Genomic DNA, 72,089 nt, shown 5'->3' with positions numbered 1-72,089 from the left:
TAAGTGTACGCTTGGTGTAATGTTGAATTGTGCAGTGTGGACTTGTACTATGTGCTTCAAGGGTGAGTATGCGGGGTGTACCATTTTGGGACGCGGGGCATACTCCCCAGTATGTCATTTTGGGATTTTTGAGGTTTGGCCCTTGTTGGGCCATGGTTAGACTGTGGGCTTTCTTGGTATTGGTTTCATGATAGTTTTAGGCTCAATTAGGAAGTTGGACTATATTGGGCTTTGGGTTTCCATTTTGGGTTTTTTATGCAATTAGGATAGGCCTTGGTTTTGGCTCAAGTAAGTAAAGGGTAAAATGGTATTTTACCATTTAGGATGTTGGTTTATGGAGTGGGCCTCAAATTTTGGGTTATCGAAATAATTATTGATTAAGATTGTATGTTGTTAGTTGGCGTGAGGTTATTTGATTCAGTGACATGAGCATTCATTTGATTATCAACGGATTGAGGTGAGTCTTCTCACTATATCCATGGGTCGAAGGCACCAATGCCGACCCATTACTTGTTATGTGGAATGCTAGTTGTCCTTGTCATACTTGCATGGTAGACCCCAGGGGTAGCCCGTGCCATTTATATGAAAGACCATGGGGGTTAACCCATGGTACTTGGATGTCAGACCATGGGGGTAGCCCATGGTATTTCAAGGAAAGACCATGGGGGTAGCCCATGGCATTTCAAGGAAAAGACCACAATTGTATCCCATAGCAAATGTATATATGGTATGTGGTATTTTGTGGACTCACTAAGCTTTGTGCTTATAGTTTTATGCTTATGTTTTGAGGTACTTCTAGTTCGAAAAGGAAGGGCTCGGCTTGATCACAGCGCATCCACTCATGTTTCCGCCTTATGAAGATTTTGGGACTGTACTCTGATAATTTTTTTTCTTATGAAATACTTTTGAATATTTAGAAAAAGGATAATGGATGTTTAGCTAAAAGATAACTAGTGTTTTGATTGAATTAAAAATGAAATTTTTACCTCGTAATTTTTGGGATGCTACAATGTTGTTGAATGTTCACCACTATCCATATCAATCTAATATGATTCTTGCGTAAGTGGGAGATTGAAAGATCTTGTACGCTCAATATTCATATTAAAATGATATTGGCACTTACCATATGATCGTAAGGGTCACACTAACAACAACTTGACATAATTGATTATTTATTAGAAATTGATTTTAATAAATATTCATAAACTCTTAGAATAAATTGGCAATAATATTTTTTCATGGAAATAATTATTTTACAATTACAATGTAACATTATATTTCATATGATATGAATTAATAAGTCGTGTACAATATTTTAGACTATAAATGTTTTTTTGTCTTTTACCTAAATGTTAATGTTCATATTTTACGAACTTAAGTTTTATAAAATATAAAAAGTACTTTTTCTTTTTTATGGCAAAAGCCATGGACATGCATGGTGATTAGACAAATGGTCTTTTCGTTTGTTTAATCTAAAGTAATGAGAAGCATGGGGATAATCTAGCTAGTAGATGCATGAGGCTTAATGGTTAAGGACTTATAAATAATGTTGTGCTTTAAAGGATGAAAGAAAGGCTTTCATTACTCTCATTCTTACTTGCAAAAATTGTGAGTTCCATCTCTCTTTCTCTCTCTCACACACACACACACACACGCTCACTGACTCTTCTCTTGCAAAGGTGTTAGAATGTTCTAGTTGCTTGTTTTTCACTCTCTTGGATTTAGTACTTCCATATTTGCTTCCAAGCTTAAGAGCACGTCAAAAGGAATAGCATCCTACATCAAGTTGGTGCATTATTGGTGTCTCAAAAGTTCCACATTCTTCATCAAATACTCAAGCTTCCCAAGAAGACCAAAGAACAACAAATGTTATTTCTTCATCTCTTCTATATTTGTGTTTTATCTTTCCATTTTTTGCAAGATGATCCTTGGTGGGTTATAACTTGTTTATATTTGCTCAATAATTCAAGTCTTCCATTGCTAAAATATCATCTTTTTGAAATTATTTTTGAACTAAAACACAACAGGATGAACATATGGAAGATAGAAGGTGGTGACAAACACGTCGCATCTATCGTCTAAGCCAATGAACTATAATTGTATGTGTAATAATATATATAAATAGACATCGACTAAAGTTGCCAACCCCTCAAAATAATATGGTCAAATTTAGAATGATTAGAAGTTTACTATTTATAATATCATTCACTTTTAACAATTATATATAATAAATCCTACTGAAAATAACCCTCTTTGACAATAAATAAATAAATAAATACAATAAAATAATATATATATATATATATATATATATATATATATATATATATATATATATATATATATATATATATATATATATATATATATATATATATATATATATATAGGGGATAGCTCAAATGAGAACACTAAATAATGTGAAAACGTGAGAACAATTCTTAGCCAATCATTTTATTTAATATATATTTATCAATTAATATTTTAAATATTATTAGAATATACAATTAATTGTGTAAGGATAAAACTACAAAAATAAAATGAGATTAACAAGGAAAGTGGTGGTTACGAGGACTTTTAGGGATAATAGTTAATTTATTAATTTCGTATATTTTTCCTATTTTAAGTGATTTTTAATGTACACTTAATTGTTTTATTCTAAAAAGTAAAAATATAGCAAGATTTCAAAATGTATTAAGAGTGCAAATTCATATGCTTAATTGAGATTCTTAAGTATGTTTTACTTATTCTATAAGGGATATATTTTATGTAAAAAAAAGCTATGAACACTACATGTTCATCTTAGAATATCAAAAATATTATATTATTTGCAACGTCATTAAAAAAATCCAATATCAATAAACAAACAAACAAAGTTCAATGAAATTTCTATTAGTAATACAACTTTATTAATACAATCTGAACTAAAAATTCAAAGTTTTCTTGAATCATGTTTGCAAATTTGACATAATTCATATTAGAATGTCATTTAATTTTTTGGTTCGACGGTCAAGTAGTTATTCATCATGGAATATTCAATATAAGAGTTATTCAGATAAAAATATAAGCATATATCAATATGAATGATATCATCTTCCATTTAGATTATATAGAAAATAGGCACAAACAATATTAAGGATGGAATATTAAAAATATCATAAAAAAAACAAATTAAAATGCACTTAAGAATATATTTTCTTTCATGATAACTAATATCCATAAAAGAATTATATATAATTTTTAATATATGGCTACTAATAAACTAATATTACATAAGAATTTGAAAGAAAAGTTTGTAGATTTACACATGTGTTAAAACTTTTAAAATCAATATTTAACATTCAAACACAATATCTTAATGATAATACATGCCAAAAATAAATGTAAAAAATATGTCGTCTCTTTTATTTTATTTTAACGAAATAAAGAAATGAGACTCCAAAAGGCATGATATCCTTTCTTAAATTTGGGCTAAGAGCATGGATAAATTTATTTTATTTTGATGGAAATAGAGAACATCAATTTGATGATAGACTTTCCTTCCATAAAAATAAGGCTTGAATTTAAATCGGTTATTAATGTTCGTAGCAAATACCTAAAATACTTTTATTTAAATATATTTTTTTAAAAGATTAATTTAATAAAATGATTGGCTGAGAAGTGTTCTCACGTTTTCACTTTATTTGATGTTTTTATTTAAACCTATATATATATATATATATATATATATATATATATATATATATATATATATATATATATATATATATATATATATATATATATATAGAGAGAGAGAGAGAGAGAGAGAGAGAGAGGTGGGTTCAATTGAGAAAATAAAAAAGGTTGAGAATGGGGGAATCATTCTCAGCCACTCATTTAATCTAAGCATAAAAAGACACGGTGGCAAACTTGTAAATATGTTAATAACCTTCAATCTCAAATACGTAACTATAGAGAATTCGATAACAGTTCGTTCATCATCAAAATTTCTCCTCCAACCTTCAACAATCATCTAGATTTCTTCAACTAAACCATCATCAATGTCATCCAGTGTTAATCAATCATCGATATTCGTGGCTGGGAGGTTCGTCGTTCAAGACAGATTCGCAACCAAAATTCATCAATTTTATCGATTTCTTTGTTGAATACTCCGAATGTTCGTAGCTTGCAAGCATTTGTTAAAGTTCATAATGGATTTGGAACTGGAATTTCCGAGATTCGCAAACGAAATCAGTTGGAATCGGAATTTCTTCGCTATTCATGAAATTGGAATCGAAGTTTTGGACTCGCAGTCACAGTCGACATTGAAGGACTCAGAATCGGTACTCACAGGTTCCAATCGGATTTTCGGAAATCAAAATGAAAATGAGAAATCGATCAGACATAGGATGTCGCATCTGAAGTCGAAATCGGAAGTATATGATGATTTGGAATTGATAACTTGATGTTTTTAACATTTTTAAAATAGTTAACTTGTATGCACTCCAACTGTTTGATGAAATGCATAAACTAAATTACCACGTTATATTCACATATGAATATGTTTCTCACCTGAATCCGTATATGATTCTTAAAGACACAAAACAAATATGCAAGTCTGTATGTTATTCATATGTGAATAACATATAAAATATATATATATATATATATATATATATATATATATATATATATATATATATTTGTCAAAATAACTTCTAATATTCATAAGTGAATATATTCACAAGTGAATATACCTTGTAATATTCATATGTGAATATACTGTGTAATATTCATAAGTGAATATATCATCTAATATTCACAAGTGAATATACTATGTAATATTCACATGTGATATACCATGTAATACTATGTAATATTCACATATGAAATATCATTTAATATTCATAAGTGAATATACCATATAATATTCACAAGTAAATATACTATGTTAATATTCACAAGTAAATACATCGTCCAATATTTAAATATGAATATACTATGTTTATTATATGCTATATTCATATATGAATGATACTTAAATTGTAAAAAAAATCATACTTTTTATTCATAAGTGAATAACGAATGTACTGTAATAAAACCTGATGTATTTTTATTCACTTATGAATAACGATAGCTGAAAATATAAAAATAAATAAATTTTTTATTTTATCTTAAAACTATATCAATATGAATGTTTATTTGTAGAGAAAAAAAATCATGAATTTTGATATATTTAAAATCATTTTTTGATAAAAATAGATTTTAAAAATAAGAAAAAAGCGAAAAAAACTATGTTTTTGTATATATTAAGGTAATGATTAGCATAGTTTAAAGAAATATGTTTTTTTGGGAAACACATGTCTATTAATTTCCCATTTCCGCTGGTACGACGGAGGCTTTTGCGACAAAAATAAATGAGTGACTGAGAATGATTCTCCCATTCTCAACTTTTTTTTTTTCTCAATTGAACCCTCCCCTATATATATATATATATATATATATATATATATATATATATATATATATATATATATATATATATATATATATATATATATATATATATATATATATATATATATATATATATCAAAAAACAAAAAAAAAAAGAAGACAAAAACAATAAACAAAAAAAAAAAAAAAAAAAAAAAAGTCAACAATCAAACACACCAACTAATTAACTAATCTTGCCATATACAGGAATTTCCAAGAAACAACGTCATTTATCTTATGGTTCATTACGTAGATATGTATGTATTCGTCCTATAAATAGACCACCTAGAAGCCCTCCTCCTGAGAGTCAAAGGGAGATCTTTTATGCCTCTCTCCAAGTGACGATTCTGTATCTGAATCGGTTAGAGTTCCAAGTTGCCAGTAGATAATAACAATCAACATCTCTTCCTCCAATGTCGCCACCAAACACCTACCAATGGTTGAAGGGGCTTTTGAATGGTGATCCTCCTACGATTAGCAGTGTGAATCCTCCCCCAAAAACTACATTCACAAAATGGGCATTTCAATCTATATCCAATGCTATGCCACCAACAATTTCTAGTTGGAATAAACACCAAAACACTACTTCAGGTGATACAGATTCAATATATCAAACTAAAACCGGGTCGAACCCACCGCCAACAGTTTCTCAGTTTAATCCCCACTATACTTCAGGTAATCCGTATACCAAAATTCTGACGGAAACCACTGCCAAACCACCGTCGATGACATCTTGGAATGCAAGAGAACGCACTTCAGGTACTTGAAATTTGATAGGTCAAGCTGGAAAACGATCACAGCGTTGACTCGTGGTGGAAATAAACAACTGTTACTTTTTCTATTGTTCTTTCTTTGTCATCTTGATTGAAGTTGTTGGCTTCTAATTTATGTTTCTTGGATGTTATATGTCGTGGTTTTATGAAGTTCATTGTTCTAATTTCTAAATATCATTTCCCTTTCTTCTAATACCCTGAACCAGATACCGAGTAGTTGCGACTCCTATATCACAAACGCAACCAATGTATCGTTTTTAGATAGGATGTGAAGGGATTACAAGCTGTTAGTTATCTAAAAAAGTTGTTAAGAAATAATGCAGGTTTTGGCAATTTTGACTTTTGAATTTCAAAACAATTGTTCAATTATTGGTTGTTCTTTATTTTTATTATTATTATTATTATTATTATTATTATTATTATTATATTTTTGTGTTGTGAAAACAGAAAAAAAGGGAGACTACAAAAAACAAAGTCATCGGCCATATTTACCAAAACATTGTAATCACAAAAAATATTTACCCATATATAATAGTTTAGAAAATATGGTAAAAGTTCAACAAAAATTATTTCGAACCATGGAATGAAGTAACCAATTTTTACAGTTATAAAAAATGATACAAGGGCCAAAAAAAAAAGCGATGCACATTAAAAAGTTAAAACCACATCCACTAGATTATAACAAAAAAATCACTCCTATTCTTTGGTTTTTATTTTTATTATTATTACTAATTTTTTATTGAAAAAATAAATAAATATACTGTTGTTTATAATTTTTCGCTCTTTTTCATTAGAGGTACATATTAATATAAACAAAAAATGAATTTTTTTTATAAAAACCCAATTCATTTTGTTAGTTTTTTTTTAATATTTATATTTATTTTTAATCAAAAAAATAAAATAAATAGATCAAAATTCATAATTTTTAATACTCTTTAAATAGTCATTTATATGATTGTAAAAAACAATGAAACAGTAGAATGATTCGCACTGTGAATCTGATCACACTGTGAACTAGATTCAAACTGTGAACATATTGACAACCATATAATTTTGTTTTTACTACTCACAATGTGAATAAATTCACTTGTGAATTTTACAAAACGTATTTATGATTAATTAACACGTTAAAATATTATAAACTACAAGGAAATATACTTCGTTCATATATAATTTCACTAAATAAATTTTTGAATGATCAAAAGTGTTGTAATACTAAGTCAAATTCATATTGTGAAAAACAAAAGTAAAATTACGTGCATATTATATTCACATGAATCTGTTCACAGTTTGAATCTGATTTATAGTGTGAATCTTTTCACAACAGTGTGAATCTGACCTACAATGTGAAAAAAAAATTAGTCTTTTACATCAATATGAATGTTTATTTAAGGAGTACAAAAAATTATGATTTTTGATATATTTATTTTATTATATTTTCGATAAAAAAAATAGGTGTAAATATTAAAAAATAATAATAATAACAAAATGAAATGAATTTTTTTTTTGAATTTTTTTGCTCGTTTTTCATATATAAATATGGATCTCTAATGAAAGAGGGAGAAAATTTATGAACAAAGTTATATTTGATTTGTTTTCTATAAAAAAAATTAGCCTTTTTTTCTTAAAAAAACAAAAGTGGTGGATTTTTTTTAGCATCTGATGCGTGTATGTGTACGTCTAACTTTAAATGTACAACCATTTTTCAGGCTTTTGATCAATTGTTCTTTAATGGCCATGATTAGTTCTTTGATACCATAGTTTTCAAATGGTTCCTTATTGAACGTAACCCTCAAAATATTTACCGGTAAAACAATTAAGGACCCATACTTTTATTATTTCTAATCGAAATGTTGAGTAGAAAAATAAAAGTTGGACAGTTTCTCCTTCCAGTGCCCTCCTTGTCTTCTACTTTTTCTTGTTGTCGAAGCTTTCATCATTTTTCTGTTCAAGCGGAAGATGCACACCAATATTTAATGCAAAGTCCACAATAAAGCACCACTACACGCAATGCTCGAAAAGTATGTATACACACCGATGATGAACCTTGGAGATCACCCACCCACACCACGTATGAACATTCATAGCTATCCCTTTGTGCAAAACAACCATCGTCCATCTACCCACACACACACGACAATAAGAATGCCTTCGAAGATTATGTTTTTGGGGATCGGGCATGATTCAATAATGAGCGCTTTACTTTCCCCACATCATCTTTCACCCCATTACTCACCTTCAGGCTTATAGCGAGGGATTTACGACAGATCAACAATGTTTTACATACTTACTTTATTTATTCAACATATTTCATAGTAGCGATGATTTAACAAGGGATCAACTATGAATATTGCAAGTGTTTATCGATGTTATATTACATTAGGGTTTAATTTCCCCCTTTTTTATTTTTCAATCATCATCCCTCATATATCTCAGCATTACATGCAGGAATCACCTTGAATTGATTGTATCATGTAATTATAACCTATATTTGTGATTCGTGAATCTCATCTTCTACCATTAAATGTTCATTCATCTCTTTAAAGTTTGTCTCCAATTTAACATGTTCTACAACTTAGTCTTGACAGGTGTTTCTAAGCTTTCCTCCACTTGTTTCACAAGTGTCACTACTACATAATCACAAATGGATTACGGCATATATAATATGGGTTACACAGAGTAATTCGTGTTATATAATATTAAGTACGGTTTTATTAAAAACCAATTGTACTCTATTTGGTGTAGTCTAGGAAAAAGGGAATAAAATACGCTGGAATACGCTTATCCTTTTACAGCCGTATTTTATACATGATTTAAACCATAATACCTAAAAAATAGGCACCGTTATAGTAGGTCCATAACCTTATTCTATACGGATTCTTGTATATAAATACGTATCCACCTCAATGCCAATCTATCTTTCATTAAAAAAAAAAGAAAAAAAACTTAAGAAACTATACTCATTGTCTGGGTTTTTCATATCTCTGCGTTGAGGTGTTCTGGGGACGGTGGTATTCATTCTGATTCCAAACCATACATGGTGATGATCTGCATCTGAAGACACGTTGTCTGGGTTTCTTCCAAGGTATGTTTTAACTTTTAAGCAACTATACTCTGTTTCTGCATCTTGCTTTCTTCCATCCGTAAAATCAATTTCCAAGCATATGATTTTGTCATTTATGCATTAAATTGTTTTATTGATTGTATTAGATCAAAACAGATTAATTACTTTTTCTTGAACGGCTTTAATATTGAAAAAAAAAAAAAACAAACAAACAAAACAAACCCCCAAATCATAATTCCATCAACTCTGTTTTCTTTCAGCTTCCTTGTTCTTTCATTCAGGTACCCAACGATCAACCGTTATTTTTAATCCCCTTGTTAGTGTTACAGATATATCAGCTTTGACTGATTCACGTTTCATTACTAGTTATTGAATAAATCTTCTGGAAAGGGAGGAGTAGGATTAGCTTTTACTGGTTCGTGATTTTTAGCTTTTGTTCAGCTCAATGCATATAGCAACTAGCTGTGAATAAAGTATCAAAGACTATTTTTTTTTATCAGTAAATTAGGGTACCTGTTTGTCTAGTAGTACCAATTTCAACAGTAACATCCTCCACCTTCAATCTAAAAGAGAAACACCAGTGGCTGAACTTTTTTAGGGGCATGCCATTCTTAGCAAAATTGAAACCGAAAAAAACAATTGACATAGCACCTGCCGCCTTCGCTTATTGCAATACAAATAAAACCAACCCCAATCGCTCTCGTCCCCATCCATTCCCAGCATCGCCAATTCCTAAGCTTCATCTGCGATTTCAATTTCCCCTCAATTTGGATTCAACATTTTCCACTGTCAATCATGGACGCTGAATCCAGGCTGTTGTCTATCTTCTACATCCAAGCGTTACCAATTTCTTGATAAAAGATCACAACGCGAAATCTCACAGGATGTAAGCTTTGACGCTGCGTTCCGGATATTCGCTGCTTGAGCGACGTTTTAATTACTAAGGCACAAAAGAAAAGTAAATATTGGACCATTATCAGTTGTTTCTTATATTTAATGTTTGTTTTCTCTAATAAAACTCATTTACTTGTTTTAATATTCTCCCAATAACACTTGATAATTAATTAATACTTTAAAAACTTATTTGGTGATTAGATAGCGTATTAAGCATTCCTGAGAATAGGTTTTATATGTAAAATCATTATTTATTTAATTTGTTAAAATTGCAAATTTAATTATATAAATAATAACATGTTAATATAATCTAAAAAACTGGATGATATAATTTATGTTAAAAATCCTACAAAATATGTCTAATATCGTGTCAGTTATTATTATTATTATTATTATTATTATTATTATTATTATTATTATAGATCAAAATTGCATATTCATTCTTACTTTTTGTTATTTGAATTTGGTTATAATTATTTTTGATTTTGTTTTTATCTTGCAGGGTAGTTAGCTGTCAACAAACTTTACAGCGATCTTCTTCAAGTTCTTATCACTAGCTACAGAGTATAGTTACTTCCCCATAGTTAAAAAAAAATATTGTTGGTTTAACTTAAATACTTAATTTGTTAATAAATATTCAAATATGAGACAAGTTATTTAAAAAGTGATTAGGGATGACTTACAACCACAAGTGTTGTATATTTATTGTGCATGTATCTTGATAATAACTAAATTTTTTGAATTATAGATTGGATCGTGATACTTGGATGTATGGATTACAACGTCATGAAAAAGAATACCTAATTAGGTTGAAAGATTTCCTTAAAGCTGTCGAGGATCATCGAGTAAAAAAAGGAGAAAGTCAAATTTGGTGTCCTTGTAAAAAGTGTCAAAATTGTAAAATGTTTACAGATTCAAAGTTAATTGAAGAACACATTATATGTCATGGGTTTATGAATGGGTATACTTGTTGCTCACGACATGGTGAGCTATTAATTAATCGTAATATGATTGATACCGAAACTAACGACGACGAGACTGACGATTATGACAATGAAAATTATGATCAAATATACGACGTGTTACATGATATTCAAGATGACATTCCTGATAAAGATTTTGAAAAATTTCAACAACTGTTTGTCGATGCAGAAAAACCGTTATATGTTGGGCGAATTTACCAAACTTTCTGTTGTACTAAAATTATTTAACTTAAAAAGGAATAATGGTTGGAGTGATAAAAGTTTTATAAACTTGCTATAGATTTTGCATGAAATGATTCCTGAGAATAACGAGCTACCTGTTTCCTTATATCAAGCAAAAAAAATTGATGTATACAATAGGTTTGGAAATTGAGAGGATCCATGCATGTCCAAATGATTGCATGATTTATAGAGATCAATATGTCGATCAAGATAAACGTATTACATGTGGTAAATCGCGGTATAAATAGAAGAATCATACAGAAGAAGACGACAATGTGAAAATGAATGCACCCCCTGCTAAGGTATTGTGGTATTTTTCCCATCATACCAAGACTAAGGGGTGTTTGGCAAAGCTTATTTAAAAAGACTTATGACTTTTTGACTTATAACTTATTTGCTAAAATAAGGAGTTTTTAATAAGTAAGGGGTAGGTTACTTATCACTTTTTGACTTATTAGAGGTTACCAACAGCTATAAGTTGTTTTTTTACCCAAACACTTTTTTTGGCTTATAGCGGTATCAAACCGGTAATAAGTCAAAAAATTCATTTTTTAAGCTTTGCCAAACACCCTTTAAAACGATTATTTGCAAACGCCAAAGATGCAATGTAACGCCCCGTTCCTGGTATGTATTTTTAAATCAAATTTGTTCACTTTTGTATAGAAACTCGACGAGTTGGAGGCCCCAAACTCGTCGAGTAGGAACGGATTTGGACGCGGATTGTAAGGTGTACTCGACGAGTTAAGAGCCTCAACTCGACGAGTAGGACGTGCAGAATGAAACCCTAATTTTCAGGGTTTTGCACCCTATTTAAAAGCCTTAATGCTTCATTGTGGCCTCCCTCATCGCCCCATCAGTCCAGTAAAACCCTAATTCGTGATTTAGACCCATTTGGAGTGTGTGAAAGTAAGAGAATGTTTCTTTGGAGTTTTCTTGAAGGAGTTGAAGTTAAAGGTGCTTGGTTCAAGGGAGAGGCTTTGGATCCAAGTATTTCTCTATTGAGGCTGCCAGATTAAGGTATAAAGTCGATACCTTGGCTATTTATTTGATATATCTCTTCTTTGAGAAGTTTAGGGTCTTTAGTATCTTATTTTGGGGTCCATTCTTGGATGTGGGCATGTCTTAAAGTTATGACTCCATATCTAGACGTCCATGGCCTCAAGAGACTTAAAGTTGCCAGCTTTATCAAGTATTGGCCCTTCTCCATGCCATAGACCCCTTGTAAAGCTTAGATTTGGTGTTTTTAGCTTCATGACACCATGCATGGACGTAAAGTTACCCAGATATGTCTGGCAATATATGATTATGTGGTATGATAGGGGAACTCACTAAGCTTCGTGCTTACAGTGTCAGTTTTGGTTTCAGGTACTTCTTCTTCGAGAGGAAAGGACCGACATGATTGCAGTGTATCACACCAGGATTTCCGCATATGAGATCTTTGAGATTTACACTCTGATGTTGTTTTATCATGACATGTTTTGACTATTGATACTTTGATTTTGTGTTATGGTTGTTTTCAGACAAATGGTTTTATAATTAGTATATTAAAAATGAAATTTTTGGATTGTATTTTTGGGGTGTTACATGTAAAGTTGTTGCGTTGGCATTTCGAGAAGCGTAGCACAGACGGAAAAATGAGACATGTTGTTGATTCTCCTCAATGGAGAAATATTGATTATGAATTTAAGGAATTTGTTGCTGGGATTAGAAATATTCATTCAGACTTAATTCAGATGGAATTAATCCATTCGGAAACATGAGTAGTCAACGTAGCATATGGCCAGTGTTACTATGTATATACAATCTTCCTCAAGACCCATTATTGGCCCAATTTACCAAATTGGGCCCAACTCCCTAATTGGGCCTCATTCCAAGATCCATATTCAAAATTGGCCCAAAACACCATATTCATAAAGTCCAGCAAAGGCACAAATCCAACTAGTCCATAAACAGCCCGAAACCCGAAGCCCAATTGTCAAAAGCCCAACAGAGGGAGTACGCGGGGTGTACTCCTCTGGTACGTTAGGCGTACTCCCCTGATGTTGACCACAATCGGGGTGGTTGACCCAGTACGCTGGGCGTACTGGATTTACGCGGGGCGTAACTTCGCAGATTGTAAAACTTCCATAAGTGCTTAATGGATTAAGCACTTAAGCTTAAACTTCAGATTTACTGCTCAAATGTGCTCTAGGACCATAAAGTCTCAAACTTTAAGACTTTAGTCGACTGAAAAGGACTCAATACATGGTCTTAATCCATTAAGGCCTCCTACAAAGAGCTAGGGACCCAACTAGCTCAAGGGACCTCATTTTTATGCCTTAGGACCCATTCTAGGGTCTGAAAGGACAGCTCAAATCGTCCAAAACGAACCATGCATTATAATGGGACTTTATGGGACAAAAGAGTGCAAATAAGCTACCAAGGATAGATCTAGAAGAAATAGGCATAAAGGTAACAACTTTATACCTTCTGGAGCTCCCAAAACAGATGATGAACCAAGATCTACAAGCCAATCTTCCCTCCTTGGCTCCTTGATGCACAAGTTTCTTCTTAAAAGCACAAAAACACACTTATAAGCTCAAGAATGATCACTAGGAGGCTAGGGTTCTATCAAGACGGCTAAGGGAGGTGTGGAGGCTGAATGAGATGAGAGGGAATGGTCCATAAGGTGTTTAAATACTGCACAAACCCTAAAAGTTAGGGTTCCATCCTGGCATTCGTACGCCCAACGTACATATGTGTACGCCCAACGTACTAGGGGATTCGTACGCTGAATTTTGTGGAGGTAAACAGGCAAGTTGGTAAAGCTTTCTTCATGGTCATTGTATGAGAAACTCACCTTTAACGTTAAGGAGCTAAACAGGAACCTTTGTAAAATATATCGATGAGGATGATTTAAATTACTATAACACGTAAAGTAGTAGTCAAATGGTAGTAGACATTAGGCAAAACCTATAACACAATAGTCCAACTACAATCATGTGTCCGAAATTCACTGTTCGATAAGACAACACGTAAACTAGTAGTCAAATGCTAGTAGACAGTAGTCAAAACCTATAACACAGTAGTCAAACTACAACCATGTGTCCGAAATTCACTGTTCGATAAGACAACACGTAAAGTAGTAGTCAAATGCTAGTAGACAGTAGTAAAAACCTATAACACATTAGTCAATTTACAATCATGTGTCTGAAAATGTAGTCTAATGGCAGTATATAATTGAAGAGATTTAGCTGTCCACACTAATAAAAATTTCATTCCCATAAACCAATGAAAATGGAAAATTGCAGTTGTGGGGCTATAGGTATTATAAGGACCTCAAGAACTACCAACAATCCTGGACGGTTATTTTACGCTTGTCCTAAACAGGTATTTGGGTTATCATCTAATTATTTATATTGTTATTTATGATTGAATATTAACACAATACACATAATGTTTTTTATATTTATTTATCAGCCACCACAGTCTCGGTTTATTTGTTGGATGGATGAAGCAAAAGACAATAATTCGTTGATAATCTCTAACTTACCTCGATAGAAGAAGAAGCTTCAAAGAAAAATACTACACTTGAAGACAACATTACTTTGTAGTTGGAATTTCTTTTTTGGTGTTGTTGTCTATAAGTTGTAAGCTAAATGTCCATTAACTAACTTTATGTACCACTTATTAGTAAAACTATGTAAAATGTAGTAATGTATGTTATTATTTGTAATGGTTTATTTTTCCATGTATGAGAATGTGTTATGTTATCTTTTCTGTATTGTTTTCTACATGTTATAATCTATTTTTTTCTGATTTCGTTCGACTCTAAAACACATGTTGTTTACAAATAAAAAAGTCAAAAATAGCAGACAGAAACATTACATTGAGTAACCGATAAAGCATACATGAATTCTGGAATATCAAATATTTGTTTCTTCAGATAGAAATTAGACTTAGGGAACGAAAGTTCTAACATAGATAAGCTCCCTACCATACATTTTAAGCTACAAAACAATTTTCATTCGTGATTGGAAAATAATTAAAAATAAGGTAGATTCTTCATAACATTCCAAGAGTCAACATGGACAAACACTCTACCGTTAGATTCCAAACAAAATACATCCATAGCCGCTAATAAAATTCTTTATTCATTCTCATCCGGACGTGCATTTTCGATCTCGCTATGAATTCTATGAAAGTGCTTCACATGTCGTTTAACTTGTAACATTTTTAATTTTACATCTTTTTTGTGCGGTAATAACCTCGACCCATTTCATAATTGTCACACCCCGCTAAAGCGGAATTACAGGGCGTGACAGTACAAAGGGTTTCATAGCAAAAGATAAAGACAACACCAACCATAGTATTAAAAAGCATTACAAATTTACAATGGGTTTGAACAACTTTTAAAAGAAATTACAATATGAATTGAAATACAACACATGTGCATGCTCCTAAAAGTGATGTGTCCCTAAGTGCCACTTACTCGAAGATTCCTGAAAAAGCATGTAAAACGAGCGTCAACTATAAAAATAGTTTGTGAGTACTCAGAGTTTTATAACATAATATAGTTTGAAGTCATGATAATCAGAATATTGATAACAGTTTCCATAAACAAATGTTCATTACTAAAATAAATAAATAAGTTTTCATGAATAGAAGTTTGTTGCTAAAGCGAGTAATAAAGTTTCCAAAAATAGAAATATATTGCAAATGAGTAAATAAGTTTGCACAAACAAAGTTCGTTGTCATCATGAGAGATAAAGTATGTTGCCCAAATAAGATGCAACATTCATATTCACATGGAAAATAATGTTTCCATAAATAGAAATATATTGCAAAAATAAGTAAATAAGTTTGCATAAACAAAGTTCGTTGTCATCATGAGAGATAAAGTATGTTGCCCATATGAGATGCAACATTCATATTCTCATGGGAAATAAAGTTTGTTGCTAAAACGAGATACAAGGTTCGTATGTGCATAATGATTATATCATGAGTTCACAACCCAAGCCAAATGACCGAGGGTGCCCTCTTCTATGTCTATCGCTAACATAGGGAAATATGGTAAAATTCACTCAAGCGAATCGTGCGAGTGAGGAGTTGTCTACCTCCTAATAGCGCTATCCATAATGACCATTGACTCAAATGAGTTAATGAGTTGTGTGAACTGATTCCAGGGACTTAAACGCGATAATGCCTCATGAGTTAACAATAGCATACACATACATAACAAAATATAGCAACCAAGTTTGATATAAGTCAAATTAAATACAACGAACAATAAACAGTCTTTGGACATGCTTTTCCACCCCAAAACATTTAAAACCCGAAAATAGGGCGAGTCGTGAATACTCATAATACATTGAGATGATGCAAATTGTGCCTTGAGCTACGTTCCACTCGTACCATTATTGATTCCAACAATAATGGTATACGCTAGTGAGTCTCTATGTCGAAATCTAATGCTAATATACTAAATTCTACGTATAGAGAAATGCCAATTTTTTGTTCTAGTATTGGTTTTATATTAAATGGGTAACAATATTTCTAAAATGGTGATATTTTATAACGCATGTGATTAAGATAATTTTGGCTATTATTTTCTAGGTTTTTGTAATATTAATTCATGGTATTTCAACACATTTAAATGTGTTTTAAACTCCTAAAAATCCAAAAATATAATCAAACAGTTTCCAAAATTTATAATAATTCGAGAAAAATGAATTATTTTCTGAAAATTTACAGATCATCTTATATTGTTGGTTGGATTCTGGGAAAAATCGCATTTTAACAGAAAAGAACTTTAGGTATTTATTTGGGAATAAATCTTTTATGAACATATTTGAAAGCTTTTAACAACAAACTTTGATCGTCTAGCATCTAAGCTTGAAGATCATCACATGCATGTTGTTTTAAACGCCATTCATGAGTTTGAAATGGTCAAAAATCGTTCTGGAAAGAAAACTTAGGGTGTATGCGGTGATTTTCCCCCAAAACTTTTAGAAAAGTACATTATGTTGATTTTGACTTAGGTTTTGGTCCTTGGATTTCACCATTTACAACATGCATGTTGTTTTTGGGTGAAATCCTACCACCATCATCATCAAAACCGTGAGTGTGAGCAAGTGTTCATGATTTTACAATAGAATGAAGTAGAAGAAGGAGAAAGTGCAAGAATCAGGGAAATGGGGGATGGATTGAGGAAGATACCGAGGAGGATCCAGAAGAGATTGAAGAGGAAGAGATCGAGGAGGATGAGGTAGACGAGGAGATTGAAGACGATGAGGAGGAGAAGGGTGACTCGGACGTAGAGTCCGAAGTCATCAACCCACCCTACATGACGAGGGTGTCGGCACACCGATTGGGCTACAATGGGCCTACGCCCCCCTGGGCACTAGATCTGGAGAGGTGGAGTCGACACCAGAGGCATCGTTCGCCCTTCGAATGGAGCGACGGTTTTATAATCTTCGCCATGGTGGACCCGCGGACCAAGCACTTCCCGTAATGGTCCGAAGGATTTCAGACATCGGTGATCTGGCCCAGATAACATCGAACCAGGTAGGAGAGATGAGGGCTGCCGTAGAGGTCACATCCACACGTACTTAGGATCTTCGGAGGGACCACTATTCGAGGAAGCAGCTCATCGAGGATCTTACCGCTGCACGAGCAGAGGTAAGGGAGTACCAGGCACACCATGCCGCATTGGAGAAGAGGGGACGGATTGCGGAGCGCCGACTAGCCGAGCTTTAGGGTGCTTCTACCTCATCCCAGGCACCACCAGGGATCACTCGTCATGAGTAGGACTTATCCTACCCATCGCTTGCTGTAGTTTTGGTTATGGGTATGCGTTGGTGCTACCCCTTTTCTTTTCTTTAAGTATGTAGGATCGACCCTACGTTTAAGTGATTACACTACTCGCAGGGTCGTTATGCTGTCAGATTTTATCCTCGATGTACTGTAGACCTTTTTAAATGTCAATTTTCACACATTATGTACTAAAGTTTTAATCATTTATGAAACGAATATGTGTTTTGTTTGTGTTGTTGTTATCTGCTATGTTCTCTCTTTTCATTTTTATTTGATATAATTGATGGGTTTTCTGCATTCTAACACTCCTATGGTGTACATGCAACCCTAGAAACCTTGGATCTATGTTTGACTATGATACATGCAAATAATTATTTTTCCAAGGTTCTTATCCTAACTAGCATGGCATGGGGTACTTGAATCAAATAAAACTAGTAGAATTACTTACCTTGTAGTAGTAGTTGATTGCTTGGAGTTTGAGAGCCTAGCACCAATAATGTGGATGCCTCAAATGGAAGTCACAAATCACCACAAACTTGGAAACTTGAGAGAATAGTCACAAACTTCTTGAAATCGGCCCTCTTAGTTTACACACATCAACTAGTGCAATTTCAAGAACCAAAGCCTCCTTTATATAGTGTGGTGGATTAGGGTTACATCCATGTAAACCCTAATACCCATGTCTTTTCATTTCCATGAGATCCATGGGTTAAAGCTCCATGGAGTATCCATGGACTTTCCATGCAAGCCTAGCCCATTCCAAATAAGCATTTTCCCACACTATAAAAATACAAGAGCCCATATTTAATTAGTCATACTTTTGATCTCTAAATTAATTCTAAATTAATTATAGATCAACACTAATTAAATAATATGATTTTATATTAATATATTAGAACTTATAATATATTAATAAATCATAACTTATACTATTCTCAAAAGATTATCCGTAAATTGTTCGGGTGAAGTGCAACCCAAATGGACCATGCCGGGTCAGGTCAAGTACATACCAAATATAGTTATGGACTTAGACACTATCTCCAACAGTCTCCCACTTGGATAAGTCTAATAACTATAGTTGCAAGTATGACTTCAGGAACCGATCAACAATCGTAGCTCTTAAAACTCTGTTGAACTATGAAGCGCCATTTTAGATAAGTGATCATATAATCCTCTGTTCTAGATATCAGCCGGACAAATACATGGAACAATGTCTTACTTATTATCCAGCAGTTTGTTTCCCGATTTCCGATTTGTTTGACAAAGAACTTAATTGAATACATCAACTTAGTTCTGACCGGGCCCGGTACATAGGTGAAAACAAAATCATCGAGGGGCCCAGATATCAGCTTCTAATCCAAGAAGGAACAGATAAACTTCGACTCATATGTTTGTTCTACCACTCATTGAATTATACACAAGAGCACGTTTTATAACATCGAGTTACCAATGCGTTTTCGTACAATCAATGCATAACCAACTCATAAGTAACAAATCATATCTCTAGGTTTGAAGACTCATATGATATTACCGTCTCACGATCACTCGAGATAAATTCCATGAAGTGATTCCAGTGAGCGTGGGTTGAGTCCAATGCTCAGAATTTATGAGCACTCATGATTGTTGTAGCCATGTCCAGCACCTTAGACCTCTGCAATCAATCATGACAGTCTTGATTCATACCTACTTCCGACATATGACCGACTGTGGAGGTTCGAATAATATGATATACCAAACATAATTATTCTGGAAGTCAAAACATGCAAAAGAAATATAGTAAACGATCGACAAGAGATAGCAACACTTTACTCATAAATAAAACACCTTTTATTCATCATCTAATGTCAATTACACTTTACAAATTTCGAGGTTATCTAACTACTAAATCTAATATCATCCTTCAGCCCTATGCTCCGAGCATGCTGGAGATGCTTAACCCGAGTCAGTCCCTTCGTGAGGGGATCTGCTGGGTTCTCATCCGATGATACCCTCTTTGCCACGAGGAGTACTTCTTCTATTCGATGTCTGATGAAATGGTATTTTCTATCGATGTGTCTGGATCTCCCGTGATCCCTTGGTTCCTTGGCTAAGGCAACTGCACTTTCACTATCACAGAAAATTTCCATTGGCTCTTTAATAGCTGGTACAACTCCAAGGTCTCCAATGAAGTTCTTCAGCCATATCACCTCCTTTGCTGCCTCGCTAGCTGCTATATACTCTGATTCGCAAGTTGAATCAGCCACTGTCTCTTGCTTGGAACTCTTCCAAGAAATTGCTCCTCCGTTTAAGGTAAAGACCCAGCCTGACTGAGAGCGGAAATTATCCCTATCAGTATGAAAGCTAGCATCACTATACCCTACAACTCTCAAGTCTTCACTCCCACCGAGGGTAAGGACCCAGTCCTTAGTCCTCCGTAGGTACTTGAGGATATTCTTTACCGCAGTCCAGTGTGCCTTGCCAGGGTTCCCCTGATACCTGCTAACCATGCTCAAAGCAAAGGCTACATCAGGTCGAGTACACGTCATAACATACATGATCGATCCTACATCCGAAGCATAAGGTATTCGACTCATTTCTGCTATCTCAGCCTCAGTACTAGAGCTTTGTGTCTTACTCAATCTGGCGTTACTCTGGATGGGTAACTCTCCTTTCTTGGAGTCCTGCATGCCGAATCTCTTCAGCACCTTATCCAAGTAGGTACTCTGATTAAGTCCAATTAGTCTTTTACTCCAGTCTCTCAAGATCCTTATCCCTAGAATATAGGCAGCTTCTCCTAGGTCCTTCATAGAGAAACACTTCCCAAGCCAGGACTTAACTTCCTGCAGAGTTGGGATGTCATTTCCTATGAGTAGTATGTCATCCACATACAATACCAAAAAACTAACTATACTCCCACTAGCCTTGACATATACACAAGATTCATCTTCACTCCTAAAAAAGCCAAATTCTTTGACTTTCTCATCAAAGCAAAGATTCCATCTACGAGGTGCTTGCTTTAACCCATAAATGGATTTCTCAAGCTTACACACTCTATTAGGGTACTCTGTATTGACAAAACCCTCTGGCTGACTCATGTAAACATCCTCAGCCAACTTTCCATTAAGGAAAGCGGTTTTGACATCTATTTGCCATATTTCATAGTCATGAAATGCGACTATGGCTAACAGAACCCTAATAGACTTAATCTTGGCCACTGGAGAAAAGGTCTCATCATAATCAACTCTCGGAGTTTGTGAGAAACCCTTTGCAACCAGTCGTGCCTTATAAGTGTGTACATTACCATCCATGTCGGTCTTCTTCTTGAAGATCCATTTGCACCCTACAGTCTTACGACCTGGTACATTCTCAACCAAGTTCCAAACTTGATTGTCATACATGGACTGTGTCTCGCTGTCCATTGCCTCTTTCCACTTGGCTGACTCAGGGCCTGCCATGGCTTCCGCGTAACTGTTAGGTTCATCCAGACCTATCAGTGTCTCATCACTGATAAGTGTATCACCTTCCGCAGTAATATGGAATCCATAGTAATGCTCAGGTGCATTCCTAACCCTTATGGAACGCCTCAGAGGTACAGACTTGTCAATTAGTTCAACATGAGTTTCCTCCTCAAGTTGAGTGCTAGGGTTTGAAGTTCCTTCACCACTTGACTCTTGAATTTCTTCAAGGTCAACTTGCCTCCCACTGTCTCCTTGGCTTATGAACTCTCTCTCTCTCGAAAGACAGCCCTCCTAGCTACAAAGACCACATTCTCACTAGGTCTGTAGAAGAGGTAACCAAAGGATTTATGTGGGTAGCCGATGAAAATACACCTCTCACTTCGAGGTTCAAGCTTATCATGAGTCTCGCGTCTCACGAAAGCCTCGCAACCCCAAATCTTAATGTGGTCTAGTTTGGGTACTTTCCCAGTCCACATCTCATGAGGAGTTTTGACAACTTTCTTTGTAGGAACTAGATTAAGGATATGGGCAGCAGTCTCTACGACATACCCCCAAAATGAGATTGGTAGCGAAGCTCGACTCATCATGGAACGAACCATATCCAACAAGGTTCGATTACGCCTCTCAGCTACACCATTCAACTGCGGTGTCCTGGGGGGTGTCAATTGTGAGACAATCCCACATTCCCTAAGATAGTCGAGGAACTCTGAACTAAGATACTCACCACCTCGATCGGATCGAAGCATCTTAATGTTTCTGCCCAATTGATTCTCGATTCCTGTTTAAACTCTTTAAACCTCTCAAAAGTCTCTAACTTATGCTTGATTAAGTAGACATTTCCATATCTACTGTAATCATCAGTAAAAGTCAAATAATAACGATTAGCATCCCTTGTGGCATGTTTGAAGGGCCCACACACATCCGTGTGTATAAGATCCAACAAACCTTCACCCCTCTCACAAGAACCTGTGAAGGGTGACTTTGTCATTTTTCCAAGTAAGCATGATTCGCAACTATCATCTGACTTTAGGTCAAATGACTCCAAGACTCCATCCTTTTGGAGTTGGCCTATGCGTTTCTTGCTTATATGTCCAAGACGACAATGCCATAAGGATGCTTTATCTAAGCTAGTGGAAGAGTTAATACACAATACATTATTTCCTAGATTATCTACAACAGATACAGTTTCATATATGCCATCACAAGGTAATGCTTTAAAATAAAGAACATTATTAAAGAAAGCATCAATACTACCATTATTATCATCAAAATAAAAGGTAAAACCTTGTTTATACAATGCATGAAAGGAAATAACATTTCTTGCCATTTCTGGCGAATGATAACATTTATTCAAATATAATGTAAACCCACTATTTAGCACTAAGGAATAAACTCCTATCTTGGTGACAGGTGAAGCTTTCCTGTTTCCCATGATCAAGTTTATCTTTCCCTGCTCCACATTCTCACTTCTTTTTAGTCCCTGCAAATCACAACATATGTGAATACCACAACCTGTATCAAGGACCCAAGACTTAGAATGAGGTGAGTTATTAGACAATATAGTGTATATACCTGCATGGTTGGGTTTTACTTTCCCATCCTTCAAATCTTGATGGTACTTTGGGCAGTTTCGCTTCCAGTGCGACTTTTCATCGCAATAGAAGCATTAAGCCTCATTAGGGTTAGCAGAAGGAGTGATAAAACCTTTCTTGGTTTTGCTTGAAGAGGAGCCTTCAAGGGTCTTACCCTTGGTACCCTTAGAAGGGTTCTTTCTCTTTTTCCCTTTGCCATGCCCGATTGCCAAGACATTGGCCGCAGTTGGAGTAGGAGTAGGAGTAGTAACAACCGACTTACCCTTTAGACCACTTTCGGCGGTCTTCAAGAGTCCTTGAAGTTTGCTGAGGGTGACTTCTTCCTTGTTCATGTGATATGTCATGCGGAATTGATCATAACACGATGGCAAGGAGTGCAAAATGATGTCTATTGCTATCTCCTCAGGGAAGTTCACATTCAGCTTCAGTAAACGGTCCACATACCTTTGCATTTTCTGCATGTGGCCCGTGATGGGTTCACCATCCTTCATTTGGGTTGTTATCATGGAGGAGATTATTTCATATCGCTCTTGACGAGCACTTTGATGGTAGCGGTCCATCAAGTCCTGGTGCATCTCAAAAGGATAATAGTCCTCATAGGACTTTTGGAGCTCGGCTGTCATGGTGGCCATCATGATGCATGCCACTTTTGTAGCATCTCTTTCATGTACCTCATATTCAGCAAGCTCTTCAGGAGTAGCAGTTGGCTCGGGTACCTTCAGCTCCTTGTCGAGAACATATTATTTGTTCTCATACCGAGTGACCATCCTGATGTTTCTGATCCAATCTGTTAAGTTGGACCCATCAAAGATGACTCACGCACAAAGATTCATGAGAGAGAAGGAGCTAGTAGGGTTTGAGCTAGAAGCATTGTTATTGGAAGACATCTGAAAAGAAGAGGGAATAGATTAGATTAGATATAGAGATAGTCCTTAACAAAACACCCAAATGTAATATTAAGGCTAGGACCCAACACAATATTTTATAACTTAGAAGAGGGATGCCGTAATCTAAGCTATAAGATATTTGAAGGTAGGTGAATGAAAATTCACCAATTTCCACTATGAAAAACGAAATATTTAATTAGGTTTTAATTGGTTTAGAAACTCCTAGATTCTTTGAGATTCATTGAACTTTCTTCAATGGCATGTTTCAATCTCGAGTGTGCCCTTCAAGTTTTGTGACTGGGATGCCGAGGATCACAAAACAAGGTGTGAAGTAAGCATGCAAATTACTTGGTACCCTTAATGTATTACCCCTCAATCGATGTGCCGGTTAACCACACACGCTCCATCGATACTATGATAAACATTAAGTCACCCTTTACCTACCTTGTTAAGTTCAAGTTAGTGTGCCGGTTAACCACACACGCTCCACTAACGACTTAAACAAAGTGTAAAGTGTAATTTCATGGATTAGCACCTTATTCACATTTTCCTAAAATAACTAAGATTGGGAATTCAATAAAGTTTAGTTACTTTAGTATTATCATTATACTTTTAATGAGAATTTATAAGTCCTTGTCCTACCCGTTCGGCTAACGACCCTCCACCGATCAAGGAAGCGGTGGGTGAGAGTGGACACCCATTAAGTTGCCATTTTATAGGCAACAACCTTATACCCCCCTTATAGACCGGCTTCGTGAATGAGGCGTACTAGCGGTAAGACGACTTGATCCTATACATATATAAATATTATTAAACTTATAATATTATAAAGTATAGGGGTTGAATTTTAACTTTTAAAATTCTAGGGGTTGGAACTAAAGTTTTTAATATGACTTTACATGTTCCAAAACTTGAGGGCAAGTTTTGTAAACTTTCAAGACTTTTCATTTCTCATAACTTATGAGTTAATGGTTATTAAAAATGAAGACTCTTCATTTTTTTTAACCTATGTGTTCTTTTAATGGTTATTTATAAATGTGACTTTTGGTTATCCATAACTTAAGAACTAGTTATGGACTCCATTAAAACACATAAAGATCAAGAATTAATCTAATAAATTATTAGCACATAATTTCTATGATCATCTAAACTCATATGTTTATGAATGTTCATATCAAAAAATTTCAAGAATCGTAAGTACATATACAAAACTTGAAATTTTGATACGAGCTTTTGAACAAAACTTCGATTTTCAAGTTGTTTTTTTGCATCAAGTATCAAATAAGCAAACCTGTCTCTAATAACACTGATGGGTTTTCTGCATTCTAACACTCCTATGGTGTACATGCAACCCTAGAAACCTTGGATCTATGTTTGACTATGATACATGCAAATAATTATTTTTCCAAGGTTCTTATCCTAACTAGCATGGCATGGGGTACTTGAATCAAATAAAACTAGTAGAATTACTTACCTTGTAGTAGTAGTTGATTGCTTGGAGTTTGAGAGCCTAGCACCAATAATGTGGATGCCTCAAATGGAAGTCACAAATCACCACAAACTTGGAAACTTGAGAGAATAGTCACAAACTTCTTGAAATCGGCCCTCTTAGTTTACACACATCAACTAGTGCAATTTCAAGAACCAAAGCCTCCTTTATATAGTGTGGTGGATTAGGGTTACATCCATGTAAACCCTAATACGCATGTCTTTTTCATTTCCATGAGATCCATGGGTTAAAGCTCCATGGAGTATCCATGGACTTTCCATGTAAGCCTAGCCCATTCCAAATAAGCATTAGCCCACACTATATAAATACAAGAGCCCATATTTAATTAGTGATACTTTTGATCTCTAAATTAATTCTAAAATAATTATAGATCAACACTAATTAAATAATATGATTTTATATTAATATATTAGAACTTATAATATATTAATAAATCATAACTTATACTATTCTCAAAAGATTATCCGTAAATTGTTTGGGTGAAGTGCAACCCAAATGGACCATGCCGGGTCGGGTTAAGTACATACCAAATATAGTTACGGACTTAGACACTATCTCCAACAATAATACAATTCAATTATAAGTACAATCGAATCACCGTAACCATTAGAAGGAAAGGGTTTCCATAAACTTATCGTCATTCCTACTTTATAGCAGGAGATGCCCCGAAAGTACAACTGCAAAAATAACACAACAGCACAACCACCACCGCCGCATCCACCAGAAATGGATTCAGCTACATTCTAGGCAGCGGTCTCAGCCGTAGTTACTGCAGCACTAGCACACATCAACAACAACGACGCAAACGGAGGAAGAAATGGAAATAGGGCGGGAAGTTCCAATCACAAAGATAATCCAGGACATCAGAGAGCATGCACCTATAAGGATTTCACAAACACAAAGCCGAGGCCATTTAACGGGAGTGGAGGGGTGATAGCCTTCACCCGATGGTTTGAAAAGATCGAATCTGTCTTTGAAATCTGCGGCTGTCTTGAAGAAAGTAAGGTGAAGTTCGCAGCTTGTACATTTTCCGACCGGGCCCACTCATGGTGGAACGACCATGTCAAGGCTCTAATTATACCAGCAGCAAACTCCATGGCATGGGAAGACCTCAAAACCCTGATACTTGATGAGTACTGCCCCCGAGGTGAAGTACAGAAGCTTGAACAAGAGCTATGGAATCTGACTGCAAAGGATTCCGATATTGAAGCCTACGTTGCCAGGTTCTGCGATCTGGCACTCTTATGCCCGAGAATGATCACCTATGAGAGTAAGAAAGTCGAATAGTTCATCTGGGGGCTAATTCCCCCGATTCAGGGAAATGAGATTGTTGCGAACCCAACAACGTTTGATAGTACCAAGCGCCTGGCGCAAAAGCTATACGACCATAGAGATCAAAAGGGAACGAAGACTTCCGGCTCCGAACCAAAGAAGGGGGATGATAACAAGAAAAACTGGGGAAACAAGAGTAAGGGGCAACAAACCCATGAGTCTAGGAAAAGCAACAAACTGTAGCAGTTCACGCCGCTACCACTCCTGTTACATCAACACCAGCTGCACCAATGCCTGCAAAACCTTATGCAGGCTCTCTTCCGAAGTGCGATAAATGTAATTTCCACCATAACGGTGCATGCCGAGATATGCAGTGCACTAACTGTAACCGGAGAGGACACGCCACCCAGTATTGTAGAGCCCCGCCACAACAAAACAACCAACCCAACAACGATGGGGCAAGTAAATCGTGTTATGGGTGCGGAAAGACTGGCCACTTTAAAAGAAATTGTCCTAAGGCCAACAACCGTAATGAAGGGGAAACAAGCAGAGTCCTAGCGATGGGACATGAGGAGGCTGTAAAGGATCCGACGGTAGTGACTGCTACATTCCTCCTCAACAACATCTATGCATGCATTTTGTTTGATAGTAGGGCAGAATGAAGTTTCGTGAGTCATAAATTTAAACACTTACTCAATCAAACTACCCAAAAGTTAAACGAAACCTTCACGGTGGAAATGAATAATGGGAAAACTGAAACAATCAACGAAGTATTTCTAGGGTGCACGTTAACACTAAATAATCACTCATTTCAAATTAACTTGATGCCGGTTACTATTAGAAGCTTTGATATGATCATCGGTATGGATTGGTTATGCCCCCACCATGCCGATATTATGTGCTACGAGAAGGTTGTTCGCCTTCACCTTCCCAACGATGAAACCCTAATTATTTACTGCGATAAACCCAATGCTAACCTCCGTCTCCTCTTATGCATCAAGGCACATAAGTGCTTGCACAAAAAGAACCATGCCTTCCTAGCCTACGTGGTGGATAAAAAGAAGGAAGAGAAGAGCATCTGTCACACCCCAAAACCAGAATGGTGGAAACGTTCTGGGGTGGAGGACGTCATGTATATCATCACAAACAATGGATCATAGCAATCATAGCAACATAACCATTACAGTGAATACGTAAATGAAATTAATTACATCGGTTTGGAACTTTGTCTGAAACTTGTTTGAATTACATCAAATAGTATGTAAAAATATAAACATAAGACTCTTATTGCTCCAGCTTCTCAAAAATCCAGCAAGTACCTGTCTACTGATTTCTTGAGAATACAAGCAGCTTGAAAATATCAGCATAAAGCTGGTGAGTTCATAAGCGGTATTTTAAAATGAAAACTTGTTGATGAACTTGTAAAATCGTTCGTATGGTTTCAAGAAAATCCGATATTTTCTTTAGTGAGAATGTAGCGTTATCAATTCTGTATAGAATCATGAATGTTCGTTACTGAAAACTGTAGTGATATGCGAAAATACTACTTCATGTGACCAGCTAATGTTAATCATGATGTATAAGTATTTTGTACGTGAAACCATTGTATACTCGGTTCTGTTTGAAAACCCTGGCTATAGCCAGTATACGTAGTGTGTTTTATTATTTAAAATAAAACCATGTAGCGAATTCCCTGGAAATTCTCCGGTTGTAGTGCGTATTAGTTTTACTTAGTATAAATAAAACTGTTGAAGAGTGCCAACTTGTAAACCAAAGGTGATTTATACATATTGTGAGTCGTACAACCATACTTGATATGACTAGAGACCTTTCCAACGTTCTTCAGGCGTTGAGTTAAATGACATTTGTTCACGCCAGGCATGCCTGCCTAACTGTAGCTAGCAGTCAGTCCCGAATAGATCTATTCACAAATCTCACGCTCTCCCTCTAGGAGACTCTGTTATACTATGATAGGATTTATCTCTGTAAACCTAAGGGTACAGTGTTGAAGTAGTGCCTCACAGAATCGTACAATCTAGTTTACATGTAGTGTGATAGCGTTATACCGTAGTGAAAATCCGTATGTAGTGACAATTATAGTTATGAATGCCATGTTCATGTAGTAATGTAAACGGTAAACTATATATGTCATAGTGTATATGTTTAGTAGTAAAAGTTTCTGTTCTTGTTACGTTTCGACAATCCCAAACTATACCGATTATAGTTTGCATGTATAGTGTAGTGAATATCGTGTCCGGAAAACTATGTCATTTAGTGATAAGTTGTAAAACTTCCCTTATGTTTTAACATAGAACAAAAGGGTTAAAGTATGAGAATTGCATGAGTTTTATATTTGTTAAAAGCTCTTTGTATTAATTTACGAAGCACTTATGATTTGGCTTGTATTCCCCCCTGAAAACATTGAAAACACAGAAAATGTAGGGGTATGAACTCACCTTGAGCGAGTGGTTTGAACAAAAGACCGGTACGGGATGTTGATTGTCAAGTGAAACCTCGAACTCAACTTGACCCTAATAACATGTAATGACACACATAGAAGTCAAATGAAGGTATTTCACCACTATATACGATAGAGAATCACTCTAAGGACTTGGAAATACTTGCACCAAGTGATAGAACCTTATAGGATTGAGTGAAGGGAGTGTATGGCCACCTTGAGTGTGTGTGCGGCCATGGGTGTGCGGCCCAATAGGGGTGCGTCCGTACACTCATGAAAGAGGGTGCATTTGAAGTGTTCTCAAGGTCCATACTTGCATCCATGAAGTGTTCTAGGTCTATACTCAATTGTAGTGCAAGTTAAGGGTTCTAGAAGTGGGTTTGCGGCCCTAGGGTGTGTGTGTGGTCGCACACTAGAGTGTGCTGCCGCACAATGGTGTGTGCGGCCGTACACAGGTGTGTGTGGTCGTACACCCCACAAGATGATGTCCAAAATGTCCATTCCAAGGTGCAACAAGGCTAGGGGCATGTCTATCTCGAATATGGAAGTTAAACTCTCACTTTGGAGAGTGTTTTAAGGATGTGCGGCCACCTTAAGGGGGGTGTACGGCCACACTCACTTCCAAACACGAAGAACATGTCGATTATTGCACACTTAAGGCTTAGATAGAGTGGTCTTTCATGGATATCAAGTTAGAGGATGAATTACTCACGTTCTTGAAGCTTTGGAGGGTTTGTGGTTGGAGAAACTTGAGAGGAAAAGTGTTGTGTGCTGCCAAGGTGTCAAAGGAATGAAAGGAAAGGGGCTACCCTTTATATAGGGGAGAAAGTGCTGCCAAAAAGTGAGTGTGTGGCCAAGGAGTGGGTGTGCGGCCGCACACCCATGTGTACGGCCGTACACTCCTCCTAGAGGTGTGTATGGCTCGGTTTTCTCATTATACGACACGCTGACTCATTCCTAACCTCAACCTTGGTCATACTCGAGCTTAGAACACTGAAATGACCCCTTAAACAGTACAAGAAATCAACAAAACAAGTTGAATATTGATTGATTTGACTAAGTGTACAAGAGAGAAGTTTCGGGTTGTCACAACAGCAAAGACATCCTGGAAGTGTGCGATTTTCTAGACGTGTTTCTTGAAGACCTCCCCGGAATACCCCCTGAAAGGGCAGGTCGAATTTCAGATTTACCTAGTACCCGGAGCCATGCCAATTGCCAAATCGCCGTATAGATTAGTCCCGACAGAATTGCAAGAGCTATCCAGCAAATTGAGCGAGTTATTCGACAAAGGGTTCATAAGACTGAGCTTCTCTCCTTGGGGAGCTCCGGTTTTTGTTTGTCAAAAAAAAGATGGTTCTTTTCGCATGTGTATCGATTACCGTGAACACAACAAGCTCACCGTCAAGAATCGATACCCTCTTCCTAGGATTGATGATTTATTTGACCTATTACAAGGAGGTAGTTACTTCTCAAAGATAGATCTAAGGTTTGGATACCACAAACTGCGAGTCCGAGAATAAGACATTCCCAAAACCGCCTTCCGAACCCATTATGGCCACTATGAATTCGTGGTAATGCCCTTCGGTCTAACGAATGCACGTGCAACATTTATGGACCTGATGAACCGAGTCTGCCGACCCTATCTTGTTAACTTCGTGATTGTGTTCATTGATGATATACTCGTTTATTAACGAAGTAAAGAAGAACACAACCAAGATTTGTGGCAAATTTTGGAGACTATACGGGCAGAGAAGCTATACGCAAAATGTTTCAAGTGTGAATTCTGGATCCACAGAGTGGATTTTCTGGGACACGTGGTCAGTGAAGAGGGAATACATGTGGACCCATCCAATATCAAAGTAATTGAGGGCTGGGCAACCCTGAGAACTCCGACGGAGATCAGGAAATTCTTCGGCCTCGCTGGTTATTACCGGAGGTTCATTCAGAATTTCTCCAAGATCGCCAAACCACTCACCTCTCTAATCCATAAGGGTGTAGCCTTCACCTGGGATACGAAACAAGAAGCTACCTTTCAAACCATGAAACAAGCCCTATGCAGTGCTCCGATGTTGTCTCTTCCAGAGGAAACAGAAGATTTCGTCGTATATTGCGACTCATCGAATCAAGGGTTAGGATGCATGCTTATGCAGCGCGGGAAAGTTATAGCCTATGCATCCAGACAACTGAAGACCCATGAAGTAAACTATACCACTCACAATCTCGAGTTGGGAGCTGTGGTATTTGCTCTAATGATTTGGAGGCACTACCTCTATGAGACGAAGTGCACCATTTTCACAGACCACTAAAGCCTCGAGCATATCCTGAACCAGAAGGAACTAAACATGGGGCAGCGGCGATGGGTTGAGCTGCTAAATGAATATGAATGTGAGATCCGGTATGATCCAGGCAAGGCCAATGTGGTGGCAGATGCCCTAACCAGAAAAGAATACTCGGGTCGCTGAGTGAGAACACTAACGATGACCATCCATTCCCACTTGGCTTCACAAATCAAGGAGGCTCAGTTGGAATCCTTTAAACCAGGAAACGTCACCAACAAGGCTTTGCGTAGGATGGACAATAACCTTACTATCAAGGGTGATAGAGCCTACTACTTCATGGACCAGATCTAGACAGCAAAGTTCGGTGGGTTTAGAGACGTGGTCATGAATGAAGCCCACAAGACAAAATACTACGTCCATCCGGGTTCCGACAAGATGTACCTGGATCTTAAACAACATTATTGGTGGCCGAATATGAAAGTTGAAATTGCTACTAATGTGAGCAAGTGCTTGACTTGCGCTAAAGTAAAGGTAGGGTATCAGAAGCCCTCGGGTTTATTGCAACAACCTGAAATCCGAGTGGAAATGGTAGACGATAACGATGGATTTCATTACCAAATTACCCAAGACGGTAGACGGAGTGGATGCCATCTGGGTGATTGTTGATCGATTGACTAAATCCGCCTATTTGCTGCCAATAAAGGAAATGTATAAAATGGAGAGGCTGACCTGGATCTACATAAATGAGGTTGTGAGATTACATGGCGTGCCAATATCTATTATCTCGGATAGAGATAGTAGGTTTAACTTTCGGGTTTGGCAGTCGCTATAGAGATCGTTGGGGACTCAACTCGATATGCGCATGGCCTACCATCCCCAGACGGATGGGCAAAGTGAGAGGACCATCCAAAAATTGGAAGATATACTAAGGGCATGTGTGATAGACTTCGGCAAGGCATGGGACGTCCATTTTCCACTGATTGAATTCTCGTACAACAATAGCTATCACACAACCATCAAGGTCAATCCATTTAAGGATGTTTACAGACGAAAATGCCGATCACCTCTCTGTTGGATGGAGGTAGGAGACACATAATTAACGAATGGAATGGTACCCAACATTATCTCATGGTGCCTGGAATTATAAGAGAAACAACTGGGATGATCGTGCAGATTAGGGAACGACTGAAGGCGTCCAGGGACCGACAGAAGAGCTACGCAGACCAAATGTGAAAACCTATGGAATTTCAGATAGGTGATCGTGTACTGCTAAAAGTCTCTCCCTGGAAAGGGATGATACGATTCGGAAAGCGGGGAAAGTTGAATCCACGATACATTGGACCATTTGAGATCCTTGCCAGGATCGGTCTGGTGGCTTAAAATTGCAGCTATCACCGAAGCTTATTAATGTACACCCTGTCTTTCACGTGTCAAACCTAAAGAAATGCCTATCTGACAAAATTCTCATTGTTCCGCTCGACGAGATTGAGGTGAACGGAAAACTTCATTTCGTTGAGGAACCCATGGAGATAATTGACAGGGAAGTGAAGAGAATGAAACAAAGTCGCATTCCCGTTGTGAAAGTTCGGTGGAGCGCCAAAAGAGGACCGGAGTTCACCTGGGAGGATGAGGACCAGATGACACAAAAGTACCCACACCTCTTCTCTATGTCGTAAAAGTTTCTATAGAACAAATTTCGGCACGAAATTCCCTCTAAAGGGGGGATGATGTCACAACTTGCAAATTAGGGTTGAGAATTATGATTCTTATAAGAAACAATTTCCTCCATGTAACCAACATGAAATAGCCTCATGCAAGTCCAAAACTCGATCCAATAGTTGAGTCCAATCAATTTTGGGCCTTACCCCAAGAATACCCGGCCCAAAACCCCTATTGGACAAAAACTTCTTCTTTGGGCTATATTGGGCCGAAAAATCTTTCATTGGGCCTTATGGGCCGAAAACTTCTATTTGGCCTTCCATTGAGCGGAAAACTCTTCATTGGGCCTTATTGGGCCGAAAACTCCTACCTTTGGGCTTTAATGGACCGAAAACCCCTTTTGGGCCTTCTATTGGGCCGAAAACCTCTCTAATGGAGCAAATGAAACCCGAAAACCATTTGAGGAGCTCTTAAGGCCGAAAACCCTAATGGATAACATCTTGTTTAAAATAGAAAAATTAAATAATAAACCCAAAACCCCGAGAAGTAATTTTTGTATATTATTATAGTCCAAAATCAAATAATATTTAGCGGGATGTTGGTTTCGGGTAGCCAAATGGCATAATTTTGAAGTTGGGTGTTAAAAGTGTAAGTTCTAGATTGTTTTTGTAAGTATTTATGAAGGCAGGGACTAAGTGTTAACTTCTGGGACTTCATTTGAAAAGATTATGGAGGCCAAGGGGCTTATTGGTAAGATTTCAGACTTGATTTTTAAGGGTTTTCAAAAGCAGGGGTTGAAATGGTAAATTTTAGAACGATATTGAAAGAAAAGCGTGAAAGAGGGACCAAATGTGTTGTTATGGAAAGAAGTTTGAAGGGATCGGGTATATGAACCCGTCACCTTCACAAACCCTAACCATAACCATTCTAAACTTCAGTCGCCACCCTCCTTCTTCTCCAACCTCCCTCTAGCTACCACCACCCCCTTCTTCCTCCGATCTCCGGCACGGCTACACCCCTCACCGCTATCGAGTCATGAACTATTGGGTTTTGAGCAATCTAACACTCCTATGGTGTACATGCAACCCTAAATATCTTGGATCTATGTTTTCTCTATTATACATGCAAATATCAATTTTCCAAGGTATTGTTCTAACTAGCATAATATAAAGTACACATAATATAAATTCTAGTAGAATTACATACCTCTTGTTTGGTGCTTGATTCCATGGAGCTTGTGACATTCCCAAAATCACGGCCAAAAAAGACCGGTTTCATTTATGCTTTTAAAATAATTTCAGAGTAAATCCTTTTGATTTAAAAGAATTGCGGAATTTGTTCCCAAAAACAATATATGATAAAATAACATTTACCAAAGAATTTCATAAATAAATGTACTTTCATTATAAAATCAAAACTCGGGATGTCATGTTCCGATACAGACACAAAAGCATAAACAACAAAAGATAGACCATACAACAGTTACATATAACAACTGGTCTAATAAACAAAATAACTTGATGATTCAACCATCTTATGCCCTCGCGCAACTACTTGTAATACAAATAAACTGAGTGGGTCAGGCTTGGAAGCCTGGTGAGCATATAGGGTTTTCAACCAGTAATAAATAATTATATTTAATTTCACCAACCAACAATAACCCGATTATCCATTCCCGTTATCCTCACTTTACGTCCCTAAAACAACATCTATCTCAAGGGACCTAATCTAGGATTTTCATCAGGATGGACATTGCTGCAAAGGGGTTTCCTCAATAGTAGATGTCCTAAAGGCAACCATGAGGGGGATAGAGTACACCGGTGAACACATCGTTCACAACACCTACAGGTTATGAGTCTGCTAGCGTTCCACAAGACTGTCTAGAAAGAGTCTGTGGTCGTTATCCATACTCCGCTGAATAACTAGATCAACAACAACAACATCGAGGCCTCTCATCTGTTTATCACACATCAACTATCTACCCATGTTCTACCCAACATATTAGTAGATAAAAATATATATTTTTATACATAGTTTAAAACATGTATAGCATTCTCATTCAATACATATTCCAAACAACATATGAGACACATGCACAAAACATGTATTTCATAGAGAATAAATCATATCTATGAGATAGAAGAAAGTGAATATACATTCACATATAACAACGAAATATACACATAACACATATTTCGTATAAAATACTTCACAATTATGCGTTAGAAGAAGATAACTAGACACTCACTTGATCAGAAGATGATCGGACAACACTACGGCTTGTAGAAGTAGTATTCTTCGGTAGATATTGAAGATCTTCACAAAAATTGGCTTTTCGCGGGCAGAGCTTCGGCTTGGGAATTGCACTCCTCGGGATCTTCGGGGCTTCGGGACTTGCTTCGTGGTTCGGGAATGATACCGGGGCTTCGGGGTATAAGTTGCACGCAAAATGAGGAAAATTGGGGAGAGAAAGAAAGAATTTTGGCAAAAGAAATCGGCAGCCTCGCATGCCCTTTTATAGCAGCGAGACCTCGGACTACGCTGGGCGTACTCCGGATAAGGCTTCCACGTGGTGAACTTCGGGTGGAGGAACGTGGCCTCTTATGGACCGAGGAAAACAGCAGTACCCTGTGCGTACTCAACTCGTACGCGGGGCGTACCTCGGATCCCCAGGCTCTCTTCAGATAAGCTTTGGTATGCGTGCCACGATCTTCAAAAATTCATAACTTTCGCATACGAGCTCCGTTTTCGACGTTCTTTATATCCACAAGTTGGTGAGACTAAGCTCTACAACTTTTGTTTAGACTCCGTCGGCTGATTTCGAATTTATTTTTATTATTTATTTTTAGTAGGCCGGGACAGGAAAACTCCGTTATAAATTCATAACTTCTTCATCTGATGTCCGTTTTCGTCTGTCTTTTCACCATGGCACTACTATCAACGAGATCTTCGATTCTCGTTTAGATTGTTTCGACCAACAATCACTCGATCTCGAATTCGAGTTTCGGGCTGCATACTGCTAAGCTGAAACTTAGAAAAATCATAACTTCCCGATACGAAGTCAGATTTGGGCATTCTTTTCATGCACGCTCTCGGTTTAACGAACTCTACGACTTTCGTTTGGATCACTAACGCTAAATATCGCTCTTTCTCAATTTCGTATTTTACGTCATTCAGCGTCGTGCCGGTTCTGTCACGAAACTTCGACAGATCATAACTTCTTCGTTATAACTCGGATTTTGGCATTCTATATATATATTCGGAAACCTCGTTTCAACTACTACAACATTATCCATAAATATCGGCTTTATCTAACATTTCATTTTGACGCTTATTTTTATTCTTAATTCAATTAAGACACACAATTAAGAATAAACCACATAATACTCAAATAATACACTTCTTTTATTTCAAACGGGTTACAAATGTTAACCTAGACTATTATATCAACATTAATGACAAGCCCAGAAACACAGGCGTTACAATTCTCTCCACCTTAGAATGATTCCATCCCCAGAATCACACATCAACAAACATGTAACGCCTGTGTTTCTGGGCTTGTCATTAATGTTGATACAGTAGTCTAGGTTAACCTTTGTAACTCGTTTTGAAAATAATAGAAGTGTATTATTTGAGTATTATGTGTTATGTGCTTAATTGTGTATCTTAATTTAATTAAGAATAAAAATAAGCTCCAAAATGAAATGTTAGATAAGCTCGATATCTATGTATAATGTTGTAGTTGTTGAAACGAGATTTCCTAATATTTAAAGAATGCCGAAATCCGAGTTATAACGAAGAAGTTATGATCTGTCGAAGTTTCGTGACAGAACCGGCAACGCTGAATGACGTAAAAAGTGAAATTTACGTTAGAGCGATATTTAGCCTTAGAGATCTAAACGAAAGTCGTAGAATTCGTTAAACCGAGAGCGTGCATCAAAAAGAACGCCCAAATCTGACTTCGTATGAGGAAGTTATGATTTTCCAAAGTTTCAACTTAGCAGTATGCAGCCCGAATACTCGATTCGAGATCGAGTGATTGTTGGTCGAAACAATCTAAACGAGAATCGAAGATCTCGTTAATAGTAGTGCATTGGTGAAAAGACAGACGAAAAAGGACGTCAGATGAAGAAGTTATGAATTTATAACGGAGTTTTCCTGTCCCGGCCTACTAAAAATAAATAATAAAAATAAAATTCAAAATTAGCCGACGGAGTCTAAATGAAAGTTGTAGAGCGTAGTCTCACCTACGCGTGGATATAAAGAACGTCGAAGACGGAGTTCGTATGAGGAAGATATGAATTTTTGAAGTTTATTAATTAATTAAAATTTAAATTTAATTATTAAATCCGATATTATCCGAAGGGGAGTCACCGGACTTATCCGGGTTACGCCCAGCGTACAGCGAAGCGTGACCAGCCTCGCACTCGAGTAGTCCGAAGACGTAAGCAGTGACGTTTCCGGAGCTGTACGCCCCGCGTAAAGCATTACGCCTAGCGTAATGCGAGGCCTCAGCCTCCTATAAAAGGCTTGCGAGGGCAGCCGGTTCCTTTTGCCAAATTTTCTCATCTTTCTCCCGTTTTGCATCGTTTTGCGTGCCAGAAGTATCCTGAATCCCCAGTATCATTCCCGAGCCCCGAAGCAAGTTCCGAAGCCCCGAAGATCCCGAGGAGTGCATTTCCCGAGCCGAAGCTCTGCTCGCGAGAAGCCAGGTTTTTGTGAAGATATTCCGGATCTACCGAAGAATACTACTTCTGCAAGTCGTAGTGTTGTCCGATCATCTTCTGATCAAGTGAGTGTGTAGTTACTTTCTTCTAACGCATAATTACGAAGTATTTTATACGAAATACGTGTTATGTGTATATTTGTTGGTTATATGTGTGAATGTATATTCACTTTCTTCTAACTCGTAGATATGATTTATTCTATATGAATTACGTGTTATGTGTGTGTGCCTCATCTGTTATGTGGAATATGTATTGATTGAACATGCTATACAGGTTTTTAAACTATGTATAAAAATATATATTTTTATCTACTAATATGTTGGGTAGAACATGGGTAGATAGTTGACGTGTGATAAACAGATGAGAGGCCTCGATGTTGTTGATGTTGATCTAGTTATTCAACGGGGCATGGATAACGACCACAGACTCTTTCTAGACAGTCCTGTGGAACGCTAGCAGGCTCATAACCTGTTGGTGTTGTGAACGATGTGTTCACCGGTGTACTCTATCCCCCTCATGGTTGCCTTTAGGACATCTACTGTTGAGGAAACCCCTTTGGAGTAATGTCCATCCCGATGAAATTCCTAGATTAGGTCCCTTGAGATAGATGTTGTTTTAGGGACGTAAAGTGAGGATAACGGAAATGGGTAATCGGGTTATTGTTGGATTGTTGGTGAAATTAAATATAATTATTTATTGTGGGTTGAAAACCCTATATGCTCACCAGGCTCCCAAGCCTGACCCACTCAGTTTATTTGTATTACAGGTAGTGACGCGAGGGCATAAGATGGATGAATCATCAAGTTATTTTGTTTATTAGACCAGTTGTTATATGTAACTGTTGTTTGGTCTATCTTTTGTTGTTTATGCTTTTGGTCTGTTTATCGGAACATGACATCCCAAATATTGTTATATAATGAAAACACATCTCTTGATGAAATGCTTTTATAAACTTTATTTTATCATATTTTGTTTTGGGAACAAATTCCGCAACTCTTTTATTCAAAGGATTACTCTGATTTTTTTTAAAAGCATAAATTAAACCGGTCTTTTATGGCCGTGATTTTGGGGATGTCACAGTTGGTATAAGAGCATTAGTTTAAGCGAACTAGGAATTTGTAGGATTTCTAGACCTAAACTTAGAATGCTAAGTGGAGATTATGAGGTGTGTGTCTGTTGTATTTTAGACACGAGCACTAGTTTATTTTAGGAAAGTTGCCTAAAATGTTTTTATGTGCTAAATGTTATACGTTGCCATATATGATATTATTTGTTCGGATCTATGGTCTGTTGCCGACCGGATCTGGAAACCTTATGTGTATAGGATTCTAAGCGTATGATGACAGTATTAGAACTAGCATGTAAACGTTTCGGAGTGATAAGGATGATTTAATTATCTATCGTGAAGAAGGATCTAATTTCACCTTATTCGGTGTATAGATCAAGAATGGCAAGAACAAGGAGTGGAGTTGGAAACGCGGATGAAAACAGGAATCGACCGCCTGTGATTGAACAAGTAGTTGTTGAAGCTACTGCACCAGAACAGATCACCATGGCTGGAGTGCAAGCCATGATTCGGGCTATGTTAGCCGAACAAAGGGAAGAAATGCGACAAATGTTGCACGAGAATAGGGACGAACCAATCATACCTATTGAGGAACCCAAACTGATTCCCGAACAATCGGAGGAAGAAAACAATAGTCGCGATGTGAGTCAAGTTGGGACTCAAGGAGAACGAAGGAACGACCCGGAAAGGAGAAACAACAAGGATGGGAGAATGTACAAGAATTTCTTAGGCGCCAAGCCGCCAAGTCTTTCTGGAAGCCCAAAGCCTGTTGAGATTATGGATTGGATCTCTGAAATGGAGATGGTGTTTGAAAGTTGTGACTGTAGCAACAAACAGAAGACTGTCTTTGCAGTTAGAAAACTGAAGACTGGAGTCTTGAGCTGGTGGAAGTTGTTGGCAGATACTCTGCCACGAGGAGAAGCCCTGAAAATGTCATGGGAGGAGTTCTTGGAACAACTAAGGGCGCAGTACTGTTCAGAGATAGATCTGATTCATCTAAACAATGAGTTCCAAAACTTGAAGAAGGGGAGGATGAGCATAGATGACTATGCTACTGCATTCACAGAGAAAATGAAGTTATTTCCGTACCTAGTGCCAACAGAACTCTCGAAGATCGAGAGGTTCGCTAATGGACTGCCTGCCGACTTTGGCCCGATAGTCCAGATGGCAACTACTCTGAAAACAGCTGTTCGAGCAGCTAAGAATGTGGAGGCCCAGCAGAAGGAAAAGAGTCTGGAAAGAATAGAGGTTGGTGAGAAAAGGAAATTCGATGGACCTTCAGGGTCTAACAAGAAAAACAAGTTCTCGAAGTCTAGTTCGAGAGGAGGAGGAGGTGAAGCGAAATGGTGCGACAAATGTAAGAAGAAGCATCATGGAAAATGTGATGTAGTGACCACATGTTTCAAATGTGGGAAGCCAGGGCATTTTGCCAACGAATGCACTCTCACCAAGAAAGTTTGTTATGGTTGTGGTGAGGAGGGGCACATCTCGAGGGATTGTCTGAAGAAGAAGGAGGCGTCAAAACCCAATATTCCACCAAAGCCGAAGGCGAGAGCCTTCCAGATGACATTAGAAGCTGCAAAAGATGAAACTGATGTCGCTTCAGGTACCTTTCTCGTAAACAATTTGCCTGCCCAAATTTTATTTGATTCAGGAGCCAACTACTCCTTTATATCGCATGAATTTGGTAGAAAACTAGCTTTACCTGTTGATAGACTAGATAATGCTTTATTAGTCGAAGTTGCTAGTGGAAAGTTTATACCTGTTAGCCATCGTATGAAAAACATCTTAATCGACCTAAATGGGAATAAGTTCTACGAGGAATTATTGCCTATCGAGCTTAACGGTTTCGACATCGTGCTTGGAATGGATTGGCTTAGCGCCAATGACGCCGAGATATTGTGCCGAAAGAAGATAGTGAAAGTGAACCCGCCAGGGAAAGAGTCATTTATGGTGTATGGGGACAAACGCATGGTAAATTCTGGAATCACTTCGCTAATGAAAGCCAGAAAGTGTTTGACCAAGGGATGTACATCATATATAGCATTCGTGATCGATGCTAAGAAGGAAAAGAAGGTGATGCAGAATATTCCAGTGGTGTGTGATTATCCGGAAGTATTTCCCGAAGATCTTCCTGGATTACCACCTGATAGACAAGTGGAGTTCAGAATAGACTTGTTACCAGGAACCACGCCAATAGCAAAGGCACCTTACCGATTAGCACCAACGGAGATGAAGGAGCTGATGATGCAACTTCAGGAGTTATTGGACAAAGGTTTCATTAGACCTAGTTCATCACCCTGGGGAGCTCCGGTGTTATTCGTGAAGAAGAAAGATGGAAGTATGAGAATGTGCATCGATTACAGAGAGCTGAACAAGGCAACGATAAAGAATAGATATCAGTTGCCGAGGATTGACGACCTGTTCGATCAACTGCTGGGTTCAAGTTATTTTTCGAAGATCGACCTGAGATCAGGATATCATCAGCTGAAAGTAAGGGAGCAAGATATAGAGAAGACTGCATTCAGAACAAGGTATGGACACTATGAATTCTTGGTTATGTCGTTTGGACTAACCAATGCTCCAGCAGCGTTCATGGATTTAATGAATCGGGTTTGTAATCCGTTCCTTGATAAATCTGTGATAGTGTTCATAGATGACATTCTGATTTATTCGAAAAGCCAAGAGGAGCATGGTAGACACTTGCGAGAAGTGTTAGAAGTCTTGAAGATGGAGAAGTTGTATGCTAAGTTCTCTAAATGTGATTTTTGGATTCGAGAAGTCCAATTCTTGGGTCACGTGGTCAACCAAGAAGGGATAATGGTTGATCTAGCAAAGATTGAGGCTGTAATAAAGTGGGAACAACCAAAAAGTCCCACGGAGATCCGAAGCTTTTTAGGATTAGTCGGATATTACCGAAGGTTTATCCAAGGCTTTTCTTCGATCGCTAGTCCATTAACAACTTTGACCCACAAAGGAGCTAATTATGATTGGAGTGATAAGCATAAAGAAGCATTCGAGAAGCTAGAGAAGAAGCTATGCGAGGCACCGATACTTTCTCTACCCGATGGAGTTGAAGACTTCGCTGTTTATAGCAATGCGTCAGGTGTTGGGTTGGGTTGTGTTTTGACCCAAAGAGATAAGGTGATCGCGTATGCATCTCGACAGTTGAAAGAGCATGAAAGGAACTACCCGACTCATGACTTGGAGTTGGCGGCGGTAGTTTTCGCTTTGAAAATATGGAGGCATTACCTCTATGGCACGAAGTGCAAACTTTTCACTGATCATAAGAGTCTCCAATATCTCCTTAATCAGAAAGAATTGAATATGCGGCAACGACGCTGGCTAGAAGTACTCAAGGACTACGACTGTGAGATACTTTACCACCCCTGTAAAGCAAACGTTGTTGCTGATGCTCTCAGTCGGAAAGTCAATCTTGAAAGGAAGAGGCCAAGAGCGTTGAGAATTGAAGTTGTCTTGACTATACTGGAAAGTATAAAGAAAGCTCAAGAGGAAGCTTCTGAGAAGAATGACCGAAAGGAAGAACATTTGGGCAAAACGTTGGTGTTCGGTATAAACAGTCATGGACTGAAGGTGTTCCAACATCGGATTTGGATACCTAAGACAGGAGGAGTCAGAGATCTTCTGATGGAAGAAGCTCACAAAACCATGTACTCGATTCATCCCGGTAGCACTAAAATGTATAGGGACCTGAAACCCTATTACTGGTGGCCGACGATGAAGCTTCATATTGCAAAGTATGTGGCCGAGTGTGTGACTTGTGCGAGAGTCAAGACACAACATCAGAAACCATATGGGAGTTTAGAACCTTTACCTGTGCCTATGGGTAAATGGGAAGACATTGCTATGGATTTTGTCACTAAACTACCCAGAACGAAGAATGGTCACGACATGATTTGGGTGGTCGTTGATCGATTCACTAAGAGTGCGCATTTCATAGCAGCCAAGGAGAAATGGTCTATGGATAAGCTTACGAATTCTTACGTGAAGGAAATTGTGAGGCTTCACGGTGTTCCGTTAACGATTGTGTCAGATCGTGACAACCGTTTCACCTCATGATTTTGGAAAAGTCTACAAGAGGAATTGGGTACCAAGTTGTGTTTAAGTACAACTTACCATCCACAGACTGATGGTCAGAGCGAACGAACAATACAAACACTTGAAGATATGCTGAGAGCATGTACCCTGAAATTCCAAGGTAATTGGGATGAACATTTACCTTTGGTAGAATTTTCCTACAATAATAGTTTCCACTCGAGCATTAAGATGGCACCTTATCAAGTTTGTACAGACAGAAGTGTCGCACGCCGTCTTGTTGGCTTGAGGCTGGGGAAAAGCAGTTTATGGGACCGGAGATAGTCCATCAAACTGCTGAAAAGTTGAAAATAATTAGGGAGAGAATGTTAGCAGCTCAGGATCGTCAAAAGAGCTATGCTGACAACAAGCGAAGACCGATGACTTTTGAAGTTGGAGATTCGGTTTTGCTTAAAGTCTCGCCGTGGAAGGGACTTATAAGATTTGGTAAAAGGGGAAAATTAAGTCCAAGGTTTATTGGACCGTTTAAAGTTCTTCAGAGGATTGGGAACCAAGCTTACAAGCTCGAACTACCAGAAGAACTGAATGGAATTCATAACACTTTCCATGTGTGTTATTTGAGGAAGTTCACGGGAAAAGTTCCCGACATAATTCCAATTTCTGAGTTGAGAATCAATGAGAACAAAAGGTTGATTGAAGAACCAGAGGCAATCGTTGACCGAAAGACAAAGAAGTTGCGACACAAGATGGTCGAGTTCGTGCTTGTCCGATGGAAACACACGAATGGGCCGAATCTCACCTGGGAGACGGAGAGTGACATGATGAGTCGCTATCCGCATTTGTTTGTTGGTGTGTGATTCCAGGGATGGAATCATTCTAAGGTGGAGAGAATTGTAACACATGTGTTTCTGGGCTTGTCATTAATGTTGATATAGTAGTCTAGGTTAACCTTTGTAACTCGTTTTGAAAATAATAGAAGTGTATTATTTGAGTATTATGTGTTATGTGCTTAATTGTGTGTCTTAATTTAATTAAGAATAAAAATAAGCGTCAAAATGAAATGTTAGATAAGCTCGATATATATGGATAATGTTGTAGTAGTTGAAACGAGGTTTCCGAATATATAAAGAATACCGAAATCTGAGTTATAACGAAGAAGTTATGATCTGTCGAAGTTTCGCGACAGAACCGGCAACGCTGAATGACGTAAAAAGTGAAATTTATGTTAGAGCGATATTTAGCCTTATCGATCTAAACGAAAGTCGTAGAATTCGTTAAACCGAGAGCGTGCATCAAAAAGAACGCCCAAATCTGACTTCGTATGAGGAAGTTATGATTTTCCGAAGTTTCAACTTAGTAGTATGCAACCCGAATACTCGATTCGAGATCGAGTGATTGTTGGTCCAAACAATCTAAAAGAGAATCGAAGATCTCGTTAATAGTAGTGCATTGGTGAAAAGACAGACAAAAACGGGCGTCAGATGAAGAAGTTATGAATTTATAACGGAGTTTTCCTGTCCCGGCCTACTAAAAATAAATACTAAAAATAAAAGTCGAAATTAGCCAACGGAGTCTAAATGAAAGTTGTAGAACGTAGTCTCACCTACGCATGGATATAAAGAAAGTCGAAAACGGAGTTCGTATGAGGAAGATATGAATTTTGGAATTTTATTAATTAATTAAAATTAAAATTTAATTATTAAATCCGATATTATCCGAAGGGGAGTCACCGGACTTATCCGGGTTACGCCCAGCGTAAGGCTGTACGCCCCGCGTACAATGAAGCGTGACCAGCCTCGCACTCGAGTAGTCCGAAGACGTAAGCAGTGACGTTTCCGGAGCTGTACTCCCCGCGTAGAGCATTACGCCCAACGTAATGCGAGGCCTCAGCCTCCTATAAAAGGCTTGCGAGGGCAGCCGGTTCCTTTTGCCAAATTCTCTCATCTTTCTCCCATTTTGCATCGTTTTGCATGCCAGAAGTATCCCGAAGCCCCGGTATCATTCCCGAGCCCCGAAGCAAGTTCTGAAGCCCCGAAGATCCCGAGGAGTGCATTTCCCGAGCCGAAGCTCTGCTCGCGAGAAGCCCGGTTTTTGTGAAGATCTTCCGGATCTACCGAAGAATACTACTTCTGCAAGTCGTAGTGCTGTCCGATCATCTTCTGATCAAGTGAGTGTGTAGTTACTTTCTTCTAACGCATAATTACGAAGTATTTTATACGAAATACGTGTTATGTGTATATTTGTTGGTTATATGTGTGAATGTATATTCACTTTCTTCTAACTCGTAAATATGATTTATTCTATATGAATTACGTGTTATGTGTGTGTGCCTCATCTGTTATGTGGAATATGTATTGATTGAACAAGCTATACATGTTTTTAAACTATGCATAAAAATATATATTTTTATCTACTAATATGTTGGGTAGAACATGGGTAGATAGTTGATATGTGATAAACAGATGAGAGGCCTCGATGTTGTTGATGTTGATCTAGTTATTCAGTGGAGTATGGATAACGACCACAGACTCTTTCTAGACAGTCCTGTGCAACGCTAGAAGGCTCATAACCTGTAGGTGTTGTGAACGATGTGTTCACCGGTGTACTCTATCCCCCTCATGGTTGCCTTTAGGACATCTACTGTTGAGGAAACCCCTTTGCAGTAATGTCCATCCCGATGAAATTCGTAGATTAGGTCCCTTGAGATAGATGTTGTCTGGGACGTAAAGTGAGGATAACGGGAATGGTTAATCCGGTTATTGTTGGATTGTTGGTGAAATTAAATATAATTATTTATTGTGGGTTGAAAACCCTATATGCTCACCAGGCTCCCAAGCCTGACCCACTCAGTTTATTTGTATTACAGGTAGTGGCGTGAGGGCATAAGATGGATGAATCATCAAGTTATTTTGTTTATTAGACCAGTTGTTATATGTAACTGTTGTTTGGTCTATCTTTTGTTGTTTATGTTTTATGTCTGTTTATCGGAACATGACATCCCAAATATTGTTATATAATGAAAACTCATCTCTTGATGAAATGCTTTGATAAACTTTATTTTATCATATTTTGTTTTGGGAACAAATTCCGCAACTCTTTTAATCAAAGGATTACTCTGATTTTATTTAAAAGCTTAAATTAAACCGGTCTTTTCTGGCCGTGATTTTGGGGATGTCACAAAACAAATGCGGGTAGCGACTCATCATGTCACTCTCCGTTTCCCAGGTGAGATTTGGCCCATTCGTGTGTTTCCATCGGAAAAGCACTAAGTCGACCATCTGGTGTCACAACTTCTTAGTCTTTCGGTCAAGGATTGCCTCTGGTTCTTCAATCAACCTTTTGTTCTCATTGATTCTCAACTCAGAAATTGGAATTATGTCGGGAACTTTTCCCGTGAACTTCCTCAAATAGCACACATGGAAAGTCTTATGAATTCCATTCAGTTCTTCTGGTAGTTCGAGCTTGTAAGCTTGGTTCCCAATCCCCTGAAGAACTTTAAATGGTCCAATAAACCTTGGACTTAATTTCCCCTTTTACCAAATCTTATAAGTCCCTTCCACGGCGAGACTTTAAGCAAAACCGAATCTCCAACTTCAAAAGTCATCGGTCTTCGCTTGTTGTCAGCATAGCTCTTTTGACGATCCTGAGCTGCTAACATTCTCTCCCTAATTATTTTCAACTTTTCAGCAGTTTGATGGACTATCTCCGATCCCATAAACTGCTTTTCCCCAGCCTCAAGCCAACAAGACGGCGTACGACACTTCTGTCCATACAAAGCTTGATAAGGTGCCATCTTTATGCTCGAGTGGAAACTATTATTGTATGAAAATTCTACAAAAGGTAAATGTTCATCCCAATTACCTAGGAATTCCAGAGTACATGCTTTCAGCATATCTTCAAGTGTTTGTATCGTTCGTTCGCTCTGACCATCAGTCTGTGGATGGTAAGCTGTACTCAAACACAACTTGGTACCCAATTCATCTTGTAGACTTCTCCAAAATCGCGAGGTGAAACGATTGTCACGATCTGACACAATCGTTAACGGAACACCGTGAAGCCTCACAATTTCCTTCACATAAGAATTCGCAAGCTTTTCCATAGACCATTTCTCATTGGCTACTATGAAATGCGCACTCTTAGTGAATCGATCAACGACCACCCAAATCATGTCGTGACCACTTTTCGTTCTGGGCAGTTTAGTGACAAAATCCATAGCAATGTCTTCCCACTTACCCATAGGCACAGGCAATGGTTCTAAACTCACGTACGGTTTCTGATGTTGTGTCTTGACTCTCGCACAAGTCACACACTTAGCCACATACTTTGCAACATCAAGCTTCATCGTCGGCCACCAGTAGTAGGGTTTCAGGTCCCTATACATTTTAGTGCTACCGGGATGAATCGAGTACATGGTTTTGTGAGCTTCTTCTATCAGAAGATCTCTGACTCCTCTTGTCTTAGGTATCCAAATCCGATCTTGGAACACCTTCAGTCCATGACTGTTTATACCGAACACCAACGTTTTGCCCAAACGTTCTTCCTTTCGGTCATTCTTTCCAGAAGCTTCCTCTTGAGCTTTCTTTATACTTTCCACTATTGTTGAGACAACTTCAATTCTCAACACTCTTGGCCTCTTCCTTTCAAGATTGACTTTCCGACTGAGAGCATCAGCAACAACATTTGCTTTACCGGGGTGGTAAAGTATCTCACAGTCGTAGTCCTTGAGTAATTCTAGCCAGCGTCGTTGCCTCATATTCAATTCTTTCTGATTAAAGAGATATTGGAGACTCTTATGATCAGTAAAAAGTTTGCACTTCGTGCCATAGAGGTAATGCCTCCATATCTTTAGAGCAAAAACTACCGCCACCAACTCCAAGTCATGAGTCGGGTAGTTCTTTTCATGCTCTTTCAACTGTCGAGACGCATATGCGATCACCTTTTCCCTTTGGGTCAAAACACAACCCAACCGAACACCTGACACATCGCTATAAACAACGAAGTCTTCAACTCCATCGGGTAGAGAAAGTATCGGTGCCTCGCATAGTTTCTTCTTTAGCTTATGGAATGCTTCTTTATGATTATCACTCCAAGCATAAGTAGCTCCTTTGTGGGTCAAAGCTGTTAATGGAGTAGCGATCGAAGAAAAGCATTGGATAAACCTTCGGTAATATCCGGCTAATCCAAAAAAGCTTCGGATCTCTGTGGGACTTTTCGGTTGTTCCCAGTTCATCACAGCTTCAATTTTTGCTGGATCAACCATTATCCCTTCTTGGTTGACCACGTGACCTAAGAATTGGACTTCTCGAATCCAAACATCACATTTGGAGAACTTAGCATACAACTTCTCCTTCTTCAAGACTTCCAACACTTCTCGCAAGTGTCGGCCATGCTCCTCTTGGCTTTTCGAGTAAATCAGAATGTCATCTATGAACACTATCACAGATTTATCAAGGAACGGATTACAAACCCTCTTCATTAAATCAATCAATGCTGCTGGAGCATTGGGTAGTCCAAATGACATAACCAAAAACTCGTAGTGTCCATATCGAGTTCTGAAAGCAGTCTTCTATATATCATGCTCTCTTACTTTCAGCTGATGATATCCTGAACTAAGATCAATCTTTGAGAAATAGCTCGAACCTTGTAGTTGATCGAACAGGTCATCAATCCTCGGCAACGGATATCTATTCTTTATTGTTGCCTTGTTCAGCTCTCTGTAATCGATGCACATTCTCATACTTCCGTCTTTCTTCTTTACGAATAACACCGGAGCTCCCCAGGGTGATGAACTAGGTCTAATGAAACCTTTGTCCAATAACTCCTAAAGTTGCATCATCAGCACCTTCATCTCCGTCGGTGCTAATCGGTAAGGTGCTTTTGCTATAGGCGTCGTCCCTGGTAACAAGTCGATATAGAGTTCTACATGTCGATCAGGCAGTAATAAAGGAAAGATCTTCGGGAAATACTTCCGGATAATCACACACGACAGGAATGCTCTGCATCTCCTTTTTCTCCTTCTTTGCATCAATCACAAATGCCAAATATGATGTATATCCTTTGGCCAAACACTTTTTAGCTTTCATTAGAGAAATGATCCCAGAACTTACTCTACATTTGTCCCCATACACCATAAATGACTCTTTCCCTGGCGGGTTTACCTTTACAATCTTCTTCTTGCACAAGATCTCGGCGTCATTGGCGCTAAGCCAATCCATTCCAAGCACGATGTCGAAACCGTTAAGTTCGATAGGCAATAATTCCTCGTGAAACTTATTCCAATTTAAGTCAATTAAGATGTTTTTCATATGATGGCTAACAGATACAAACTTGCCACTAGCAACTTCGACTAATAAAGCATTATCTAGTCTATCGATAGGCAAAGCTAGTTTTCTACCAAATTCATGCGAAATAAAGGAGTAGTTGGCTCCAGAATCAAATAAAATTTGGGCAGGCAATTCGTTAACGAGAAAGGTACCTGAAGCGACATCAGCTTCATCTTTAGCAGCTTCCAGTGTCATCTGGAATGCTCTCGCCTTCGGCTTTGGCAGAATGTTGGGTCTTGCTGCCTCCTTCTTTTTCGGGCAGTCCCTAGACATGTGTCCCTCCTCACCACAACCATAGCAAACTTTCTTGGTGAGAGTGCATTCGTTGGCAAAATGCCCTGGCTTTCCACATTTGAAGCATGTAGCCACTACGTCACATTTTCCGTGATGCTTCTTCTTACATTTGTCGCACCATTTCGCTTCGCCTCCTCCTCCTCTCGAACTAGACTTCGAGAACTTGTTTTTCTTGTTGGACCCCGAAGGTCCATCGAACTTCCTCTTTTCACCACTTTTCACCAACCTCTATCCTTTCCAGACCCTTTTCCTTTTGCTGGGCCTCCACATTCTTAGCTGCTCGAACAACTGTTTTCAGAGTGGTTGCCATCTTGACTGTCAGGCCAAAGTCGGCAGGCAGTCCATTAACGAACCTCTCAATCTTGGAGAGTTCTATTGGCACTAGGTACGGAAATAACTTCATTTTCTCAGTGAATGCAGTAGCATAGTCATCTACGCTCATTCTCCCCTTCTTCAAGTTTTGGAACTCATTGTTGAGATCAATCAGATCTATCTCTGAACAATACTGCACCCTTAGTTGTTCCAAGAACTCCTCCCATGACATTTTCAGGGCTTCTCCTAGTGGCATAGTATCTGACAACAACTTCCACCAGCTCAAGACTCCAGTCTTCAGTTGTCTAACTGCAAAGACAGTCTTCTATTTGTTTCTACAGTCGCAACTTTCAAATACCATCTCCATTTCGGAGATCCAATCCATAATCTCAACAGGCTTTGGGCTCCCAGAAAGACTTGGCGGCTTGGCGCCCAAGAAATTCTTGTACATTCGCCCATCCTTTTTGTTTCCCCTTTCTGGGTCGTTCCTTCGTTCTCCTTGAGTCCCAACTTGACTCACAACGCGACTATTGTTTCCTTCCTCCGATTGTTCGGGAATCAGTTTGGGTTCCTTAATGGGTATGATTGGTTCGTCCCTATTTTCATGTAACATCTGTCGCATTTCTTCCCTTTGTTCGGCTAACATAGCCCTAATCATGGCTTGCACTCCAGCCATGGTGATCTGTTCTGGTGCAGCAGCTTCAACAACTACTTGTTCAATCACAGGCGGTCGATTCCTGTTCTCGTTTAAATTTCCAACTCCGCTTCTTGTTCTTGCCATTCTTGATCTATACACCGAATAAGGTGAAATTAGATCCTTATCCATGATAGATAATTACATCATCCTTATCACTCCGAAACGTTTACACGCTAGTTCTAATATCGTAACCATACGCTTAGAATCCTACACACATAAGGTTTCCAGATCCGGTAGGCAACAAACCATAGATCTGAACAAATAATATCATATATGGCAACATATAACATTTAGCACATAAAAGCATTTTAGGCAACTTTCCTAAAATAAACTAGTGCTCGTGTCTAAAATACAACAAACACACACCTCATAACCCTCACTTAGCATTCTAAGTATAAGTCTAGAAATCCTACAAATTCCTAGTTCGCTTAAACTAATGCTCTGATACCAACTGTGACATCCCCAAAATCACGGCCAGAAAAGACCGGTTTAATTTATGTTTTTAAAATAATTTCAGAGTAAATCCTTTTGATTTAAAATAATTGCGGAATTTGTTCCCAAAAACAATATATGATAAAATAACATTTACCAAAGCATTTCATAAAGAAATGTATTTTCATTATAAAATCAAAACTCAGGATGTCATGTTCCGATACAGACACAAAAACATAAACAACAAAAGATAGACCATACAACAGTTACATATAACAACTGGTCTAATAAACAAAATAACTTGATGATTCATCCATCTTATGCCCTCGCGCCACTACGTGTAATACAAATAAACTGAGTGGGTCAGGCTTGGGAGCCTGGTGAGCATATAGGGTTTTCAACCCGCAATAAATAATTATATTTAATTTCACCAACCAACAATAACCCGATTACCCATTCCCGTTATCCTCACTTTACGTCCCTAAAACAACATCTATCTCAAGGGACCTAATCTAGGATTTTCATCGGGGCGGACATTGCTGCAAAGGGGCTTCCTCAACAGTAGATGTCCTAAAGGCAACCATGAGGGGGATAGAGTACACCGGTGAACACATCGTTCACAACACCTGCATGTTATTAGTCTGCCAACGTTCCACAAGACTGTCTAGAAAGAGTGTGTGGTCGTTATCCATACTCCGCTGAATAACTAGATCAACAACAACAACATCGAGGCCTCTCATCTGTTTATCACACATCAACTATCTACCCATGTTCTACCCAACATATTAGTAGATAAAAATATATATTTTTATACATAGTTTAAAACCTGTATAGCATTCTCATTCAATACATATTCCAAACAACAGATGAGACACATACACACAACACGTATTTCACAGAGAATAAATCATATGTATGAGATAGAAGAAAGTGAATATACTACAATTATGCGTTAGAAGAAGATAACTACACACTCACTTGATCAGAAGATGATCGGACATCACTACGGCTTGTAGAAGTAGTATTCTTCAGTAGATATTGAAGATCTTCACAAAAATTGGCTTTTCGCAGGCAGAGCTTCGGCTCGGGAATTGCACTCCTCGGGATCTTCGGGGCTTCGGGGCTCGGGAATGATATATGGGCTTCGGGGTATAAGTTGTACGCAAAACGAGGAAAATTGGGGAGATAAAGAAAGAATTTTGGCAAAAGAAATCGGCAGCCTCTTCTGGACCGAGGAAAATAGCCGTACGTTGTGCGTACTCATCTCGTACGCGGGGCGTACCTCGGATCCCCAGGCTCTATTCGGATAAGCTTTGGTATGCGTGCCACGATCTTCAAAAATTCATAACTTTCGCATACGAGCTCCGTTTTTGACGTTCTTTATATCCACGCGTTGGTGAGACTAAGCTCTACAACTTTCGTTTAGACTCCGTCGGCTGATTTCGAATTTATTTTTATTATTTATTTTTAGTAGGCCACGACAGGAAAACTCCGTTATAAATTCATAACTTCTTCATCTGAGGTCCGATTTCGTCTGTCTTTTCACCATGGCACTACTATCAACGAGATCTTCGATTCTCGTTTAGATTGTTTCTACCAACAATCACTCGATCTTGAATTCGAGTTTCGGGCTGCACACTGCTAAGCTGAAACATAGAAAAATCATAACTTCCCCATACGAAGTCAGATTTGGGCATTCTTTTCATGCACGCTCTCGGTTTAATGAACTCTACGACTTTCATTTAGATCACTAAGGCTAAATATCGCTCTGTCTTAATTTCGTATTTTACGTCATTCAACATCGTGCTGGTTTTGTCGCGAAACTTCGACAGATCATAACTTCTTCGTTATAACTCGGATTTTGGCATTCTATATATATTCGGAAACCTTGTTTCAACTACTGCAACATTATCCATAGATATCGGCTTTATCTAACATTTCATTTTGACGCTTATTTTTATTCATAATTCAATTAGGACACACAATTAAGCACAAAACACATAATACTCAAATAATACACTTCTATTATTTCAAACGGGTTACAAAGGTTAACCTAGACTATTATATCAACATTAATGACAAGCCCAGAAACACAAGCGTTACAGAGCTCAAGAGCCTAGTGCCCCAAATGTGACACCTCAAATGGTTTACCCAACAACATGAACATTTGGAATAACTTGAGAGAAAATAGAACACTTCTAAAATCGGTTTGCCCTCACTTGTTTCACTGGTGGCCGATTTTTGCACAAAATAAGATGGTTATATAGTTGTTACAATTAGGGTAAACCCTAATTGTCATGGCTTTCTATTTCCTTGGATCCATAGGTTCAAATACACCATGGAGCATCCTATGGGTTTTAGCCCAACTTGATAATCCATGGAGCAATAGCCCACTATATAAGTATGGATGATTTACACAATCAACCCATATATTTAATTAGTCTTCTTTTGATCACTTAATTAATTCTAGATTAATTCTTGATCAATACTAATTAAATAATCTTATTAATATATTAGAACTTATAATATATTGACAAAATTGCAAAAATGATCCTTATGGTATGCAAATTTTTAGGGTTTTAGTCCAAACCTTAAGTTTTTTGGATTCATGGTCCTTTTGGAGTCGTTTGTATGTGAAAATAATCCCTCCAAAAATTGAAATGACTATAATACCCTTGAGGTATTTATTTTTCATTTTTCGTTTATTTTTTTAAATTTAATATTTATTTATTTATTTTAACAATTACAAAAATAATATAGGGCCTCTTTCTCTCTCTCTCTCTCTCGTCAATTGGCACCAAATGTAATTTCAGCCACCGCCACTATCGGTGGCAACCGCTCATCTGCCACTGTCCGCCATAGCAAAAGCTTAAACTTTCCAAAATCAAGAACCTACACAAGCTTCATATAACTAAACTTTTGTTGAACATATACTACAACAGCAAGTAGAATTGCAGTTACAGGAATCCCAATATTCCCAAATTTTATATAAAAATCAAGATGCAGGTTCATAAACTCATAATCCTCAGAAAAATATGGGTTCAAGATTGGGATTCGAATGTAATCATAAACAGAAGTCGAATCACGGTTAACTCGATAAAAACTCAGAGCTTTCGAAACCCAAAACATGAAAAACCCTTCCTCATCGCCTCCACCGCCATCTCTCCTCTTATCCCCTTCCCCAATGGCTTACCCATTAACGCCATCACTCTTTCCATTGTTTCAACCTCTTTCTCAATCAAACATTCTCTGCATTTTCCCCCGACAAGAAAAAGCCAAAATCACATGAAAAAAACCTACATCAAAACATAGAGAAGGGAAAAGGGAGATGTGGTGGCCGAAGTGAATGTCGGTAGAGATGTAGTTGGGTGACGGTTAAAGTTAAACTAAATAACACCGATTTAGGCTTTCTCCTTGCGTTTCTGGATGAATCCGATTTGGGGTTTTTTTTACCCAATTCAAAACAGAAAGAAATGAGAAGTGAGATGTGGTGTGGCCGTCAATCTCTTAACAGGAGGTGTAAATGGTGGTGGATAAACTTCCAATAGCAGTTTTTGATTGCATTCTTGGCTCCCAATATTTCCTTGAGCATTAAACAGTCAAGTAGTAGAGAAAAAAATTTGGGACTTCAACAATTTTGTGAGAAGATGATGGTCGCATGATGTTTTTGTGATGAACAGGAGGTGTAAATGTTGGCTTCAAAGCTGATGATTAGTGATGTTGATTTTATGTAGATGGAGATGGGTTCATATCCTCTTTAATATGAGAGAGAGAGAGAGGTCCTTTATTATTTTTGAATTGTTAAAATAAATAAATAAATATTAAACTAAAAAAAATGAAAGGAAAATGAAAAATAAATACCCCAAGGGTATTATAGTCATTTCAATTTTCGAAGGGACTATTTTAACATAAAAACCACTCCAAAAGGACCATGAATCCAAAAAACTCGAGGTTTGGACTAAAACCCCAAAAATTTGCATACCACAGGGACCATTTTTGCAATTTTGTCTAATATATTAATAAACCTTAAGTGTTATTTCTCTCATTTTAGTCTATCCTAATGCATGATGTCATGCAACCCAAATGGACCATGTCGGGTCGGGTCAAGTATATACCAATTATAGTTATGGACTTAGACATTAATCCAACAGTCTCCCACTTGGATAAGTCTAATAACTATTGTTGCAAGTATAACTTCACAACCTGGCCAGCAATCGTAGCTCTTAAAAGCTGCTGCCGAACTCTGAACAAATCAATGACGCGTCCATTCGATAAGTGATCATATATTCCTCCATTCTAGATATCATATGGACTGAGACATGGATTATAATCATTCTCTCTGTCCATTCGTTGTTTCCTGATTTCCGATTTATGACGATTGACTAATTGAACAAATCAAATCAGTCCAGGCCAGACCGAGCACTTACATTTTGTCATCACTAAATCATCGAGGGGCCGCAGATATCGCTTTTATCCCATTAAGGGTAAAAGGAATGGATAAACTTCGACTCATATGCTTGTACTGACTACTTGTTGAATCATACACAAAGGCACGTTTTATAACATCGAGTTACCAATGCGTTTTCGTGCAATCAATGTATAACCAACTCATAGTCAAGAACTCATATCTCTAGGTTTGAAGAATATAAGATATTATCATCTCATGATTCACTCGTGATAAAATCCATGAAGTGATTCAAATGAGCGTGGGTTTAATCCAATACTCAGAACTTATGAGCACTCATGAATTTTGTAGCAACCATTGCTATGTCTAATGAACTTTAGACAAATCTTACAAGCCAGATTCATGACAGTCTTGATTCATATCTACTTCCAACATATGACCGACTGTGGATGGTTAGAATAACTTAGTCATTCAGGAAGAACGACCTAGTTATTCTAGAAGTCAAAACATGCAAAGTGAAACACAAGAATAATACTTAATCCTATATGGCCCCAAACTATTGAGTGTAAATAAACACCCTTTTATCTAAGCACCATATTGATTACTCATTATTCATCGTTTCGATTTATCAACTTAATACTTGAATTAAAACAATAGTCATGCCATGCACCAAGCATGCACACTATGTTTACCTATGGTCCTTTCTTTTGTGAAATAGATCAATTGAACATGACTCCAATGATGCTCATTTCACAATCCCAATCCGTTTTGTAAATGTAAGAATACCAAACTCTTGCCATTTACTGTAATCTGTTAGATTCTAAACTTATATGCAATGATTCTCTTGTAATGAGTATGCACAAAAGTCACAAAGACTCGACAACAGACATTACAGAGTATTCAAATGGAAAGCAATTCCATGGAAATAAAGTCTCAAATTCAAAGTACATTCATTTGAACATCATTTTTCTTTGCATTAAGTTCTTTAATCTTGCACAGATTCAAAGAATAACTTACACCTATGGAAACAATTCCATATTGCCATTTTGACTATCATTTTTGAATAAGACTTGCCTCCTTCAAAATATGTCAATATGGTCCTTCCAAAATTCACACTATACTTCCAACTGTCCCCGAGCAACCAATCTTTGGTAATCCTTAGATTGTTCTCCATAATTGCTTAATCATTTTAGTCATGTCCAATTCTATTCCTTTTTCCCTCCTAATGTCCTAGCCATTTGGAAAATTTAGAAAGGATAAACATTATAGCACATGTAACCAAACCTATACCCAAAGCATATGGGACATGATTCATGCTATAAAATTTTTATTTGCCATGTTCTCACAATTCGAACTATGAAGAGGTATGTCGTAATCATAATCGAATTTTGAGAACGCAGCCTAAATAGAATTTCCTTATGTTGAACCATTCCAACATAACATTCATATATATCCTTGACTAAAGTTGACTAAAATTTCAATCCAAGCTTGTAGAATTGGAATGAAGTAAAAAATCCTCTCCCTTAATTATAGCAAAACAACTTTTCAAACCCGAATTGAAACTTTTGTTTTCTATAATTAACATTGCTAACTTGCAACACCTAACATAATAATCATGATCCCAATAACATGATGATTATTAGCATAACACTTATGCTCCCACTAGCTCTGACATGTATCCAGAAATCAGTTGGACTTCTTGAAATCAATACTTTATTGACTTTCTTACCAAAGTTCATATTTCTGATACGAGATGCTTTGATAAGACTTTATCAAAATCATACTCCTTTCCTTATATAGCTCACATGTTTGTCTAGACCTTTTGCAATTCTCACTAGTTAGTGTGTCGGTTAACCACACACGCTCTACTAACTATATGAGAATGCAAATATCACAACTGCTATCTACTTAAAATCTTCTTAGTGAAAGCGTTTCCTCACCATCATTTTCATGAATCGAAGAGAAACCTTATGACACTTAGATTTTATGGTGTATGTGTTCCTATCCATGTGAATTTGTCAAAACCATAATTAAAAGACAAGGTTAGTGACAAATCCAAACTTAAATGGACTGAACTTATTCAATCTCATTTTCTTGCCACCCGTCAGCACAAGGGCCTACCATTGCTTCCAGATTTTTATGCAAACAATTGAGAACTCATAGCACTCACAAGCATAGCCAACTTTAACTGGAATGACAAAGAAACAATAATAAGTCAACACGATAGGTTATAAACCTTAAGTCGCGGGCTAGTGATTAACAATACTCTTGATCAGTTCTCAAAACTATCTTAAGACTCCCACTGTCCTCTTGACATATAAGATTCTCTTTGTCAAGAACCAAACCTTGACAAACAAATATTTAAGAGTTAGTGCGGATTCTTATCAAGGAAAAACATTTCTCACAATTGGTCTTAGTTGGTCTTTATCTTATCCAAAACATCACAACTTACCAATTTCAAATGTACAAGAGTAAGAAAACATTGTACTCTATATTTGACAAGTGTTTTAAACCTTTCTTAAGATTATGTCACTCAAGGCTCAATCTTGGAGTATGACTGTAAGATTTAATTTTGGAACGAAGTATGATTTATCTTTTGATTTAACCATTTCAACAATTCATGATTCCTCTCCTTAGCCAAAGAAATGAACTAAGGTGTCCTTAGAGGATCAATTGTGATATGGTTTCATAATCACTAAGATAATCATAAAACAAGATACTCAAGTACTCTCCCATCTCTTCAGATTTGAGAAACTTTTATCTTCCTGCCTTATTTGATTCTTCTTATCCGTTCTGTTATACATTGAAACCTTTCTAATGTTTCAGAATTACACTTAAACTTGTAAGCATAACCATATTTACTAAAATTTAGTAAATCATGACGAATAGTCTTTGTGGTGGACCTGATCAGCGCACACCCAAGTGTACCCGATCCCTTTATCCTTCACTTGACTCACATATACATGTGAACAATGAATTAGTCTTAATTTCCCAAGGATGAAAAATTCTCATTCATCATACAATACAAGTTGCATGATTCCAAGTTTCTATCCAACTAAACCTTCGGTGATGAGAATCTTTCCTTATTTGGTAAATTATGACACTACCACAAATGAAAGAATCAAATCCATTTACCGATATTGCTTATCAATGGAAACATATAAACATCAATTTTTTCACAAATGCCATTGTAAGGATACTTAAAAAAAAATTCTTTTATTTTAAAACTTGCGGAAAAAACTTATCCTTACAATGCAAATACATATGAAAACTTGTTGTTATCTATTCCTAAGCAATATTCCATAACTCTTATGCAGCGGCTCAAAATTCTGGTCATCGAACCATGCGATCAGAATCAACATACTCTTTCTTTAAGCTTCCTTTGAATCTTCCAAAACATCAAAATGTAATTACATTACATCATGTATTAAGAATCACAAAAAGAGACTTAATAGAGTTAGATAATGGAGTTTACCCGAAGCAAAGTCAAACCTTTTGACTTTACCTTCCTTATGAAATTTCAGGTAAATTGGGCAGCTTCGCAACCAATGTCCCTTTTATTGGCAAAAGAAATATATGGACTCTTTGGAAATGGTACACGAGACTATCACAGACTTAGCCTTTCTCTTTACCATTGGGTCAAACGACTTGACCATGGTCGATCCCTTTCCATTGGGAAGAGAGTTTTTCTGGACTTCTAGTGTTATCATTGTTAATGTCCATGAAAGTTTGGGAAGTAGATCTTCCAATCTAATTAGCTTTACCAATGCTCCAAATCATTGTTGATTCAGCATCATCAAGCAAATAGGTAAGATCATTAAGGGTCATGTCATGATCTGTCATTAGGGAGTGACTGAACAACCAAGTCAACAGCCAACTACCTCGAGACTTCGACACCCGACTCTCCCGGCTTGTCAATATGTGACTTAACCTCTAAGATGTAAGCACATATAGACTTTGCTTGCCAATAGGGATTGAGTGACTTAGAACTTATCAAGTCTTGAAACTTGTGGGATAGGGAGATTTATTGGAGGAGGTGAAGTATGATTTCCAGTCCTACTAATTCACAACAAAGGGATTGATCTTTCACCTTGGTTACCATTTGGGATACCATCTTCATTAGGAAGCTTGTTCCTAAAGATTTGGGAAGACCATAGTTGTCTGAAGGAGACATCTATAAGGGAGAAATTCAAGTTAGTTGATTTAAAGTCCTTAATATAACACCCAATATGAAATATTAAGGCTAGGACCCAATAACCTATTTGTAACTGGAAGAGGGATGCCGTAATCCAAATTATAAAATAGTTAAAGGTAGGTAAATGACGATTTACCAATTTCCACCATGAAAAACGAAATATAATTAAGTTTTAATTGGATTTGAAACTCCTAGATCTTTTGAGATACATTGAACTTTCAATGGCATGTTTGAATCTCGATTGTTCCCTCTCAAGTTTGTGACTGGGATGCCGAGGATCACAAACAAGGTGTGAATAACCATGCAAATTGACTTGGTACCCTTAACTTTATCACCTAATCGATGTGCCGGTTAACCACACACGCTCCACCGATCTATAATTAAGTCAATTTACCCTTTGCCACTCTTACTAGTCCTTATTAGTCTGCCAGTTAACCACACACGCTCCACAAACGACTTGGTAAGGTACAAAGTGTAATTTCATGGGTTAGCACCTATTTTATATTTTCCTAAGTAACTAAGATTGGGAATTTATAAGTGTTTAGTTACTTAGTATTTATCATTATACTTTTAATGAAGGGAGAATTATAGTCCTTTCCTACCCGTTCGGCTAACGACCCTCCACCAGTCAAGGAAGCGGTGGGTGAGAGTGGACACCCATTAAACTGTCATTTTATAGGCAGTAACCTTATACCCCCTTATAGACCAGCTTCATGAATGAGGCCTACTAATGGTAAGATTGACTTTATCTTATACATATCTATTTAATTAAAATTATAATAATAGTATAAGGTTGTATTTTAAACATTTAAAATACTTGGTGGTTTAATCTATTAATTAAACTATACTCTTAATTTAATTAAACTTAAACCATGTCTTTATGGAATTATTAACTCTTTTAATTAAACACTTTAATTAATTTAATGAAGTCCATAAAGTTTGAATTTTAACCTTTAAAATTGTAGAGTTTGGAATTAAAGCATTAATTTGTGTGAGACTTTACAAATTCCAAAACTTGAGGGCAAGTTTTGAAACTATTCAAAACCTTTCATTTCATAACTTATGAGTTTAATGGTTCATTAAAGTGAAGACTCTTCATTTTTATGTAACCTCTTATTCTTTAATAACACTTTTAAAGAAGTGACTCTTAAACATCCATAACTTGAGGACAAGTTATGGAGTCATTAAAACAATTTAATGAAAAGACTCTTCATTTTTTTTGTAACCTATGGAACTTTTATGAGCTTTAAGATTCATAAAGGTGACCTTTTATGTAACTTTGATGACAAGTTACAAAAACACCTTTTATGAACTTCTTTTAGATTAATATGGATTGAAAGCAACTAACAAATAATATTTTTCATCAATCTAAACTACTCATAAAACAATGCAACACAAAAAACTTTTGGTAATCCATAACTTGAGGACAAGTTATGGAGTCCATACAATTTCATCAAGATCATGAATTATACTAACAAACAATTTGCACATAATTTCTATGATCTAACAAAACTCATAAGCATGAACATTCATAATCAACAATTTTTCAAGAATTACATAAACACATATAAAACTTGAAACTTTGATTATAGCATTGAAATTGGTTTAGCATAATCATTACCACATTAAAAATAGGTTTTATAGGTCCAAAACAATCAAAGGTAATGATTCTAGACCAATTCCAACACCAAAACCTGAAGATATGCTGTTTGGGGGTCCAACTCGTCGAGTGCCTTTATGGACTCGTCGAGTCCCCTGTCCAGACAGCACAAAACTTCGTTTTTTCGAGCCAATTTTGCAAGTATAAGTGAAAACAAGCCTAGGATGTGATACCACTGTTGGGTTTTGAGCAATCTAACACTCCTATGGTGTACATGCAACCCTAAATACCTTGGATCTATGTTTTCTCTATTATACATGCAAATATCAATTTTCCAAGGTATTGTTCTAACTAGCATAATATAAAGTACACATAATATAAATTCTAGTAGAATTACGTACCTCTTATTTGGTGCTTGATTCCATGGAGCTCAAGAGCCTAGTGCCCCAAATGTGACACCTCAAATGGTTCACACAACACCATGAACATTTGGAATAACTTGAGAGAAAGTAGAACACTTCTAAAATCGGTTTGCCCTCACTTGTTTCACTGGTGGCCGATTTTTGCACAAAATAAGATGCTTATATAGTTGTTACAATTAGGGTAAACCCTAATTGTCATGGCTTTCCATTTCCTTGGATCCATGGGTTCAAATACACCATGGAGCATCCATGGAGCATCCTATGGGTTTTAGCCCAACTTGATAATCTATGGAGCAATAGCCCACTATATAACTATGGATGATTTACACAATCAACCCATATATTTAATTAGTCTTCTTTTGATCACTTAATTAATTCTAGATTTATTCTTGATCAAGACTAATTAAATAATCTTATTAATATATTAGAACTTATAATATATTAATAAACCTTAAGTGTTATTTCTCTCATTTTAGTCTATCCAAATGCATGATGCCATGCAACCCAAATGGACCATGCCGGGTCGGGTCAAGTATATACCAGTTATAATTATAGACTTAGACACTAATCCAACACGAACCACCATGAAACTCTCGCTATTGGCGTTGAGGACCACTGGGAACCTAAGTGAGGCTGCCGATGTGCCCGACAGTTGAAGAACGATGCCACCGCCAATTGTTGACGGCCAGTTGATGTTGTTTGATGTGGACTCCGACGACTGCCCTCACGTCCTTTCCGAATCATAGCATATGTCGTCGTCCCATTCCTTGCGGATATTTCCTTTCCGGTGACACTGGTGGTCACCGTGAGCATCCGCTGCCACCATATCCCTTCTCCTTTTTCGTTTATGCTGCCACTGCTGTCCGCCTCCTTGTGTCACCGCCGCCACTCCGAGCGGCTGAAGAAGTTGCTGTAGCCGGACGTCGTCAGTAGTCAAGAAGAACCATCATGGCGGCTGACCATGGTGGCCGTCGCTGTCAGCACTATTGCTTCCGCTTTTGCGTTGTTGCCGTCGCCGCCCACCATAGGTGGATGTTGGGTTTATTTTTCGAGATAAAAAGGATGTGTGTATAGCGTAGTGTGTGCGATGTACGGTATGTGTAAACAACCATTGGCCGAAATCTGGAAAGAAGTCACTGTTGGATTAGTGTCTAAGTTCATAACGATTTTGGTATGTACTTGACCCGATGGTGCATGGTCCTTTTGGGTTGCCTTCACCAAAGCAACTTGATAGGATGAATTATGGAGAGAGAGGATTAATTAGGATTTATTAATATATTATGAGAATAATATATTAAAGGAGAAATCATATTTTTTTAACTAATATTAGTCAATAATTAATTAAGAATTAATTTTGTGCCTAAAAGATATTATTTAAATAAAGGGGACTGGAACTGTCAATTGTGTGATAGTTGAATATTTGGCTAATGGACTCCATATTAGAGGAGTAGACTAATTCTATCGGGAAACCCATTAGAAATCGTCCAAGGCTTCTAAGGAGGGAGTCCATGGGCTACTTAGGGCCTAAGCAGTCAAATTAGGGTTTCTTTGTTAGATAACCCTAATAACCTCACTATTTAAAGACCCCTAGGGCACCAAAAACGTGGACAAGTAATTCCTTAGGGTTTCTAGACGGTTTTGGGGCCTCCTCTCTTCTCCTTCTTCATCCTCTTGCTCTTGGTGTTTGTGAGCCATTAGAGGTGTGACATTTGTGACACTAAGCTTTCTAAAGTCAATTACAATAAGGAATAGATTGTTATTACTACATAACAATCAAAGGTAATTTCTAAACCCTAATTCAGTTCATAGATTGATAGATCTAGGGTTTATTGCTTTGGATAATTCAATTGCATGTTCATTAGACAAACCAGATCCAAAGCTTTAGGGTTTACATGTAAACCATAGGAATGATGTAGTGCTCAAAACCCTTCAGTGGTATTAGAGCCTAGGGCTGTTTGTTGAAGAATTTGATGCGTATTTGATCGTTTATTGCCTGAAAATCGAAGTTTTTTTGCTTCTGACTGGCAGACTCGCCGAGTCCATGAATGGACTCGACGAGTTGGTCCTAGTCGACGAGTTCCATTGTGGACTCGACGAATCGAGGGCTCTGGTGCCAGGATTTTCGAATTTTATGCCATATTTTGTTGAGGATAATTGCCAAAACTCGTTTTTCTTGCCAAAATCCGAATTTTTAAGTTTGGAATGGTTATCCTCATCAAAATTGATGGATTTGGTTAAATATGGATAATATAGGATTATTATTAGTCAAATATTTGACCTAGTAGATTTAAAAAGTTTCGATTTACACCCCTTAGGTTTTATAGTTTAAATTTGAACATTAAAAGTTTTAGTTTTGAAATTTAAATAGTTTAACCCTAATATTTTGAAAGGTTTCAAAATTTGTCCTCAAGTTTTTGAATTTAATTTTTTGATTAAAAGTTTAATTTTAAAATGTTAAATTCTAAAACCCTAATTTTTTGAAAAGTTCAAATTGCACCCTTATGGTTTTATTAAATTAATTAAGTGTATAATTAAAAGAGAGTTAATAAATCCATAGTGATATTGTTTACATTTAATTAAATTAAAAGTGTAATTTATTAAATTAGAACACCTAGTATTTTAAAAGTGTAAAATACACCCTTATACTATATATAACATTAAAAGTCTAATATTATATATGTATAACTTAAACTGCTAGTCTTACCGTTAGTAGGCCTCATTCTCGAAGCCGATCTATAAGGGGGGTATAAGGTTATGGCCTATAAAATGGCCGTTTAATGGGTGTCCACTCTCACCCCCCGCTTCCTTGATTGGTGGAGGGTCGTTAGCCGAACGGGTAGGATAGGGCAAACCCTTTCCATTAAAAGTATAATGAATTATAAAGTAACTAACTGTTTTTACAAAATTCCCAATCTTAGTTACTTTAGGCAAAAGTGAATTTGATGCAATTCCATTAAATTACACTTTGTACCCTTGCGAAGACGTTAGTGGAGCGTGTGTGGCTAACCGACGCACTAAATGGTTCTAAGCAAAGGTAGCAAAGGGTGACTCAATGTTGGTCATAGTTCGGTGGAGCATGTGTGGTTAACCGGCACATCGAATAGGTGACTGTAACATTGGGGGAACCATGTATATTTGCATGGTTATTCACACCCTGTTTTGTGATCCTCGGCATCCCAATCACAAATCGAGGGGCATATCGAGATTTAAGCATGCCATTGAAGAGTTCAATGAATCTCAAAGGATCTAGGAGTTTTTCAATACATTTAAAACCTAATCTGCTCTTCGTTTTTCATGGTGGAAAATTAGTGAATCGTCATTCACTTACCTTCAAATGTTCTGCAATTTGGGTTACGACATCCCTCTCCCTAGTTGTAGAATATTGTGTTGGGTCCTAGCCTTAATATCTCATTTGGGTGATTTATTAAGGACTCAATCAATCAACTAACTTGATTTTTCTCCCGTTTTGTAGATGTCTGATTCTAACCGTGGCCTTCCCGAATCCCAAGGAAAAGGTTTTCCTGCTCAAAGTGAAAGTCTGTTTCAGAATGAAGGTGAAAGATCGATCCTTGCATTGTGGACTAGATTGGTTTCTCTTCCTCCACCTCCTCCTGTTGTTCTCACAAACCCACAAGACCAAAGAATTGAAAGGTTCAAAATCACTCAAGCCCTGTTGGCAATGAAACATGAAGATGGAAAATCAGTGTGTGCTCACGTCCTAGGGATGAAATCACACATCGATAGGTTGATAATGTTTGGTGCGACTTTCCCAAAGGAGTTGGCTGTAGACTGGGTTCTTAAGTCACTCCCTGAATCATATAATTAGTTCAAAAGAGAGTATTATATGATGGATCTTGACGCGACCCTCATTGACCTAACTTACATGCTCATTGCTGCTGAATCAGAAATGATTTGGCAAAGTAATGGAGCATATTTGTCTGGTAACTCAACCAACCATGCTTCCGTGGACATTCCAGAAGAACCCACCTATTAAGAACCATATCACAGTTGATTCTATAAGGACATCTTAGTGCACTAGTATGGCTAAGAAGAGGAATCGGAAATTGTTGAAATAGGTTAAATCAAAAGGATGAGTCATACTTCGTTCCAAAATCAAGTCTTAGAATCGTACTCCAAGATTGTGACTTGAGTGACACATCTTGAGTAGGTTTGTAACACTTATCAATTGTCGAATAGAGAAAGTTTTCTTATTCATACACATTTGGAATTTGTAAGTTGTGATATCTTGAAGAAGACAAAGACCAACTAGAACAAATTGAATTAAGTGTTAGTCTTGATAGAATTTCGCACTAACTCTTGAATATTTGTTTTGTCAAGGAATGTTTCTTGACAAGAGAATCATATATGTCAAGAGGTCAGTGGGAGCATAAATGATCTTGAAAAGCTTCAAGAACAAATCAAGAATAAACCTAAACAATGATCACTAGCACACGACTTGAGGTTTGTAACATATCATGTTGACAAAATTCTATTTCTGTGCCAATCCTGTTGAGTGATTATGCATATGAGTTCTACGAGTTCTCAATAGACTGCATAAGGCAAGCACCTTATTCAATGAAAGTACATTGACTGGCATAGGTGAGCTGCTAGATAACTTGGAAGGAATGGTGGGACCCCTGATGGCAAGAAATTAAGAATGATCAAGCTCTGTCCATAAGAGTTTGAATTTGTCACAAACATTATCTTTCGATTATGGTTATGACAAATTCACATGGATAGGAACACATACACCATAGAATCTATGTGTCATAAGGTTTCTCTCCTTCATGAAAATGATTGTGAGGAAACGCTTTCACTAAAAGAGATTTTAAGGAGATAGCTATTATGTAAATTGCATTCTCAAATTCGATTGTGATTACGACGTCCCTTTTCATAGTTCGAATTGTGAGATTTGGCAATTAGTCTGAACATTTGGGACTTAGTAAAATAAGTTATGAATTAGTTTAGACACACATGTCAGTTGTCTTAGGAAAGGTGTGTGATTTTGAGAAGCTTAGATAAAGGCTTATCGAAGCATATCGTATTAGAAACAATGAACTTTGAAAATCAATAAGTATTGTTTTCTAGAAGTTTAGTTGGTTTCTGAATATGTGTCAAAGCTAGTGGGAGCATAAATGTTATGCTGGAATGGATATAATCATCATGTTAGTGGGAGCATAATTATTATTTAAGTATTGCAAGTTGGCAATATTAATTATAGAAAACCAAAAGTTTCACTTTGCAAAGTTGCAGGGGTTGAAAAGTTGTTTTTGCTATAATTAAGGGAGAGAATGTTATACCTAGTTTCCAATTTAAAAGCTTAGATCGAGAAATTTTAATTGAATTTAGTCAAAGGTATGTTTATTATTTGCATTCTCAAAGTTCGATTATGATTACGGCATCCCTCTTCATAGTTCGAATTTGAGAACACGGCAAATAGAAATATTATGACAATATTATAGGAAGAAACTGGTAAAGTATCACCTTTTAACTATGAATTTTATCCCATACGCTTCGGGTATAGGATCGATTGCATATGTTGTAATATTCGATCGTTCTAAAATTTTCCAAATGCCTAGGGCGTTTAAAGGGAAAAAGGATATAGAATCGGTTTTGACTAAAATAATTAAACAACTGCCAAGGACAATCTAAGGTTCGCCAAGGATTGGTCGCTTGTGGACAGTTGGAAGTATAGTCATGGATGGACCATATTGACATTATTTTGAATAGATAAGATTCTATTTAGAATGAGTTGTCATATGGAAAATATGGAAATGTTTCTATATTGGGAGTTGGATATCAAGAATCTATGTCTAGATTAGAAACTTTTATGCAAGAAGGATGTTCAAAGGAATGTACTTTGAATATGAGACTTCATGACTATGGAATTGTCTTGTAACAATCTCTAATAGAGTACTTTTTAATTTCATTGGCAAAGTCTTGGTGACTTTGGTGCTATGATTTTACGAAAGAACCGTTGCATAAAATGTTAGAATCTAACATATTCTATAAGTGGCAAGAATTTGGTATTCTCACACTTGTGGTAAGGATTGGGAATTGTGAAATGAGTGTGATTGAAAATGTTATTCAATTATACTATTTCAGAAAGTAAGGACCATAAGTAAACATAGTGTGCATGCTAAGAGCATGGGACGATTGTTGTTTTAATTCAAGTAAAAAGTTGATTAACTGAAACATTATACAATAAATAATGTGTAATCAATATGGTGACTAAATAAAAGGAGTTTTATTTATACTCGAAAGTTTGGGGCCATATTGGATTCGATTATTCTTGTGTTTCACTTTGCATGTTTTGACTTCCTTAATAATAAGATTATTCGAACATTCCACAATCGCTCATACTTTGGGAGTAGGTATGAAAGAAGATTGTGATGAATTGGTTGTAGATTGTCTAAAGTGTATTAGACATAGCAAAGGTTTGCTGCAACGTTCATGAGTGTTTATGAATACGATTTGAGCATTGGATTAAACCCACGCTCACTTGGATCACTTCATGGATTTTATCACGAGTGATTGGTGAGACAGTAATATCCTATATTCTTGAAACCGAGATGTGTGAGTTGTATCTTGCGAGTCGGTTGCACATTGATAATATGTGAACGCACCAGTAACTTGGTGTTATAAAATGTATTGTTGTGTGTGATTCGATGAGTGAGTGCAAGCGAGCATTGAGTCGAAGTTTATCCGTTCCTTTTACCCAAGGTGGGATAAAAGCGATATATGTGGGCCCCTCGATGATTTAGTGATGACACCTAAGCGCTTGGCCAAGCCGGGACTGAGTTGATGTGTTCAACTGTAGTCTATTGACGTTCGTCATAAATCGGAAGTCGGGAAACAATATATAGACAAAGGGAATGATTTAATGTCACACCCCAAAACCGAGAACGGCGGAATACGTTCTGGGGTGGAGGACATCATGTCAAGTATAAAAACATATGCAGTATAGTAATCAAAGTACAACAACCATTGCATTAATGGTAATAATTTTACATGGTTTACATTTCATAGAAACATCAAAAGTAAATACAGGGAATAACATATAATGCAGCTCGATACAAGGCTGTCTTCACAAAAGCTCCCGGAGTGCACCTGTCTATCACTGACTTGAGAATACAAGTTATATTGAAAGCGAGTATCAGCATATTTAAATGCTGGTGAATTCATAAGTATTTAATGACATTAGTATAAATACACATTTTTATTCAAAATAACCTCATGAAAGATGGTGGTTTAGAATCTACAGAGTATTAGAATTCCTTCCAGAAAATCCTATATTTTCTAAATAAAAGTAGTCTTCAACCAAGACCCAATTGTTTTATGGAGTAATTTCCCCAAAATACTATCATTATCAAAATATAGTTTTTACTTTAAAGGAGTTGTGAGAAAAGCCTTAAGTAAAAATAATAAGGGAAAATCATATTTTTCCTCAGCAGAGACACTGCTGGCTAAAAGTAAATAAGACCTAGACTCCAGGCGGGACGCCTAGCAAAGCTTAAAGGTAAATAAATCATAGACTTCAGGCGGGACACCTTTCAAAGTCTAAAAATAAGTAAAACATAGACTCCAGGAGGGTATCGAATGAACTATACGCCTGGCTCAGTCTAAAACAAGGAAACACAGACTCCAGACAGTATCGAATGAACGACACAGCTAGCAAAGTCTAAAACAAGGAAGCACAGACTCCAGACAATATCGAATGAACGGCACAGCTAGCACAGTCTAAAACCAGGGAATAGATAATAAAAGGGTTGAATGTGAACTCGTATGTAACCATGCTGATTGACGATCGAATACCTGATGACCCTCCAGGTCAGGCGATGTATTTTGTGACATATGTCACCCATTGGGCCTTACCGGCTCGGACTGTAGCTAGCAGTCAGGATGCGGGAGTGTCTGTCCCGTATAGATCTATACACATGATGTCCGCTCTCCCTCCAGGAGACTCTGGTTACATGGCGATGGCGCTAGGAAGCGTCGTATCGGGAAATAGTACGTCACATTCTATTTAAAGTATTAAAGTACTAGTATAGACTCTCGAATGAACTGACTCTTGTGGAATTCTCCGTACTAGAAAGAGAGAGAGAGAGTAAATAGAATCTCTTAACTATTCCTATAAGAGTTACTAATGTATTAGGAATATGAATCATGGAATGATGCCTTTGCTACCTAAAGGAAATGAACTGGTTGATGGCGACCTTTATGACTATATATGTATACATGATATATAACTAATAATTAAACGACCTTCGGACGGATAACCAATACCCTAGAACCACATCCAAACAAGGAAAAGGAAATAAGGCGAGTTAGCCGTTCTAAGTCCTTTAAACATTATTTATATAACTATACCTATATATGCATGCATTTAACAATATAAAAGCATAAAAGAAGTTTTGGTAAAACCTTTGGAAAAACCTATCAATAAGAATTTATGACTTGATGTCAGTTTATAAAACAAGCTTTGAAAACCTTTGAAAAACCTTTGGAAAAACTTTTGATAATCTAAAAGAGAAATTCATACTTTAAAACAAGGTTTGAAAACGAGGTTTGAAAACCTTCAGCTGGATAAAGCAGTTTGACAAGCAAAATCTATTTTGCTATATGGTTATTAATCGCATGTGATTGATATAGTAACTCTATAGTTCAACTTGTATTCCCCCCCCCCATAAAAGCATTTAAAATCATTTAAAAGGTTAATTCAGGGGTATGAACTCACCTGACGTGAGTAACTCGAAAGAAGATTGATATAGGATCGCCGGGTGCCGAATGAAGTCGTGAGCACAAACGGATCCTAGTTTAACATGTAATAACACATATATGAATACACTTAGGGTATATAACCACTAATAGACACATGGACACACCCTAGGGACATGAAACACTTAGAATTAAGTGCTACAAACACCTATTGAAGTCCCTAACTGAGTGTAGGGCCTTAGATTTGAGTGTAACGCCACCAAACTCAACCTTTGTGAGTGTGCGGCCAGGTGTGCGGCCAGAGTGTGCGGTGAGCATGAGTGTGCGGTTGCACACAGGAGTGTGCGGCCGTACATGGGAGTGTGTGGCCGTACATAGGGGTGTGCGACCCTACACTCTCTATTGAAGCTCAAAATGTCAATTTTTTGGGTATTTCAAGGCCAATACTAAGTTCAACTAGCAAATAAAGGTCAAACTCTTCATCTTGGAGAGTCTTTGAGGTGTGTACGGCCACCTGATGAAGGTGTGCGGTCGTACACCTTCAAGTAACGAACAACACTATGAGTTTTAGGCTTAGATTCAGGTGTCTTACCAATATAACAAGCTGAATGATGGAGTACTTCACGTTTTTGAGGCCCTTAGAGTGTTTTTGGATGATGTTTCTAGAGAGAGAAAGTAGAGAGAGAAAGTACGGTGCAACCAAAAGAGGAAATGAGTGAATGAAGGGGGTCTCCTCCAATATATAGGGTCGGGTGTGAGGCTGGAGGGTGTGTGCAGTTGGGGTGTGCGGCTGGCTGGCCGCACACGCGGGTGTGCGGCCGTACACACCTCATCGGGTGTGTTTGGCCCGATTTCTTGATGCTACACACTTTGTAATCCATCCTTACACTCATATCTAGGTTATACTAAGCCTAGAGCACTCATATAAACCCTAAAACGCGTTAGAAGATAGTAAAAACGAGGGTTAACTTGGATAATAATGAAAAACGTGCAAGATAGAAATTTCAGGTTGTCTCATCATCCCCCCGTTAGAGGGAATTCCGTCCCGAAATTAGAGTTTAGGCAAGGAAGTAGGTATGAACAATCGAGTAAGGAGATGAGGGTACTTCCTATTCGATCGGTCCTCGCACTCCCAAGTGAACTCCGGTCTTCGCTTGGCTTTCCGGCGAACCTTCACTAACGGGAATGCAGATTCGGTTCGTTCGCTTGACCTCTCAGTTCATGGTTCCTACAGGTTCTTCTATGAAGTTAGAGTTCCTAATGATTCCTATCATGACGAGTGGGATTATACATGTCACGTCGGACAAACCCCTTGTCCATGCTGAGGACGTAAATAGACTAGGGTGGAATTTATGGAATTCCAAAAGTAGTCGAGATCTGACGGGGTTTGGACCAATCTTATAAGGAATCTCGGATGGTCCTAAGCTCTCAGAAAGGTAGAACTTTTCAGTACTTGGAACACAATGTACTTCTATGGTGAGATCATCACTGGCGTGATCGCCCTTTTGAAGTACCAAAATTTCTCTCTTACTGAGGGTG

Source organism: Lactuca virosa, chromosome 1, assembly GCF_052849685.1.
Source record: "Lactuca virosa cultivar CGN04683 chromosome 1, Lactuca_virosa_CGN04683_v6, whole genome shotgun sequence".
NCBI classification, from domain to species: Eukaryota; Viridiplantae; Streptophyta; class Magnoliopsida; order Asterales; family Asteraceae; genus Lactuca; species Lactuca virosa.
This window is presented reverse-complemented; position numbering follows the sequence as displayed.